Source organism: Rhinoderma darwinii, chromosome 11 (genome assembly GCF_050947455.1).
Source record: "Rhinoderma darwinii isolate aRhiDar2 chromosome 11, aRhiDar2.hap1, whole genome shotgun sequence".
Taxonomy (NCBI): domain Eukaryota; kingdom Metazoa; phylum Chordata; class Amphibia; order Anura; family Rhinodermatidae; genus Rhinoderma; species Rhinoderma darwinii.
The window spans coordinates 96,985,041-97,057,129 of NC_134697.1; the positions used below are offsets into that span (position 1 = coordinate 96,985,041).

At 45.0% G+C, this 72,089-nt stretch overlaps 3 protein-coding genes across 5 annotated transcripts; all 3 read right to left on the reverse strand.

Annotated features, from left to right (window-relative positions):
* Positions 1–15,979: 15,979 nt before the first annotated feature.
* Positions 15,980–18,371, reverse strand: LOC142663429 (uncharacterized). Its single transcript, XM_075842067.1, has 2 exons — positions 17,903–18,371; positions 15,980–17,509 (listed from the first exon to the last, which is right to left on the reverse strand). The coding sequence occupies exons 1-2, from the start codon at positions 18,357–18,359 to the stop codon at positions 16,356–16,358; spliced, it is 1,611 nt and encodes a 536-aa protein (XP_075698182.1). The 5' UTR covers positions 18,360–18,371; the 3' UTR covers positions 15,980–16,355.
* Positions 18,372–18,600: 229 nt separating this feature from the next.
* On the reverse strand, positions 18,601–23,575 carry LOC142663461 (uncharacterized). 2 transcript variants are annotated; one of them, XM_075842131.1, is made up of 5 exons: positions 23,451–23,575; positions 20,820–21,186; positions 20,142–20,306; positions 18,914–19,045; positions 18,601–18,687 (listed from the first exon to the last, which is right to left on the reverse strand). In XM_075842131.1, exons 2-5 carry the CDS (start codon positions 21,171–21,173, stop codon positions 18,652–18,654), a joined length of 687 nt encoding a protein of 228 aa, XP_075698246.1. In that variant the 5' UTR covers positions 21,174–21,186; positions 23,451–23,575; the 3' UTR covers positions 18,601–18,651. The 2 variants fall into 2 exon arrangements, with proteins under 2 accessions (XP_075698246.1, XP_075698245.1); XM_075842130.1 differs by lacking the exon at positions 23,451–23,575 and adding an exon at positions 23,328–23,430.
* A 6,181-nt stretch (positions 23,576–29,756) lies between these two features.
* On the reverse strand, positions 29,757–55,281 carry LOC142663400 (uncharacterized). 2 transcript variants are annotated; one of them, XM_075842007.1, is made up of 5 exons: positions 55,200–55,281; positions 43,966–44,074; positions 43,750–43,863; positions 43,481–43,664; positions 29,757–32,239 (listed from the first exon to the last, which is right to left on the reverse strand). In XM_075842007.1, exons 2-5 carry the CDS (start codon positions 44,044–44,046, stop codon positions 30,033–30,035), a joined length of 2,586 nt encoding a protein of 861 aa, XP_075698122.1. In that variant the 5' UTR covers positions 44,047–44,074; positions 55,200–55,281; the 3' UTR covers positions 29,757–30,032. The 2 variants fall into 2 exon arrangements, with proteins under 2 accessions (XP_075698122.1, XP_075698123.1); XM_075842008.1 differs by lacking the exon at positions 55,200–55,281 and having other exon boundaries at positions 43,750–43,880; positions 43,966–44,048.
* Positions 55,282–72,089: the final 16,808 nt, after the last annotated feature.

Here is a 72,089-nt window from a genome sequence, read left to right on the forward strand (position 1 = left end):
GTGGAGTGATGCTTCTCTATGTGACGTGTTCTGTGGAGTGACGCTTCTCTATGACGTGTTCTGTGGAGTGACGCTTCTCTATGTGACGTGTTCTGTGGAGTGACGCTTCTCTATGTGACGTGTTCTGTGGAGTGATGCTTCTCTATGTGACGTGTTCTGTGGAGTGACGCTTCTCTATGTGACGTGTTCTGTGGAGTGACGCTTCTCTATATGGCGTGTTCTGTGGAGTGACGCTTCTCTATATGACGTGTTCTGTGGAGTGACGCTTCTCTATGTGACGTGTTCTGTGGAGTGACGCTTCTCTATGTGAGGTGTTCTGTGGAGTGACGCTTCTCTATGTGACGTGTTCTGTGGAGTGACGCTTCTCTATGTGAGGTGTTCTGTGGAGTGACGCTTCTCTATATGACGTGTTCTGTGGAGTGACTCTTCTCTATGACGTGTTCTGTGGAGTGGCGCTTCTCTATGTGACGTGTTCTGTGGAGTGACGCTTCTCTATGTGAGGTGTTCTGTGGAGTGACGCTTCTCTATGTGACGTGTTCTGTGGAGTGATGCTTCTCTATGTGACGTGTTCTGTGGAGTGACGCTTCTCTATATGACGTGTTCTGTGGAGTGACGCTTCTCTATGTGACGTGTTCTGTGGAGTGACGCTTCTCTATGTGACGTGTTCTGTGGAGTGACGTGTTCTGTGGAGTGACGCTTCTCTATATGACGTGTTCAGTGGAGTGACGCTTCTCTATGTGACGTGTTCTGTGGAGTGACGCTTCTCTATATGACGTGTTCCGTGGAGTGACGCTTCTCTATGTGACGTGTTCTGTGGAGTGACGCTTCTCTATGTGACGTGTTCTGTGGAGTGACGCTTCTCTATGTGACGTGTTCTGTGGAGTGACGGTTCTCTATGGGACGTGTTCTGTGGAGTGACGCTTCTCTATATGAGGTGTTCTGTGGAGTGACGCTTCTCTATGACGTGTTCTGTGGAGTGACGCTTCTCTCTGTGACGTGTTCTGTGGAGTGACGCTTCTCCATGTGATGTGTTCTGTGGAGTGACGCTTCTCTATATGACTCGTTCTGTGGAGTGACGCTTCTCTATATGACTCGTTCTGTGGAGTGACGCTTCTCTATGTGACGTGTTCTGTGGAGTGACGCTTCTCTATGTGACGTGTTCTGTGGAGTGACGCTTCTCTATGTGACGTGTTCTGTGGAGTGACGCTTCTCTATATGACGTGTTCTGTGTAGTGACGCTTCTCTTTGACGTGTTCTGTGGAGTGACGCTTCTCTATGTGACGTGTTCTGTGGAGTGACGCTTCTCTATGACGTGTTCTGTGGAGTGACGCTTCTCTATGTGACGTGTTTGTGGAGTGACGCTTCTCTATATGACGTGTTCTGTGGAGTGACGCTTCTCTATGTGACGTGTTCTGTGGAGTGACGCTTCTCTATGTGACGTGTTCTGTGGAGTGACGCTTCTCTATCCGTCGTGTTCTGTGGAGTGACGCTTCTCTTTGTGGCGTGTTCTGTGGAGTGACGCTTCTCTATATGACGTGTTCTGTGGATTGACGCTTCTCTATGTGACGTGTTCTATGGAGTGACGCTTCTCTATATGACGTTCTGTGGAGTGACGCTTCTCTATGTGACGTGTTCTGTGGAGTGACGCTTCTCTGTGACGTGTTCTGTGGAGTGACGCTTCTCTATGTGACGTGTTCTGTGGAGTGACGCTTCTCTATGTGACGTGTTCTGTGGAGTGACGCTTCTCTATGTGACGTGTTCTGTGGAGTGACGCTTCTCTATGTGACGTGCTCTGTGGAGTGACGCTTCTCTATGACGTGTTCTGTGGAGTGACGCTTCTCTATGTGACGTGTTCTGTGGAGTGACGCTTCTCTATATGACGTGTTCTGTGGAGTGACGCTTCTCTCTGTGACGTGTTCTGTGGAGTGACGCTTCTCTCTATGACGTGTTCTGTGGAGTGACGCTTCTCTATGTGACGTGTTCTGTGGAGTGACGCTTCTCTATATGACGTGTTCTGTGGAGTGACGCTTCTCTATGTGGCGTGTTCTGTGGAGTGACGCTTCTCTATATGACGTGTTCTGTGGAGTGACGCTTCTCTATGTGACGTGTTCTGTGGAGTGACGCTTCTCTATGTGACGTGTTCTGTGGAGTGACGCTTCTCTATGTGACGTGTTCTGTGGAGTGACGCTTCTCTATGAGACGTGTTCTGTGGAGTGACGCTTCTCTATGCGACGTGTTCTGTGGAGTGACGCTTCTCTATATGACGTGTTCTGTGGAGTGACGCTTCTCTATGTGACGTGTTCTGTGGAGTGACGCTTCTCTATGTGACGTGTTCTGTGGAGTGACGCTTCTCTATGTGACGTGTTCTGTGGAGTGACGCTTCTCTATGTGACGTGTTCTGTGGAGTGACGCTTCTCTATATGATGTGTTCTGTGGAGTGACGCTTCTCTATATGACGTGTTCTGTGGAGTGACGCTTCTCTATGTGACGTGTTCTGTGGAGTGACTCTTCTCTATGTGACGTGTTCTGTGGAGTGACTCTTCTCTATATGACGTGTTCTGTGGAGTGACGCTTCTCTATGTGACGTGTTCTGTGGAGTGACGCTTCTCTATGTGACGTGTTCTGTGGAGTGACGCTTCTCTATGTGACGTGTTCTGTGGAGTGACGCTTCTCTATGACGTGTTCTGTGGAGTGACGCTTCTCTATGTGACGTGTTCTGTGGAGTGACGCTTCTCTATGTGACGTGTTCTGTGGAGTGACGCTTCTCTATGTGACGTGTTCTGTGGAGTGACGCTTCTCTCTGTGACGTGTTCTGTGGAGTGACGCTTCTCTATGTGACGTGTTCTGTGGAGTGACGCTTCTCTATGTGACGTGTTCTGTGGAGTGACGCTTCTCTATCTGGCGTGTTCTGTGGAGTGACGCTTCTCTATATGACGTGTTCTGTGGAGTGACGCTTCTCTATGTGACGTGTTCTGTAGAGTGACGCTTCTCTATATGACGTGTTCTGTGGAGTGACGCTTATCTATATGACGTGTTCTGTGGAGTGACGCTTCTCTATGTGACGTGATCTGTGGAGTGACGCTTCTCTATATGACGTGTTCTGTGGAGTGACGCTTCTCTATACGATGTGTTCTGTGGAGTGACGTTTCTCTATATGACGTGTTCTGTGGAGTGACGCTTCTCTATGTGACGTGTTCTGTGGAGTGACGCTTCTCTATGTGACGTGTTCTGTGGAGTGACGCTTCTCTCTGTGACGTGTTCTGTGGAGTGACGCTTCTCTCTATGACGTGTTCTGTGGAGTGACGCTTCTCTATGTGACGTGTCCTGTGGAGTGACGCTTCTCTATGTGACGTGTTCTGTGGAGTGACGCTTCTCTATGTGACGTGTTCTGTGGAGTGACGCTTCTCTATGTGACGTGTTCTGTGGAGTGACGCTTCTCTCTATGACGTGTTCTGTGGAGTGACGCTTCTCTATGTGACGTGTCCTGTGGAGTGACGCTTCTCTATGTGACGTGTCCTGTGGAGTGACGCTTCTCTATGTGACGTGTTCTGTGGAGTGACGCTTCTCTATGTGACGTGTTCTGTGGAGTGACGCTTCTCTATGTGACGTGTTCTGTGGAGTGACGCTTCTCTATGCGACGTGTTCTGTGGAGTGACGCTTCTCTATGTGACGTGTTCTGTGGAGTGACACTTCTCTATGTGACGTGTTCTGTGGAGTGACGCTTCTCTATGACGTGTTCTGTGGAGTGACGCTTCTCTATGTGACGTGTTCTGTGGAGTGACGCTTCTCTATGTGGCGTGTTCTGTGGAGTGACGCTTCTCTATATGACGTGTTCTGTGGAGTGACGCTTCTCTATGTGACGTGTTCTGTGGAGTGACGCTTCCCTATGTGACGTGTTCTGTGGAGTGACGCTTCTCTATGTGACGTGTTCTGTGGAGTGACGCTTCTCTATGAGACGTGTTCTGTGGAGTGACGCTTCTCTATGCGACGTGTTCTGTGGAGTGACGCTTCTCTATGTGACGTGTTCTGTGGAGTGACGCTTCTCTATGTGACGTGTTCTGTGGAGTGACGCTTCTCTATGTGACGTGTTCTGTGGAGTGACGCTTCTCTATGTGACGTGTTCTGTGGAGTGACGCTTCTCTATACGATGTGTTCTGTGGAGTGACGTTTCTCTATATGACGTGTTCTGTGGAGTGACGCTTCTCTATGTGACGTGTTCTGTGGAGTGACGCTTCTCTATGTGACGTGCTCTGTGGAGTGATGCTTCTCTATGACGTGTTCTGTGGAGTGACGCTTCTCTATGTGACGTGTTCTGTGGAGTGACGCTTCTCTATGATGTTTTCTGTGGAGTGACGCTTCTCTATGTGACGTGTTCTGTGGAGTGACGCTTCTCTATGACGTGTTCTGTGGAGTGACGCTTCTCTATGTGACATGTTCTGTGGAGTGACGCTTCTCTATGTGACGTGTTCTGTGGAGTGACGCTTCTCTATATGACGTGTTCTGTGGAGTGACGCTTCTCTATGTGACGTGTTCTGTGGAGTGATACTTCTCTATGTGACGTGTTCTGTGGAGTGACGCTTCTCTATGACGTGTTCTGTGGAGTGACGCTTCTCTATGTGACGTGTTCTGTGGAGTGACGCTTCTCTATATGGCGTGTTCTGTGGAGTGACGCTTCTCTATATGACGTGTTCTGTGGAGTGACGCTTCTCTATGTGACGTGTTCTGTGGAGTGACGCTTCTCTATATGACGTGTTCTGTGGAGTGACGCTTCTCTATGTGACGTGTTCTGTGGAGTGATGCTTCTCTATGTGACGTGTTCTGTGGAGTGACGCTTCTCTATGACGTGTTCTGTGGAGTGACGCTTCTCTATGTGACGTGTTCTGTGGAGTGACGCTTCTCTATGTGACGTGTTCTGTGGAGTGATGCTTCTCTATGTGACGTGTTCTGTGGAGTGACGCTTCTCTATGTGACGTGTTCTGTGGAGTGACGCTTCTCTATATGGCGTGTTCTGTGGAGTGACGCTTCTCTATATGACGTGTTCTGTGGAGTGACGCTTCTCTATGTGACGTGTTCTGTGGAGTGACGCTTCTCTATGTGAGGTGTTCTGTGGAGTGACGCTTCTCTATGTGACGTGTTCTGTGGAGTGACGCTTCTCTATGTGACGTGTTCTGTGGAGTGACGCTTCTCTATATGACGTGTTCTGTGGAGTGACGCTTCTCTATGTGACGTGTTCTGTGGAGTGACGCTTCTCTATGACGTGTTCTGTGGAGTGACGCTTCTCTATATGACGTGTTCTGTGGAGTGACGCTTCTCTATGTGACGTGTTCTGTGGAGTGACGCTTCTCTATGTGACGTGCTCTGTGGAGTGACGCTTCTCTATGTGACGTGTTCTGTGGAGTGACGCTTCTCTATGTGACGTGTTCTGTGGAGTGACGCTTCTCTATGTGACGTGTTCTGTGCAGTGACGCTTCTCTATGTGACGTGTTCTGTGGAGTGACGCTTCTCTATGTGACGTGTTCTGTGGAGTGACGCTTCTCTATATGACGTGTTCTGTGGAGTGACGCTTCTCTATGTGACGTGTTCTGTGGAGTGACGCTTCTCTATGTGACGTGTTCTGTGCAGTGACGCTTCTCTATGTGACGTGTTCTGTGGAGTGACGCTTCTCTATGTGACGTGTTCTGTGGAGTGACGCTTCTCTATGTGACGTGTTCTGTGGAGTGACTCTTCTCTATGTGACGTGTTCTGTGGAGTGACGCTTCTCTATGTGACGTGTTCTGTGGAGTGACGCTTCTCTATATGGCGTGTTCTGTGGAGTGACGCTTCTCTATGATGTTTTCTGTGGAGTGACGCTTCTCTATGTGACGTGTTCTGTGGAGTGACGCTTCTCTATGACGTGTTCTGTGGAGTGACGCTTCTCTATGTGACATGTTCTGTGGAGTGACGCTTCTCTATGTGACGTGTTCTGTGGAGTGACGCTTCTCTATATGACGTGTTCTGTGGAGTGACGCTTCTCTATGTGACGTGTTCTGTGGAGTGATACTTCTCTATGTGACGTGTTCTGTGGAGTGACGCTTCTCTATGACGTGTTCTGTGGAGTGACGCTTCTCTATGTGACGTGTTCTGTGGAGTGACGCTTCTCTATATGGCGTGTTCTGTGGAGTGACGCTTCTCTATATGACGTGTTCTGTGGAGTGACGCTTCTCTATGTGACGTGTTCTGTGGAGTGACGCTTCTCTATATGACGTGTTCTGTGGAGTGACGCTTCTCTATGTGACGTGTTCTGTGGAGTGATGCTTCTCTATGTGACGTGTTCTGTGGAGTGACGCTTCTCTATGACGTGTTCTGTGGAGTGACGCTTCTCTATGTGACGTGTTCTGTGGAGTGACGCTTCTCTATGTGACGTGTTCTGTGGAGTGATGCTTCTCTATGTGACGTGTTCTGTGGAGTGACGCTTCTCTATGTGACGTGTTCTGTGGAGTGACGCTTCTCTATATGGCGTGTTCTGTGGAGTGACGCTTCTCTATATGACGTGTTCTGTGGAGTGACGCTTCTCTATGTGACGTGTTCTGTGGAGTGACGCTTCTCTATGTGAGGTGTTCTGTGGAGTGACGCTTCTCTATGTGAGGTGTTCTGTGGAGTGACGCTTCTCTATGTGAGGTGTTCTGTGGAGTGACGCTTCTCTATATGACGTGTTCTGTGGAGTGACTCTTCTCTATGACGTGTTCTGTGGAGTGGCGCTTCTCTATGTGACGTGTTCTGTGGAGTGACGCTTCTCTATGTGACGTGTTCTGTGGAGTGATGCTTCTCTATGTGACGTGTTCTGTGGAGTGACGCTTCTCTATATGACGTGTTCTGTGGAGTGACGCTTCTCTATGTGACGTGTTCTGTGGAGTGACGCTTCTCTATGTGACGTGTTCTGTGGAGTGACGTGTTCTGTGGAGTGACGCTTCTCTATATGACGTGTTCTGTGGAGTGACGCTTCTCTATGTGACGTGTTCTGTGGAGTGACGCTTCTCTATGTGACGTGTTCTGTGGAGTGACGCTTCTCTATGTGACGTGTTCTGTGGAGTGACGCTTCTCTATATGACGTGTTCCGTGGAGTGACGCTTCTCTATGTGACGTGTTCTGTGGAGTGACGCTTCTCTATGTGACGTGTTCTGTGGAGTGACGCTTCTCTATGTGACGTGTTCTGTGGAGTGACGGTTCTCTATGGGACGTGTTCTGTGGAGTGACGCTTCTCTATATGAGGTGTTCTGTGGAGTGACGCTTCTCTATGACGTGTTCTGTGGAGTGACGCTTCTCTCTGTGACGTGTTCTGTGGAGTGACGCTTCTCCATGTGATGTGTTCTGTGGAGTGACGCTTCTCTATATGACTCGTTCTGTGGAGTGACGCTTCTCTATATGACTCGTTCTGTGGAGTGACGCTTCTCTATGTGACGTGTTCTGTGGAGTGACGCTTCTCTATGTGACGTGTTCTGTGGAGTGACGCTTCTCTATGTGACGTGTTCTGTGGAGTGACGCTTCTCTATATGACGTGTTCTGTGTAGTGACGCTTCTCTTTGACGTGTTCTGTGGAGTGACGCTTCTCTATGTGACGTGTTCTGTGGAGTGACGCTTCTCTATGACGTGTTCTGTGGAGTGACGCTTCTCTATGTGACGTGTTTGTGGAGTGACGCTTCTCTATATGACGTGTTCTGTGGAGTGACGCTTCTCTATGTGACGTGTTCTGTGGAGTGACGCTTCTCTATGTGACGTGTTCTGTGGAGTGACGCTTCTCTATCCGTCGTGTTCTGTGGAGTGACGCTTCTCTTTGTGGCGTGTTCTGTGGAGTGACGCTTCTCTATATGACGTGTTCTGTGGATTGACGCTTCTCTATGTGACGTGTTCTATGGAGTGACGCTTCTCTATATGACGTTCTGTGGAGTGACGCTTCTCTATGTGACGTGTTCTGTGGAGTGACGCTTCTCTGTGACGTGTTCTGTGGAGTGACGCTTCTCTATGTGACGTGTTCTGTGGAGTGACGCTTCTCTATGTGACGTGTTCTGTGGAGTGACGCTTCTCTATGTGACGTGTTCTGTGGAGTGACGCTTCTCTATGTGACGTGCTCTGTGGAGTGACGCTTCTCTATGTGACGTGCTCTGTGGAGTGACGCTTCTCTATGACGTGTTCTGTGGAGTGACGCTTCTCTATGTGACGTGTTCTGTGGAGTGACGCTTCTCTATATGACGTGTTCTGTGGAGTGACGCTTCTCTCTGTGACGTGTTCTGTGGAGTGACGCTTCTCTCTATGACGTGTTCTGTGGAGTGACGCTTCTCTATGTGACGTGTTCTGTGGAGTGACGCTTCTCTATATGACGTGTTCTGTGGAGTGACGCTTCTCTATGTGGCGTGTTCTGTGGAGTGACGCTTCTCTATATGACGTGTTCTGTGGAGTGACGCTTCTCTATGTGACGTGTTCTGTGGAGTGACGCTTCTCTATGTGACGTGTTCTGTGGAGTGACGCTTCTCTATGTGACGTGTTCTGTGGAGTGACGCTTCTCTATGAGACGTGTTCTGTGGAGTGACGCTTCTCTATGCGACGTGTTCTGTGGAGTGACGCTTCTCTATATGACGTGTTCTGTGGAGTGACGCTTCTCTATGTGACGTGTTCTGTGGAGTGACGCTTCTCTATGTGACGTGTTCTGTGGAGTGACGCTTCTCTATGTGACGTGTTCTGTGGAGTGACGCTTCTCTATGTGACGTGTTCTGTGGAGTGACGCTTCTCTATATGATGTGTTCTGTGGAGTGACGCTTCTCTATATGACGTGTTCTGTGGAGTGACGCTTCTCTATGTGACGTGTTCTGTGGAGTGACTCTTCTCTATGTGACGTGTTCTGTGGAGTGACTCTTCTCTATATGACGTGTTCTGTGGAGTGACGCTTCTCTATGTGACGTGTTCTGTGGAGTGACGCTTCTCTATGTGACGTGTTCTGTGGAGTGACGCTTCTCTATGTGACGTGTTCTGTGGAGTGACGCTTCTCTATGACGTGTTCTGTGGAGTGACGCTTCTCTATGTGACGTGTTCTGTGGAGTGACGCTTCTCTATGTGACGTGTTCTGTGGAGTGACGCTTCTCTATGTGACGTGTTCTGTGGAGTGACGCTTCTCTCTGTGACGTGTTCTGTGGAGTGACGCTTCTCTATGTGACGTGTTCTGTGGAGTGACGCTTCTCTATGTGACGTGTTCTGTGGAGTGACGCTTCTCTATCTGGCGTGTTCTGTGGAGTGACGCTTCTCTATATGACGTGTTCTGTGGAGTGACGCTTCTCTATGTGACGTGTTCTGTGGAGTGACGCTTCTCTATATGACGTGTTCTGTGGAGTGACGCTTCTCTATGTGACGTGTTCTGTAGAGTGACGCTTCTCTATATGACGTGTTCTGTGGAGTGACGCTTATCTATATGACGTGTTCTGTGGAGTGACGCTTCTCTATGTGACGTGATCTGTGGAGTGACGCTTCTCTATATGACGTGTTCTGTGGAGTGACGCTTCTCTATACGATGTGTTCTGTGGAGTGACGTTTCTCTATATGACGTGTTCTGTGGAGTGACGCTTCTCTATGTGACGTGTTCTGTGGAGTGACGCTTCTCTATGTGACGTGTTCTGTGGAGTGACGCTTCTCTCTGTGACGTGTTCTGTGGAGTGACGCTTCTCTCTATGACGTGTTCTGTGGAGTGACGCTTCTCTATGTGACGTGTCCTGTGGAGTGACGCTTCTCTATGTGACGTGTTCTGTGGAGTGACGCTTCTCTATGTGACGTGTTCTGTGGAGTGACGCTTCTCTATGTGACGTGTTCTGTGGAGTGACGCTTCTCTATGCGACGTGTTCTGTGGAGTGACGCTTCTCTATGTGACGTGTTCTGTGGAGTGACGCTTCTCTATGTGGCGTGTTCTGTGGAGTGACGCTTCTCTATATGACGTGTTCTGTGGAGTGACGCTTCTCTATGTGACGTGTTCTGTGGAGTGACGCTTCCCTATGTGACGTGTTCTGTGGAGTGACGCTTCTCTATGTGACGTGTTCTGTGGAGTGACGCTTCTCTATGAGACGTGTTCTGTGGAGTGACGCTTCTCTATGCGACGTGTTCTGTGGAGTGACGCTTCTCTATGTGACGTGTTCTGTGGAGTGACGCTTCTCTATGTGACGTGTTCTGTGGAGTGACGCTTCTCTATGTGACGTGTTCTGTGGAGTGACGCTTCTCTATGTGACGTGTTCTGTGGAGTGACGCTTCTCTATGTGACGTGTTCTGTGGAGTGACACTTCTCCATGACGTGTTCTGTGGAGTGACGCTTCTCTATGTGACGTGTTCTGTGGAGTGACGCTTCTCTATGTGACGTGTTCTGTGGAGTGACTCTTCTCTATATGACGTGTTCTGTGGAGTGACGCTTCTCTATGTGACGTGTTCTGTGGAGTGACGCTTCTCTATGTGACGTGTTCTGTGGAGTGACGCTTCTCTATGTGACGTGTTCTGTGGAGTGACGCTTCTCTATGACGTGTTCTGTGGAGTGACGCTTCTCTATGTGACGTGTTCTGTGGAGTGACGCTTCTCTATGTGACGTGTTCTGTGGAGTGACGCTTCTCTATGTGACGTGTTCTGTGGAGTGACGCTTCTCTATCTGGCGTGTTCTGTGGAGTGACGCTTCTCTATATGACGTGTTCTGTGGAGTGACGCTTCTCTATGTGACGTGTTCTGTAGAGTGACGCTTCTCTATATGACGTGTTCTGTGGAGTGACGCTTCTCTATATGACGTGTTCTGTGGAGTGACGCTTCTCTATATGACGTGTTCTGTGGAGTGACGCTTATCTATATGACGTGTTCTGTGGAGTGACGCTTCTCTATGTGACGTGATCTGTGGAGTGACGCTTCTCTATGTGACGTGTTCTGTGCAGTGACGCTTCTCTATGTGACGTGTTCTGTGGAGTGACGCTTCTCTATGTGACGTGATCTGTGGAGTGACGCTTCTCCATGACGTGTTCTGTGGAGTGACGCTTCTCTATGTGACGTGTTCTGTGGAGTGACGCTTCTCTATGTGACGTGTTCTGTGGAGTGACGCTTCTCTATGACGTGTTCTGTGGAGTGACGCTGCTCTATATGGCGTGTTCTGTGGAGTGACGCTTCTCTATGTGACGTGTTCTGTGGAGTGACGCTTCTCTATATGACGTGTTCTGTGGAGTGACGCTTCTCTATATGACGTGTTCTGTGGAGTGACGCTTCTCTATATGACGTGTTCTGTGGAGTGACGCTTCTCTGTGACGTGTTCTGTGGAGTGACGCTTCTCTATATGACGTGTTCTGTGGAGTGACGCTTCTCTATGTGACGTGTTCTGTGGAGTGAAGGTTCTCTATATGACGTGTTCTGTGGAGTGACGCTTCTCTATATGACGTGTTCTGTGGAGTGACGCTTCTCTATATGACGTGTTCTGTGGAGTGACGCTTCTCTATGTGACGTGTTCTGTGGAGTGACGCTTCTCTATGACGTGTTCTGTGGAGTGACGCTTCTCTATATGGCGTGTTCTGTGGAGTGACGCTTCTCTATGTGACGTGTTCTGTGGAGTGACGCTTCTCTATCCGTCGTGTTCTGTGGAGTGACGCTTCTCTATGTGGCGTGTTCTGTGGAGTGACGCTTCTCTATATGACGTGTTCTGTGGATTGACGCTTCTCTATGTGACGTGTTCTATGGAGTGACGCTTCTCTATATGACGTTCTGTGGAGTGACGCTTCTCTATGTGACGTGTTCTGTGGAGTGACGCTTCTCTATGTGACGTGTTCTGTGGAGTGACGCTTCTCTATGTGACGTGTTCTGTGGAGTGACGCTTCTCTATGTGACGTGTTCTGTGGAGTGACGCTTCTCTATGTGACGTGTTCTGTGGAGTGACGCTTCTCTATACGATGTGTTCTGTGGAGTGACGTTTCTCTATATGACGTGTTCTGTGGAGTGACGCTTCTCTATGTGACGTGTTCTGTGGAGTGACGCTTCTCTATGTGACGTGCTCTGTGGAGTGATGCTTCTCTATGACGTGTTCTGTGGAGTGACGCTTCTCTATGTGACGTGTTCTGTGGAGTGACGCTTCTCTATATGACGTGTTCTGTGGAGTGACGCTTCTCTCTGTGACGTGTTCTGTGGAGTGACGCTTCTCTCTATGACGTGTTCTGTGGAGTGACGCTTCTCTATGTGACGTGTTCTGTGGAGTGACGCTTCTCTATATGACGTGTTCTGTGGAGTGACGCTTCTCTATGTGGCGTGTTCTGTGGAGTGACGCTTCTCTATATGACGTGTTCTGTGGAGTGACGCTTCTCTATGTGACGTGTTCTGTGGAGTGACGCTTCTCTATGTGACGTGTTCTGTGGAGTGACGCTTCTCTATGTGACGTGTTCTGTGGAGTGACGCTTCTCTATGAGACGTGTTCTGTGGAGTGACGCTTCTCTATGCGACGTGTTCTGTGGAGTGACGCTTCTCTATATGACGTGTTCTGTGGAGTGACGCTTCTCTATGTGACGTGTTCTGTGGAGTGACGCTTCTCTATGTGACGTGTTCTGTGGAGTGACGCTTCTCTATGTGACGTGTTCTGTGGAGTGACGCTTCTCTATGTGACGTGTTCTGTGGAGTGACGCTTCTCTATATGATGTGTTCTGTGGAGTGACGCTTCTCTATATGACGTGTTCTGTGGAGTGACTCTTCTCTATGTGACGTGTTCTGTGGAGTGACTCTTCTCTATATGACGTGTTCTGTGGAGTGACGCTTCTCTATGTGACGTGTTCTGTGGAGTGACGCTTCTCTATGTGACGTGTTCTGTGGAGTGACGCTTCTCTATGTGACGTGTTCTGTGGAGTGACGCTTCTCTATGACGTGTTCTGTGGAGTGACGCTTCTCTATGTGACGTGTTCTGTGGAGTGACGCTTCTCTATGTGACGTGTTCTGTGGAGTGACGCTTCTCTATCTGGCGTGTTCTGTGGAGTGACGCTTCTCTATATGACGTGTTCTGTGGAGTGACGCTTCTCTATGTGACGTGTTCTGTAGAGTGACGCTTCTCTATATGACGTGTTCTGTGGAGTGACGCTTCTCTATATGACGTGTTCTGTGGAGTGACGCTTCTCTATATGACGTGTTCTGTGGAGTGACGCTTATCTATATGACGTGTTCTGTGGAGTGACGCTTCTCTATGTGACGTGATCTGTGGAGTGACGCTTCTCTATGTGACGTGTTCTGTGGAGTGACGCTTCTCTATGTGACGTGTTCTGTAGAGTGACGCTTCTCTATATGACGTGTTCTGTGGAGTGACGCTTCTCTATATGACGTGTTCTGTGGAGTGACGCTTCTCTATATGACGTGTTCTGTGGAGTGACGCTTATCTATATGACGTGTTCTGTGGAGTGACGCTTCTCTATGTGACGTGATCTGTGGAGTGACGCTTCTCTATGTGACGTGTTCTGTGGAGTGACGCTTCTCTATGTGACGTGTTCTGTGGAGTGACGCTTCTCTATGTGACGTGATCTGTGGAGTGACGCTTCTCCATGACGTGTTCTGTGGAGTGACGCTTCTCTATGTGACGTGTTCTGTGGAGTGACGCTTCTCTATGTGACGTGTTCTGTGGAGTGACGCTTCTCTATGACGTGTTCTGTGGAGTGACGCTTCTCTATATGGCGTGTTCTGTGGAGTGACGCTTCTCTATGTGACGTGTTCTGTGGAGTGACGCTTCTCTATATGACGTGTTCTGTGGAGTGACGCTTCTCTATATGACGTGTTCTGTGGAGTGACGCTTCTCTATATGACGTGTTCTGTGGAGTGACGCTTCTCTGTGACGTGTTCTGTGGAGTGACGCTTCTCTATATGACGTGTTCTGTGGAGTGACGCTTCTCTATGTGACGTGTTCTGTGGAGTGACGCTTCTCTATATGACGTGTTCTGTGGAGTGACGCTTCTCTATATGACGTGTTCTGTGGAGTGACGCTTCTCTATATGACGTGTTCTGTGGAGTGACGCTTCTCTATGTGACGTGTTCTGTGGAGTGACGCTTCTCTATGACGTGTTCTGTGGAGTGACGCTTCTCTATATGGCGTGTTCTGTGGAGTGACGCTTCTCTATGTGACGTGTTCTGTGGAGTGACGCTTCTCTATATGACGTGTTCTGTGGAGTGACGCTTCTCTATATGACGTGTTCTGTGGAGTGACGCTTCTCTATGTGACGTGATCTGTGGAGTGACGCTTCTCTATGTGACGTGTTCTGTGGAGTGACGCTTCTCTATATGACGTGTTCTGTGGAGTGACGCTTCTCTATGTGACGTGTTCTGTGGAGTGACGCTTCTCTATCTGGCGTGTTCTGTAGAGTGACGCTTCTCTATGTGACGTGTTCTGTGGAGTGACGCTTCTCTATATGACGTGTTCTGTGGAGTGACGCTTCTCTATGTGACGTGTTCTGTGGAGTGACGCTTCTCTATGTGACGTGTTCTGTGGAGTGACGCTTCTCTATGTGACGTGTTCTGTGGAGTGACGCTTCTCTATATGACGTGTTCTGTGGAGTGACGCTTCTCTATATGACGTGTTCTGTGGAGTGACGCTTCTCTATGTGACGTGTTCTGTGGAGTGACGCTTCTCTATGTGACGTGTTCTGTGGAGTGATGCTTCTCTATGTGATGTGTTCTGTGGAGTGACGCTTCTCTATATGGCGTGTTCTGTGGAGTGACGCTTCTCTATATGACGCGTTCTGTGGGGTGACGCTTCTCTATCTGGGGGTCCGATGGATGAGTCTGGGTTTGGTGAATGCCAGGAGAATGTTACCCGCCTGACTGCGTTGTGCAGGTTGTAGAGTTTGGTGGGGAGGGGTTATTCGGGTGTTTTTCAGGGGTCGGCCCCTTAGTTCCAGTTCCATTTTGGACAACTGTCGCTTCCAACTTTGAGGGAACAGTTTGGGGTTCGGTCTTTTCTCTTCCCTATGACCTCCCCAGTGCACGAGGTCCATAAAGACATGGTGGGTGAGGTTGGGGTGGAAGAACTTGACTGGCTGCAGGGTCCCGACCTCATCCAACACCTTTGGGACGAACTAGAACGGAGATTACGAGCCAGGACCCCCCCCCTCCCCCTCCAACACCAGTGTCTGACCTCACGAATGATCTTCTGGATGAATGGGCAAAAATTCCCACAGACCCCAAAATCTTGTAGAAATTCCCCCAGAAGAGAGGAAGATGTTTCAGCTGCATTGGGGGAACAACTCCATATTAATGGATTTAGGATGGGATGTCATAAAATCGTAATGTGGAGATGTCCCAATACTTTAGTCCATATAAATATTTCCCAACATATGCCAGGGTATAGCCATACAGTAGCATACGTCGTCTATAGGCTCCCATTGTAACGAAAAACTTATATCACACAGTTGCAGGAAAAATTAAGTGAACCCTTTGAAATTCCCTGCATTGATTACTAATAAAATTTGGTCTGATTGTTAACGGAGTCTCATTTATAGACAAACACAATGTAAGTAACCAGGCTGTGCGTGGCTTTATTTAATGGGCAAGCGCCTGTGAAACCCACACATCCAATCTCATTTTGTTAATTGAAACACCTTTTTCCAATTCGTTCTTGGATAAGTTCAAACCCAGTCTTTGTGACTTATCCAAGAACGAATTGGCAAAAGGTGTTTCAATTAAGAAAATGAGATTGGAAGTGTGGGTTTCACAGGTGCTTGCCCATTAAATAAAGGCACACACAGCCTGGATACACAGATTGTTTAGCCCAAAAATATATTTAAAAAAATGCTGCGTTTTGTGGTATTCTATATGGTCTTCTATCAGAAGAAGCATGGCTTCTAGAGGAGTGGCACTATTTTACAACTTTTTGTGAAGAACCGGTAGGGCCACATTTTCATTACCCGTCCGGTTTTGGACATCAGGTGCATGGAACCCACACAAACAAGGACACTTGGCGATTATAGATTAACGAAAACTTCTCAGCTTGTCCGATTTATTTTCCAAATAGGCTCCAAAATAAAGCTGCATCTACCCCGGAGAAAAAACATATTACTAAAATTCAAAACTTTGCCCAACTAAGGGCACTGTGCCAATTTAGGTTGACTTCCATGTCACGCTGTCAAACTAAATCTACCAACCATAGGTTTCATTTCTACTCACGGAGGAATGTAGAAAAATAAAAATTAATAAATTAAAAAACGTGTAACCCATAGAGTCGACCTTATTTGTGATTTGTCCTGGTGACCACCACGTCAGTGAAATCCCGAATAGCTCCACCCCCCCCCCCCTCGAATTTTTCACATATCAGCTTTTATATTCGACCGTATTCCTCTAGGAAACATCCTACTAGCGTGGACCCGTCATTGAAACTGGGACATGTTGGATTCTACTACGAAAGCCATCGGCAGAAAGTTTTTAATAGCCTTTGGCTTCTTTCCTTTGTGGACCTTTTGATGTTTCACGAGATTACCCTTACCGGGAAAGCACCGACCACATTCTAAGCAGACAAAGGGCTTCTCTCCCGTGTGGATCCTCTGATGTATGATGAGCGTGCTCTTCCTCGTAAACCGTTTTCCACAAGCCGGACACGAGTATGGTTTCTCTCCTGTGTGGCTTCGGATGTGATTGGAAAGATTTGATTTATTGGAGAAGTATTTTCCACATTCCGGACACTTCCGTTTCTCTATTCGATGAATAGTTTGATGACCGATGAGATCTGACTTGGAGGTAAAAGCCTCCGAGCACTCCGAGCATTTAAGGGACAGAGTTTTGACAGGGAAATGATTTTCGTCCAAGGGCGCCGATTCTTCCTTTATATTAGTTCGGTATGGTTGCCTATGATTTGACAGGTTGGTGGTTATTCCGTCATATGGATCTGATTCCTCCTTAATATGAGGATCGGGGTGTAGATGGTTTGTGGGTGTATAGATATTGGTCTCGCTATGTTCTCCTTCCTCATATGAAGCCAGCTCCTCCTTGATACGAGTAGATGGGTATTGGGTATGGTCTGAAAGTGTATTCGCTGTGGTTATTACTGTGCCACAAGGGGTAAATTCCACTTTTATATGAGGTGGTGCATTACGTGGTATATGATCTGAAGGTACGTAAGTGCCGGGGTCCGTGATGCTTTCTCCATCATGGTGGGAAAAATCCAGCTGACGGGATTGTTGGGTACATTCCGTGGATCTATACATGGTGGCATCTGGTAGAACATTTCCTTCAGATGGAGAACATTTTACCGGAGTAGATGGACACTGTTCTATATGACCTGTGTTTGGGAGGTTTCCTCCATCACGTGAGAATGGTTCCTCCTTAATAATTGTAGACGGACGTGAATAAGTGTCCTTAACTCCTGAGGGATCTTTTTCGTCACATGAATTCGGTGCTTTTGAGATTTTTTTTACTGCTTCTTCTACTTTGTGGCCCATTTGGTCACCATTAGAACTTTTATTTGGCTTTGCACAATTTGAGCGAGAAACGCGTTGGAGAAATTTAATCTGATCACATGGAAGACCTGAAAAAAATTATAAAAAATGCAATCATCTTATCTTGATCTGCAACTCTAATTGTTAAGTCACATGACATGGGCCGTGTAAACGATCGCCGATCAACAGGATGGCGCTCGTTTGCTCCTTTCACGAGGAGCTATGATCGGTAATGAATGGGGACGAGCGAACATTACTACAATCGATCGTCCCCATGCGTTTCCATCATGTCGCCAGCACGTCTCCCTGTTTACACACCTAGATGTGCTTCCGACAACGATCATATTTTCTGCTGCATAAACGATACGATCAGCCGATGATCTGGAATGAGCATTCATATGAACGCTCATTGCCCGATAATTACCTCGCGTAGAGTGGCCTTAAGAATATCTTTTTAACTCATTGGAAGTATATTTTCTTACCCGGTGGTGTGCGGTTACGGAGGTCCTCCATCCTGACGTCCTTGTAGAGATCCGTCTTACTCGGAGATGTGCGGTTCCGGTGGTCCTCCATCATGACGTCCTTGTACAGATCCCTCTTACCAGGTGGTGTGTGGTTCCGGTGGTCCTCCATCATGACGTCCTTGTACAGATCCCTCTTACCCGGTGATGTGAGGGGCTGGTGGTCCTCCATCATGACGTCCTTGTACAGATCCCTCTTACCCGGTGGTGTGCGGTTCTGGTGGTGCTCCATCATGACGTCCTTGTATAGATCCCTCTTACACGGTGTGCGGTTCCGGTGGTCCTCCATCATGACGTCCGTGTAGAGATCCTTGTGACCTTCCAAATACTCCCACTCCTCCATGGAAAGGTAGACATTGATATCCTGACATCTTATGGGACCCTGAAACACAATGAGACAGTCATCACCCAGACACATTATACCTTGGTGATAAACAGAAGTTGGTGAAACTATTTCTACCTATAGATTTCACTAATGCACCTTCATCCAAAAATATCTGCTGTTCCCCCAACATGAGCCCCGTACAAGTTACACACTTCCTATTGTCCGTAGACATTTTCTGAGAAGAGTCGAAAAAAGCTTTCGGAGCACCTTTTCCTTCTAGCAATAGGTCGGTTCTCCACGTCCCAAAGGATCAATACTTCTGGGATCTCTCTATGACATATCAGACATTTTCTCGAATGACGGTAAGTAGAACATTATCACTTCATTAGGACTGGAGGAAAGTCCTCACTGTGTGACCAGACTAAGCATGGAAAAAGAAAGCAGAGTGAGCTAAGAAGCGAATGGCCAACCATAGTCCACATAAAGTAGAAAAGACCATCTCCGAGGAGCTGGGTGTTCCTGCGATCAGAAATACTCCCGCTCCCCCATAGAATAATAGACATTGACATGTGGGAAGATGACGGATAGGGGTTGCTTTAAATACCAACGCTTTTGGCCAATCTTTAGAACGTCCCAGCCGGGCTCACCTCCCTGGTTAGCAGTTGAATAATTTTGTTGGCGAGTTTTAGGATCTTCTGCTTGGTGTCTCTGGCGTAGGTCATTGAGCAGGCGGGAGACGGGGTGATGGGATTTTGGGTCTTCTTCACAAGGGAATAATCCTACATATCAAAAGATAAGAAATATAATCAATAATGTGCAGAGACAGTTGGTCCAAATCCATGTTCAGGGGGCTTCAGAACCCACGGCTCACAATGCGGTTCCTTGCGCCCCCCAACCATTGGGAAATAGACATGCTCGTAACTTTCCGATATCGAAACCAGAGTGTGGTCATTAGACGGTAGCTCCATTCTGTCTTCCCTCCACTGGTCATAGAGATCAGTGAAGGTAATGGTGGACACTCTGGGGGCTTCACTCAGGGAGAAGACGAGTGAAGTTTAGCGTGGGAACAAGAACAGGTAATGACTAATGGGGGGGCAATGTGTGGCTTGTACGGTTATAGGGTAGCACTGTGTGGCTGGCCCTGTTGTGGGGTGTACTGGTGGCACATTCCACCTTTAGGACCTCCATCTACCAGGAAAATTTATGTTTTGCTGACCCTCTATTCGGCATTCTACGGAGGTGGCCGCACATGCCCTCGGCTCAGCTGTTTCTGTTTAAAGGGGTTGCCCCAAGATTTAATGTTATTCTCTAACCACAGGATACGTGATATAGTTGATCCCAGGGGTCCGACCGCTTGATGGCGCATGCGCACTGCCGCGACATTCACTGTCTATGGGACTGCGGAAGGTACAGTGCTCTGGCCAACAGTGGCATAGAGAATGAATGCAGCAGCAAGGAGAATGCGTGACCTGCCACTCCTTTAATTCAGAGGAACGGGAAACCCCGTTCTCGTGAACAATGGGGGTCCCAGCGGCGTGACCTCCACCGATCAGCATTTTATCACCTATCCTGTGGTTAGGGGATAACATTTAATCTTGGGAAAAGTTCTATAAACTACAATGGAGATATCTGTGCCCGTGCCAGACCATCGTCTCCTCTAGAGTGCCGGGCATAGATGGAAGTCTCAGAGGCGAAAACCCCACCTACCAGACATACGGCACATAAATTAATTGATGTGCCATAAATATTTCGGATATAAATACCCCTTTAAGTTTTTGCAGTTCTTCGAAGCAGTTACAATCCGACAATGTGGCCTTAAGACCAGGAACGTTTCGGCATTCCCGCGCTAGATCGGCGATTCCCAGAATCCCTCACCTCTCCGGTCAGCAGGTAGATGATCTCTAGTGTGAGGTTTAACACGATTTCAGTTAACTCTTCGCTGTTTCTGACGGTCCTGGAGTTGTCCTTGCAGGATTGTTTGGCTTCCCGTGACTTCGGTTGAGGACCTTTGGCAACTCGTCTCTTTTTTAATTCTTGAGCCTGAATGTGGGAGATAGACAAGCGCAACCTCCGTATCGTATCATTCAGCAGGTGTTAGTATATATGTACGGCGGAGGATGTATGGAGCGGGCTCACAAACGGCATTCTAAACCCCTACGCTGTCCCATTGCTCCCCTTGGGGCGCGTTTTCAGGATTCCGATGGTTGCCATGGCAGCCAGGGTGCCTAAAGAAGGACCACACGTCCGCCAACTATGTGCTCATGCCAAGCCCTGCTAAAAATCACGATATACTGCCAAATGGTACCAATATAAACTACAGCTCACAACGTCAGTCTTTCATTTCCTGCAGCAATGACTAGTCGTATATACACATGACAGCTACAGCCAATCACTAGCCTCAGCGGTGACCCAGGGATCGGCAGCCGGCACCCACCGAACAAAACTTCTGACATATCGAAAGTTTTGGAACCCTTTAAAGTCTGGGACAACCCTTTTAGTTGCTGCCCTATGTTTATATCGCTCCGTTGTATCGGCGTGGGTCCCACGACCTACCTGTCTGGTCACGGGCTGTTGTCTATGGTTCCGGCGCGGTTCCGGCACACCTCCCGTCCTGGTGAAGATTGTCGGAACAGCAACTTTATTTAACAACTTCTTCTCTCCGCTCACTATGTAACATTGCTGGGGAAAATGCTCCGAGCACACGCGATACGAGTCGTGCTTTTTGCCCTCGTGAATTTTTGTAGCCATCTCTTCAAGGTTGTGGAAAACTTGGCCCCCTCGTTCTATAGATCTCAGCCAGGTTTTTATTCTCTCGACAGTGGTGGGGAAGCCGTGGAGAATTACATTGGCACAGTTCCTCCTCATTCCGGCATAATTTCGGCAATAATCAACGATGCATTTTGGCATTTTTGACGTTGTCCTTGAAGGAAAGACAAAAAAAAAAAAAAAACAGCGTTATGGGAGAACCGCGACAATTCTGTTGGCAATAGATGATGCGATGGTCGTAGTCTCCGGGTGTCTGTCCTGGTAAAACTTTATGTCATGGTGAAAGCTCCATTGAAAACCAAAGGCTCCATCAACAGATCCATTGGATCCGTCAATAGATTAGTTCATAGGGCGGACGACAACGATAAGTCCTCTTCCTCTCTCTCTTCCTCTCTCTCCTCCTCCTCCTCCTCCTCCTCTCTCTCTCTCCTCCTCTCTCTCTCTCCTCCTCTCTCTCTCTCTCTCCTCCTCTCTCTCTCCTCCTCTCTCTCCTCCTCCTCCTCTCTCTCCTCCTCCTCCATCCTCCTCCTCTCTCCTCCCCTCTCTCTCCTCCTCTCTCTCTCTCCTCCTCCTCTATCCTCCTCCTCTCTCCTCCCCTCTCTCTCCTCCTCTCTCTCTCTCCTCCTCCTCCTCCTCCCCTCTCTCCTCCTCCTCCCCTCTCTCCTCCTCCCCTCTCTCTCCTCCTCCCCTCTCTCCTCCTCCTCCCCTCTCTCTCCTCCTCCTCTCTCTCTCCCTCTCCTCCTCCTCTCTCTCTCCTCCTCCTCTTCTCTCTCCTCCTCTCCTCTCTCACCTCCTCCTCCTCTCTCTCCTCCTCCTCTCTCTCTCTCTCTCCTCCTCTCTCTCTCCTCCTCCTCTCTCTCCTCCTTCTCTCTCCTCCTCCTCCTCTCTCTCCCTCTCCTCCTCTCTCTCCTCCTCCTCCTCCTGTCACCTCCTCCATAGGAGATCAGCGTCACCTCCTCCTCCTCCATAGGAGATCAGCGTCACCTCCTCCTCCTCCCATTATTATGGGAGATCAGCGTCACCTCCTCCTCCCATTATTATAGGAGATCAGCGTCACCTCCTCCTCCTATTATAGGAGATCAGCGTCACCCCCTCCTCCCATTATTATAGGAGATCAGCGTCACCTCCTCCTCCTCCCATTATTATAGATCAGCGTCACCTCCTCCTCCCATTATTATAGGAGATCAGCGTCACCTCCTCCCATTATTATAGGAGATCAGCGTCACCTCCTCCCATTATTATAGGAGATCAGCGTCACCTCCTCCTATCATTATTATAGGAGATCAGCGTCACCTCCACCTCCTCCGCCTATCATTATTATAGGAGATCAGCGTCACCTCCTCCTCCTCCTATCATTATAGGAGATCAGCGTCGCCTCCTCCTCTCATTATTATAGGAGATCAGCATCACCTCCTCCTCCTCCTATCATTATTATAGGAGATCAGCGTCACCTCCACCTCCTATCATTATTATAGGAGATCAGCGTCACCTCCTCCTCCTCCCATTATTATAGATCAGCGTCACCTCCTCCTCCCATTATAGGAGATCAGCGTCACATCCTCCTCCCATTATTATAGGAGATCAGCGTCACCTCCTATCATTATTATAGGAGATCAGCGTCACCTCCACCTCCTATCATTATTATAGGAGATCAGCGTCACCTCCTCCTCCTCCCATTATTATAGATCAGCGTCACCTCCTCCTCCCATTATAGGAGATCAGCGTCACATCCTCCTCCCATTATTATAGGAGATCAGCGTCACCTCCTATCATTATTATAGGAGATCAGCGTCACCTCCACCTCCTATCATTATTATAGGAGATCAGCGTCTCCTCCTCTCATTATTATAGGAGATCAGCGTCACCTCCTCCTCCTATCATTATTATAGGAGATCAGCGTCACCTCCACCTCCTATCATTATTATAGGAGATCAGCGTCACCTCCTCCTATCATTATTATAGGAGATCAGCGGCACATCCTCCTCCTCCCATTATAGGAGATCAGCGTCACCTCCTCCTCCTATCATTATTATAGGAGATCAGCGTCACCTCCACCTCCTATCATTATTATAGGAGATCAGCGTCACCTCCTCCTCCTCCTCTCATTATTATAGGAGATAAGCGTCACCTCCTCCTCCTCCTATCATTATTATAGGAGATCAGCGTCACCTCTACCTCCTCCTATCATTATTATAGGAGATCAGCGTCACCTCCTATCATTATTATAGGAGATCAGCGTCACCTCCTCCTATCATTCTTATAGGAGATCAGCGTCAGAGCCTCCATGTTGGTTACGTTTGTAGAAGTAATTTCCCAGCATCCCCTCTGTCTCCTCCCTGCAGATCATCGCTCCCTCCTGCAGGTGATCATTAGTATGACGAGGTATAAGAACACATAATAACAGAGAAGATGTCTGACCTGGAAGTGCTTCCCCCTCAGCAGCAGCTCTGCAGTCCCCACTTCCTGCCCATGTGACCTCTCCCACTGTCACATGATGCAGCTGGAGCAAGCCACGCCCCTCCTGTGTTCTCTGGCCAGTGTTCCTGCATTAACCCCTTGACTGCTGAGGCACATCTCATTCCTGTCAAATTAGTTGTCATAGTAACTAAGAGCAACCATTCACATGCGCCGGTTTACCCCTACACCTTTTTCTTTCCGCCTAGCTGCCATCTTACTACTCCACACCACTTCAATTTCGCAAAATTTGTGCCGTTTATTTAACAGAAACATTACAGCGTTGGGAAAACCGACTGATCGCAGCACCTCACTGCAAAGCCAGGGCACGAGAGTGACTGCCCACTTTTAGGGCCAGCGGTGCCCACCTGCACCCAGTTGGCCCCCCAGGTAACCGTTTTTCACCCTGACCAACATTCTTGACTATCGGGGCCCATCCAAATGCCGCACAGCTTGTCTCTTCACTGACGGGCCACCCGGCCGTTGAGCTTGTAGCATGCCCGCTGTGGCCCATAAAACATCGCCACTGACCCCGTGTAGTATTGAGAACCTGTCTCACAGAACAAACATTTTATCTGTACCTGTATGTGAAAACAGACCCTACTCCACCCAGAATCCCCTCACCCAATTATGTCCCCCCCAATATCTATTGTTCCCTTACCCCCGTCAGATAACCTGGCACCACCAGTCATGTCACCGGCGCCATCTTGAACAAAGAAACCCTGAACCGACACTATTCCTACCTCATTATCTAAGGGTCCTGTTATAGGGTCCGACGTAGGCCGTGTAATGGAGCGCTGATTAATGTGACAGCTCGTTGATCGGCGCTCGTCGTCTCTTAAAGGGCCAGCACGCACATTTACAATCCTCCCCAGCCAATCCCTGGGCTCTGGGATTATTTAAGGCAGCTCCTTTGGTCTTCTGGTGCAACTTAGTCGTATTCTGTGAAGGTTCCTGTTTGCATCTCGCTACCGAATACCTGTTTGCATCTAACTACCTGACCCCAGTCTGTTTCCTGCTACGGATTGTGACCTCAGATCTCCACAAGATCCTCTGCCAGTGCCTGTGGTCTCCCGGTCCATTGGGCCAGCTGTGGCTCACACCGGCACCAGCTCAGGAGATAGCGACCTGGTGGTCTCCCCGCAGCGACGACCAGATCCTCATACTGTAAAGCCTCTTCCTTTGTTTTATGATTTCTTCCTATTCTTTAAAATATTTTCTGTTTGGGAACTAGGCTCCTGTAGGCTTCACTCACACCTGTGTCAGGACTCTGTTCACGGGTTCCGTCGGACCTTTGTGTCAGGGGACCCCATAAACGGGAATTCAAACTTTGACAAATGGAAAACATAACTTTCTGTTTCCATCACCATTGATTTCAGTGATGAAGGATCCGGTGCAAATGGTTTCCGTTTGTCCTCATTGTGTAAGGGTTCCGTTGTTTTGACAGAATCAATACCGTAGTCAACTGCGCTATTCATTTTGTCAAAACAACGGAACCCTTACACAATGAGGACAAACGGAAACCATTTGCACCGGATCCGTCATCATTGAAATCAATGGTGATGCAAACAGAAACCTTTGGATTCCGTTCTTGGGTTCCACCGACGGAAAGCTCAGACGTAACCCACGAAGGGAGCCCGACGCAGGTGTGAATTTAGCCTTGGTTGGAAATGCAGTAGGCGAAGCTTTGGCTACGGTTCCCACTATTTGATCTCATTGAGTGCAGCGATCACTTGGTTTTATGCTTCTTCATTGGGAAGCCAGATATGTATTTGTTATTTCTTGAGATACATTTCTAATTAATCTATTTCTTAGATGTCTTCAGCAGGTTCTGGCGACAGGTTGGACGGAAGCTCCTGGAAGAAGCAGCTGCCCGCCCGCGGAGGAGCAATATACTCAAGACATATTGGAGCAGTAGAGCCCCAGCACTGTAGCTGCAGGGATTGTGATATCGGCCTGGCCGTCGGCTATGAACTTTAGAAGTGCCAAGATTGTCAAACTTGTTGGTGAACCTTCTCTGCAAGATGAGCTGATGTCCAAAAATCTGTGCTGAGATGAAAGAATCAGTCTTTCTACTATCAGGAAAGTCTAAGCGTTGTCATGGGCAATGCCCCTAGTCAATTTATCATTCTAATGGAAATTGTTGAAGTCCGTCCGGTCAAGGGACCTCAATGTTGATCAGGGGGAAGCTCAAGTCTCCACCTTTAGGGGGCTTAGGGCCTTCAAAGTGGATGAAGCTTTGAAAAAAATCTATGATGGCAGTATTGGAAACGGTACAGGTTTCCTGTGGTTTAGGTACACTTAAGCATTGGGGTCCCCATCCAAAGATTTATATGGCTATCGCCAAGATTGTCCAGACGTACTATTGTACTCGCTGAGGTCAGGTCAAATCTACAAGTGCGTGCTTCGAAGGGCCTACTCGGCTGAGCAGGGCCAGCGGCGCAAAGGATTACAGGTCGGTACGAATAACAAGAGTGTGGTTCGGTTCCTACCTGGCTCGATAACGTTGCCCTATCCTATAGCTAAATGTGCCTGACCGCAGACGTCGCCTGGCAGGTGTCAGCATGGAGGACTGGCTGGGAATCCATGGTTCCATTGACTTCTGGAAATCTCGAAGGCTCAACAAAAATGGATCCCTCAGCTTTAAGTAGATATAGATGTCGATGTTACACATGAGGATATCAACAGTTTGGCCCCTGACTATCTGGGTGATACGAAATCCAACAGGTAAAGGAGAAGACTAGGGCCCGATCCACCACTGGCAGATGTTCTCGCTGGCTTAAACTCTGACTCTCAGTTAATGCTTCCAAGTACAACCTCTGTGAGTGAGTCTGAGACAAGTAGATGTTTGGCTCCGAGCTCATTAAATTTATGAAGAGCTTCTCTGACAAGAAGAGGTAAACATTACCGCAGCCTTTGAGGTAGAATTAGAAACTTTCTCTGATGCCACAGAAGTCAATACTGAGGCAGACCAAGGTTCCTCAGCGGGGTATTAAGAGGTTCCATATCCCTTAAAGTCAATCAGGATGACCGAGCAGTCTAGGGCTCTACTAGTCCCCCCTCGAGGCTGTGATTCAGATTCCATTTCTGACACCAGAAAGCCCAAACTCTGACACAAGATCCATTTCTGTGGGGGGTGCCCCCAACTTTCTGCTAAAGCTGGCCAAGTATAACTTATCCTGGGATTGAGGATCATGTAGTCCGGCGATTTAACAGATTTTCATTCGTTTTCTCCAGGAAGATTTCTTATTCTGCCCCTTTACATCAGGTCATACAGAAAGTCTCTTTTCTACAATGCCTGGAAAGGAAGTTCCTAGAAAAGGTCCGTACTCCTGGGAGAGGAACTGGTGTTTATTCTCCTGTAATTCTGGCTCCCAAGCCTTCGGGCAAATGACGGAAAGGTATCAACCTCTGGAAGAAGAAATTCAGATAGGAGACAATCAAATCCATAAAAAAAAAATCATGGACTCTCTAGTCTTGAAGCATGCATACCTTCACATTCCCATTTTCCTCTCAGAAAATATCTAAGAAAAGCTTTCACATCAGCTATGCCCTTCCGTTGAGAGGTTCCGTCTGAGGTTTCCGTCGCGATAACCCCTCAATGGAAAGGCGAACTGAAACCTTAGCTTCTGTCTCCCTCACCATTGATCTCAATGGTGACGGAAACGTTGCTAATGGTTTCCGTTTGTCACCGTTCCGTTGAAACCTCCGATGGAACCCCTCAACGGAAGGGCATTGCTGATGTGAACACAGCCTTAGAGGCAGTATCAAGCACCCTGCAATTCACATCTCTTCTGTTCAGGATCTCTACGGTTCCTCACACCTTTTGTAAGGTGGTGTCCCCTATAGATGCCTTTAAGAACACGGGGGATATCTGTGGTTCCATACCTGGACGAATCATCTGATGCTCCACCTTCAAACTACTGTCCAATAATTCCAACGCTGTTGGATAATATATTTGGAAAAGTCAGACATCGTTCCATCAAGAACAAAGACGTTCTTAGGCTTTGTCATAAATTCCCAGGGGATATTATTTCCCTTCCTCCTGCTTGGCGGGTCTTATGTTTTATTTCAGCAGCTGCAGAGCCAGTTCATTGGGCCTTAGGGCACTTACAACCCCTCCAGAAAGAGATGTAGAACCTAACCTCACGCTACCCAGAATGGTTGAACCCTGTCATTTTAAACTCATGAAACCGTTAGATTTTGAAACATCAGAGATCGGAGGTCCTTGATCAAGCATCTTTGGATCTTGTTGACTACAGATGCATCTCAACCGGGTTAGGAGTACACCTGGAGTAGTATACAGTCCGGGGCTCAAGGAGTCCCCTCTAGAGGTCTATGTCCTTGGTCCTAAAGGAACTCAAAGCCATATTATATACTCTGCAAGTCCAGGAACCAGTCTGTGTAAAGTCTGACATCATAAAATCAGGCAACGTAGCACCCATTCAGAACCCCTTCTCAGGGAAGTGGGAAAGATCTCGATATGGACAAAGCTAAACCTGCCCATCGGTCTGTTGTACATATTCAAGGCTCCCTCAAGATTATTGCCGCCCGATTGAGTCGAAGTCTAGCAGTCCCAGGAGAAATGTCTCTAAATCTAGAGATCACCAGGATGTGGGGAGTGCCAGAGAGAGATCCCAGGGTGAACAGGTTCAGCGCCATGGTGGAAACTTTCTCTCCCTTTATCAGGGGGACAATCCCTTGACAAGGATGACATCCTGTCCATCTCTAGGGGGTTAAGGCTGGCCACTGTCTCAGTCCCTTACATGCAATGTACTGGGCCCCTGTGCATTGTTAGATCTCTGATTCACCTCATTTTTCTAGAACCTACTCTACTAGAGAAGTGTCCACCTCTTGGGCTAAATAAAGTTTGATCCCGCTGGATCAGATTTACTGTGCAGCTTGGAGATCACACTGAATAGTTATCAACCATTATAAGCTGAATTTTTGGTCCTCCAAAGAGACGGCTCTTGAGCGGTCCATTTTGAGTTCCACCAGACGAGAGAGCCCTTTCTTCGGGGTTACTTCTTGTTAAATTTCCATTATTGTGCTGCTGGTTGGTTTCTAACATTAATCTGTTTTCCTTTAGTCCTAAACAGCCGCACAAGGTTCCCGCCCTAATTACAGCTACTACTTCATATTAAACGCAAAGTGGGAGGGTCTGGATGTCCTTTTATAGGGTCAGGGGGCTCTAGTTAATGTGTTTAATTAAAAATTCCATCTGTCCTACTAGTACACAGGGGCAGAAATACCCCATTATTGTGCTGCTGGTAGGACGAAGGGAAAAAAGATTAACGTTAAAAACATACGCTTAAAGGGTAACTAAATGTTTTAAAATAAATGGTCAGAGCTTTTGATCGTTGGGGGTTCAAGCACGGAGACCTCCACTGATCGCTAAAATTAAGTGCTGAGCCGCTTAGTCTCTGATCGGCTTTTCTCGGAATGCCGAGCAGTTGGTGTAGGGGCTCATAGACTTTCTATTGAGATGTCACGGACACGGCAGAAGTTTTTTCAACTTACCTTTTAATTACATAATAAGATTGGACCCTCACCTCCACCAAAATAGCTCAATATCCCACTCCCTCCAAGTCATAATCTCATAGGTTCAAGAAGCTGAGGTGTGGACTTCTCGGAGCTTCGAGAGGTGTGGACGTCTCGGAGCTTCGAGAGGTGTGGACTTCTCGGAGCTTCGAGAGGTGTGGCCGTCTCGGAGCTTCGAGAGGTGTGGCCGTCTCGGAGCTTCGAGAGGTGTGGCCGTCTCGGAGCTTCGAGAGGTGTGGACGTCTCGGAGCTTCGAGAGGTGTGGACGTCTCGGAGCTTCGAGAGGTGTGGACGTCTCGGAGCTTCGAGAGGTGTGGACTTCTCGGAGCTTCGAGAGGTGTGGACTTCTCGGAGCTTCGAGAGGTGTGGACTTCTCGGAGCTTCGAGAGGTGTGGACTTCTGTATGCAGGGTGCATTGACGTGAGCTGCTTAAGCTGTTCTTGTATCCGCAGAACTCAGGGAGATAGTCACCAGTGAATTGCTTATGTTCATTCCCGTAGATCCATTACTTTATTAATCAGTAGAAGGCATATACAATAATACTACATTCGTTCCTTAACATCACAAGGACAACTAAACCAGTTCTACAGTGCATGGACCTCGCATACAGCAACCCAGACCTCTTCTTCCTGAACCCAGGGTGTATACATTAGGGTCAGAAAGGGTATTGGGATTCGCTGACTTTGTGTTGTAAGATTTGACATCATGAATAATTAACAAAGGACCACATTCTTTAAAAAGTCAACAAACATTTCACAAATGTATTAACTAGTCTTACAAATGGAATATAGAATTAATAGACCACTAAGGTGGTCAATGATTTAGGTCTAATATAGGTTCACTAGGACTGAACTGAAGTGAGCTGGAGCACCGCGGTACCTTCAGTCAACTGATCAGCAGGAGCGCTGGGAGTCGGACCCCAACAATCTGATATTAATGGCCTAACATAAAGATAAATATTGTAGTCTCCGATACCCTACTTAATGTTTTTACATCTTGCAAGACCTATGGTCCAAGGGAATTTGAGCCATTGGCCAAGCTAAGTCTCGGTGGCTTGTCCCGGGTGTGGATGCTGTAATGTCTGTCAAGTTTATATTTATTACAAAAGCATTTCCCACACACGGGACACGGAAGCGATTTCAGACTTTTACGAGGAGGCTTCTTCTTCTTCTTCTTCGGAGTGGTAGAGGGGTTGCCACACTTAGAACTGGTCGATTTTAGACCTTTTGTGGAACTTTCCAGGTGGGTAGAAGGAATGGAATTTTTTGAATCTGGAGCTGAACTAAATTTATGAATTTTTCGGTGCAAGTTAAGAGAAGACTTGGTGTTAAAAGTCTCGGAGCATTCAGGACACTCCAACGCATGAAACATGTGGTGGACTTGAAATGTCAGCTTTGAATTGTAATATTTCTTCTGTACTGTAGTTTGAAAGTATTTCGGCTTAGAGTGTTTAACCTGATGCTTAAGAAGCTCCAACCTATCGTTCAGACTCTCTCCACACTCCGAACATTCAAACTCTTTGTTCTTCTCCTGGACCGGCTCCGGAGCACTTAATTCAAGCCCATTTCTGAGGTCTCCACTTTCGTCGCAGGTTAACTGTTGTCTTGCTTTCTCATGAATCGATTGATGTCTCTGAAGATGAGCTTTTCTCTTGAAGGTATCACCACATTCGAGACATTTAAATGGTCTTTCATCGGTGTGGATTTGCCTGTGCCTGGTTAGTCTTTTTTTAGTCGGAAATGTTTTACCACATTCCGGGCAGGGCAATGGTTTCTTCTGCACATGAGTTTTTTCATGTAAGGTAAGAGATGACTTAGTAGCAAAAGAAACATCACAGTGTGAACATCTAACATAACTATTTCCCTCATGTGTAAATTGGTGTTTAATAAGATCGGCTCTTCTCCCAAAACATTTGCCACATACGGAACATATAAAAGGCATTCCCCCGGTGTGGATGATCTGGTGCTTGGCAAGGTCTAAGTTGCTTGTGAAAGATTCTGGACATTCGGGGCAGTTATACAGTATCTGCAGAGAGTGTGTGGTCTGTTGTATGGTACAGAAATATTTCTTGTTGCTTGTTGTTAGGTCGTTGTAGTTATGTTCTGCATATTTACGTTTTCTTTTACTTACGCATTTTGCTTCTGCTTTCCCAGATAGAGAAGATTCAGGTTTGTGTGATTTTGATATTTCTTCTAATGCTGGTTCCTCTTTATGGGGATATTGTTGTGTATGATCTACGGGTATAGTACTGCCAGGGTTTGTGACTTTTCCATCATATGAATATGGCTTATTTTTAATATGAGTAGTTGGATATTGCTGAAAACTATCAATGGTTGAATGAATGTCCAGGTCTGCATGGTTGACTCTATGACAGGAGACTGGTTCCACCTTAAAATGAGTGAATAGATAGCGGCTAGGATCTGCGGTTGTAAAATTGATGTGGTCTGTGAGACAGTCATCACGTAATGCTTTTTCCTTCTTAATATGAGTAGTTGCATATTCAATGTTATACCTGGGTTTATACATGTTGGGGTTTATGAGGCGGACTCCATCACAAGAGACTGGTTCCTCCTTAATATTAGGTAATAGATATTGGGTATGATCTGTGGGTGTATAACTGTTGGTGTCCATGAGATTTTCATCCCATAAGGCTTGTTCCTCCTTAATATGAGCAGTTGAATGTTGTTGTGTATGATCCATGGGTGTATGATATTCACTATCTATGAGGTTTCCTTCATCACGTGAGAATGGTTCCTCCTTAATATGAGTAGTTGGGTGGTGTTGTGTATGATCTGGGGATATATAAATGTTGGGGTCTGTGATGTTTCCTTCATCACACGAGACTGGTTCCTCCTTAATATGAGCAGTTGGGTGGTGTGTATGATCAGTGGGTGTATAAATATTGGGGTTTGGGAAGTTTCCTTTATTACAGGAGAATGGTTCCTCCATTATACGAGGAGAGCCACACATCATACGATCTTCATGGACATGGATGTTGGACTTCCTTAGGTTTTCTCTATCACACGGGTGTTTCTCTTCCATATTGTTTGATGGATATTGGGTCATTGTTAAAACTGCAACTTCTTCCTTAATACGTGAGTTTGACTCCTCAGCAGCTCCTCGTACAGACTCATATTCTTCCAGTCCAGTCGGACATCTTTCTATATCTTGTACAGTCAGTTCTTCATTGTGATCTTTGTTTTCATATCCGACTGTTCAAAACAAAGGAATTGGCAATTAGAAAATTAAAAATTGCTACTTACATTTGTAGTAGAGTATTTTACCATGTTAGTCATCCATAGAGACAAGAAATGTAGTTGTAGGACACCTCAAAATGCCCAAAGAGGAGATCTAAACGGTAGTAAAATCCTACATCTATTCTCTACTCAGCCCAAAAAAACCGGCAGACTACTACAATTCTTGTATATGGATACCTTTTGTTAGATGATACATATTCTAGTTGTGCACATTTGAAGCCAAATAGCCAAATCAAAATGAAGTCATTATGTACGGATTTTCTTCCTTTATAGGAGTTTTTCCCACCAAAACGTGTATCTCCTATCCACAGGATAAAGCAATACATGTGCGATAATTGGGGGTCTGACTGCAAGTTCCCCGAGGTGCTCCATTCATTTCTATGGCGCTGCCGGAGAGAGCAGTCTCCTAAAAATGAATGGCACGCTGGCTGAGCATGCGCACCAGCGCTCCACTCTCATGGAGCACTTTGGGGGACTTTCCCTCCCCCGTTCTACTGATCGCTTGAGATCTCAGCAGATGAACCCCCAGTGGTTACACATGTATCCCCTATTCGGTGGATAAACGTATTTTGCGGGAAAACCCCTTTAGCTTCCATGAAATAAAGGTGTCACTGATATATCACTTGGCCAATACGATTACTAACCAGGGCTCACAATGAATATCCCTGAGTCTATTGTAAGAAAAAAGTTTTGTTTTTTTAGTACACACTGTAAAATCCTTTTCTCGTCCAGTTCATTGGGGGACACAGACCGTAGATATATGCTGCTGCTGCCACCACCGGGAGACTTGATACTAAGAAATAAAAAGTGGATACTTCTAGAAGATATACCCTGCCCACAGATACTGAGGTTTTTCAGTCTGTCCGTAAGAAGAAGAAGCAGATACAAGGTAAGAGACGTATGTCAAGCACTAGAGGGGGATCCCTCAAACTGACAACCATGAACAGAAAACCTACAACATAAATGGGTAGGAGTCGTGTCCCCCAATGAACTGGACGAGAAAATTATTTTACAGCGATTACTCCAAAAATCCTGGTTTTCTCATTCGTTACATTGGGGGGGGGGGCAGACCGTGGGACATCCTAGAGCAGTGCCAGGGGTGGGAGCAGAACACAGGACATGGTCACCTATTTCAAAGATGCCTGCAAGACCTTGCAACCTAGGGAAGCGCCTGCAGAAGCAATAGAAATGGACAAAAGTGTGCAAAGACGACCATGTGGCCGCCTTACACATCTGAAGGGCAGAGGCCGGATAGCGTGCAGCCCAGGAAGCTCCAACCAGCAGTGATAGAAAGGTAAGTCCGCAAGGTGCGGATGTCATCCAGGTTGTGGAGGGAACGCTCCCTGGGATGACTGGGAGATGGACAAAAAGATGGCAAAACGACTGAGAAAGTTTGTGACGTAATTGTTGAGCCCAGGAATGTGGTGTACTGCTGTCAGGTCCGTATTTCACTCCGAATAACCACCTCTGTAAATTGAAAGCTGAAGGCATGCCTGGAGAGAAGTACACCACACAGAGTAACAAATGACTTTTTCCTGACGAAAATACATTTGATCTTTACAATGACATAATTTATGTGTGAAATCAAAAACAATTGTAGTTAGTTATTCAATAAAACAGAAAATATTATCTCTGATAACATTACTGCAAACCAATAAACTGTATATAAAAATAGGGAACGGTGGGGGCACATACATTTTCAAAACCCCGTGTCTCACAGTATCTGTAGTTTAATACATCTGAATTAACATCAAAACACATGAAATCTGATCACATCAGAACACAAATATCGTAACTTTTATAAACAACAGCGCATGCGCAAAGAGAAGAAATTTATTTAGGTTTGTAGACATTACTGATATATATATATCTAGCAGTGCATATTGAAATCCCTTTGTCTCATCAGCCCTGCAGACTGCACCCAGTCAGCCCCCCCCCCTCCTCCTCCCAAACACAGCATACTACAGGGGGGAGGGAGGGTCACACACTCACAGCTTCTAACAGCGTCTAGTCTCACAATCTTAACACTTACACGGCAAAACAACATACGTATCTGCAATCATTCATCACACCATTGTATAGGAATTATCTACGTTCAAAACATCAACCACATAATCTGTAACAGTCCAATCTGTCGGCCACCATCTCTATATTATGATAACGTGTTGCTTCATCAGTGAACAGCGTATAGCATGGAACCTAAAAAATAGAAGACACTACAAATGACAAAATTAACAAGGCGATTATTTCATACTGATTTGGTTGGGCCGGGCGTGGCCACATCAGGGGTGGGTGGTGGGGGGCAGCCTCTCCCATTGGAAACACATTGCGCAGCTGTGAAGGGGGGGGGGGGTTTCCCACCCACAATGAGGACACACTCAATATGAGGTACGGAAGCCATTACCGGGCGTCGGCTGGTCCTGTGTTTTCTAATACATATAACATACAATACCTTTCTTATTCCTAACTTCCATTCACTTCACCAAATCATGAATAGGATCGGGTGATCCTGATGATTTCAATATGGACCGTAAACCATCCATTCTAACAGTCTATATTATACACGTAACTTATATAACAATTTTCGATCTACAACTCTCTGGTCTGGCCACTATATTTACCTACAAATCTAGTACACGTCTTAGTGCATCATTGCACCCCGCGTCTCACGTCTTATCACACATGTACTTATGCCCGCGTGCCCCTGTATAAGACAGGTTATAATACTATCCACATATATATTGTGTCCGCGTATTTTCTATCTAGTCCCTAATTACCCAGAGGATGGTTAGTCGGGCGCGACTAAGGTCTCACAGGTTTTTGACCTCACAGCGGAAAATATCACCTCTGTCGCCTGAGATAATCCAGGAAATCAACAAAAGGGTTCTACAGATCGCCACAAGACTGTCCACTAACACAGATAAGACGAAGATTTATAAAATCAATTCGCTTACCGTGTTATTGCGGAGGTGATCAAATTCCTTCAGTGGGCAACTTTGAGTTATCTGTTTCACCCTGTGATTGTCCGGATTTTGATATTTCCTCGAGTGGGGTCCCATCTGGGGTGCCAAATGTCAGGTCCGTATTTCACACCGAATAACCACCTCTGTAAATTGAAAGCTGAAGGCATGCCTGGAGAGAAGTACACCACACAGAGTAATGTTTGGTACAGCTTCCCTCTCAAAGCCAGGAGGAAGACTGAAAACTCTTTATTCAGAATAAAGAAACACAGAAAGAGACACATGCCTCCTCCCCAGAGATGTGGGAGTGCCCAAGCCCCTCACCAGTTTCTCAGACTCACTCTTCTTGCATTCCAGGGGCCGGTGTCTTCCATAGGTGTGTCCGTCATGAACAAAGAACTGGTTATATATATGTCAGTATTATTACACAAAGAACTGAAATGTATATACATATGTGTGAGGATAATATTTTTCAAACAATATACATAGTAATGATCCCTGACACTGCCATCAGAGCCGGACCGTGAGCTTCCGTTTAGGCCAGAATCTTTGCGGCCTCGGCCATCACCGCCACGCTACGAGTGCCGCCCTGGTGATTTAGAAATCCACGGCTGTGGAACTGTCCATTTGAACCCAGACTGGGTCCTGACAGTGATGATGTTCAGTGCAGCAGGAACAGGAATATGGCTCTCACTTCCAGAAGGTTGATGGAAGGGAGGATTTCTGTGGAGACCACAGTCCCTGAGCGGTGAGGTTCTGAAAACTGGCCCCTCATTCCTGGAGACTGGCATCCATGGAGAGGGATCAGCCAGTTCAGTCGAAGGAAGGAACGACCCTGTAATGTCTGTGGGTGCGGGCCGTCGACTCCAACCTCCCGACAGCCGCAGCCACGAGTCGGCAAGTGCTGGCCCCAGCCTCCTCCTCAGCAGACGCCAGCGCTCGCGTCCACTCAACTCAGTCGGATCCCGTAGGGTGCGTGCAAACGCTCATGCCCGCTCTTAAAGGGGCAGCGCGCACCGGACATTCTGATGACCCTTGAGTACCCTGGACTATAAGAGGGGTCCAGCCACCTGCTTCTAAGCCTGACTGTTGTTGTTGTTGTTCCCTATAGTTTGTCTATGTAATGGCCTCCTAGTGTGTTCCTGTACCTGTTCAAGTTCCTGTTCCTTACCACCCTGGTCGAGCACTGTGTTGTGCCAAAGTCATGTCGTGCTGTTCCACCTCGCCTGACGTCTACCTGCTGCCTAGTCCAAGCTGTGCCTGCCTTGCTACTGTCCGAGCTGCCACAGGTACCTATACGAACTATAGACATTGTCCTGCACCCGGTTGGTCAGCTGCCTTACTGCCAAGGCGGTACGGCCCAGTGGGTCCACAGACCCTTCGTGACAGTACGCTCAGGCCATGGACCCCGCTGGTCGATTCAAGACTATGACGACGTCACAGGAGATGCGAGCGGATATGCTGGATCTCCGGACTCGACAGGACCAACTCCTCCAGGCGTTGAACATTCTTGCACGTCGGCAGGAGGCACAAGCTGCTGTTCCTCCTACTACACCTCCTGGCAATGTTGATCCTGAGACTACACCTCTTGGCAGTATTGACCCACATGTTTCTTTGCCACTTCCTGACCGCTATGATGGAGAAGCAAGTACCTGTCGTGGTTTTCTTAATCAATGCCACATCCATTTCAGCCTGTACGCTATGACATTTTCGTCTGATGGCGCCAGGGTCGCTTTCATAATTTCTCTCCTCACTGGCAAGGCTCTTGCATGGGCGAACCCTATCTGGGAGAGACAAGGACCAGAGACCCGTGACTTCCCTGCGGACTTTTCGCATTGGGGTTTGAGGAGCCTGGACGGGTTTCATCTGCAGCGGCCTCTTTGATTAACCTGCGCCAAGGAGACACCTCTGTGAGCGAGTACGCCATCCTCTTCCACACCCTGGTGGGAGCGCTCGCATGGAACAATGAGGCTGCATTCTGGTATGGACTATCTTCCAGAATTAAGGACGAACTTGCCGCCCGGGATCTGCCGTCTACCCTGGATGACCTCATCCTTCCATGTACCCGGATTGATATACGGATCTGTGGACGCCTCCAAGGAGGTTTGACGGGAGGGAGCCCTTCCTACTCTGGTCCCTACGTTGCAGCAACCCCTGCTGTCCTCAGATGTCGATCCTCCTGAGTCGGTAATAACGGACCAGTGTAAGTTATCTACCCAAGAAAGACAACGCAGACGCACATCTGGACTGTCTTTATTGCGCTCTCGATGGCCATCGTGTGAGCCTGTGACCCCAAAGTTCCCAAAACCTAGGGTTGCTAGGAGTGACAACCTTGGGTAAAGATGGACTTTCGTCTAAATTGTCCATACCCGTGACTATAGTGTCCGGCGAGAGAACGCACCAGGTCTCTGCGTATCTGGACTGTGGATCCGCTGCGAATTTCATCCGCAGAGATCTGGTGGACCTTCTGCAATTGCTCACCACCCCTCTGGAGAGGCCATTGACGGTTTCCTCAGTGAATGGACTACCTCTACCAGACACGGTTATAGCCGTGACCAAGCCGCTGAGGCTCCAAATGGGAGCCCTTCACTCTGAACTTCTGTCTTTCTTTGTCCTGTCCAAAGCTGTTAACCCTGTGTTGCTGGGCCTGCCTTGGCTCCGTCTGCATGCCCCAGTCCTGGACTGTAATTCTGGAGAGGTTCTCCAGTGGGGACCTGAGTGTCAAGGTCGTTGCCTGGTGCGGATTCGTTCGGCTCAGCCTTCGCTGCCTCGGTCTATTGCAGGATTGCCGGGTCATTATGCTGCCTTTTCGGACGTCTTCAGCAAGAGGGAGGCGGAGACATTGCCCCCACATCGGGCGTATGACTGCCCTATTGAACTAATTCCTGGTGCATCCATTCCCCGTGGTAGGGTGTATCCTCTCTCTTTGCCAAAGACTCTGTCCATATCCGCCTATGTGAAAGAGAACTTGGAAAGGGGCTTCATACGAAAGTCTTCCTTCCCCGTAGGAGCCGGGTTCTTCTTCGTCAAAAAGAAAAATGTCTCCCTGCTTCCTTGCATCGACTACCGTAGTCTCAACCAGATCACGGTGAAGAATAAATATCCATTGCCGCTGATCTCTAAACTGTATAATCGTATACGTGGTGCAAAAATGTTTTCTAAACTAGACCTACGTGGGGCTTACAACTGAATCCCGATTCGCCAGGGCGATGAATGGAAGACGGCATTTAACACTCGTGATGGACACGGAGTATCTAGTAATGCCCTTCGGCCTGTGTAATGCTCCCGCGGTCTTCCAGGAGTTTCTGAATTACATTTTCCGTGACCCCCTCTAGGTTTGTGTTGTAGTCTACCTCGAGGTTCTGGAGAGCCCTCTGCGTACTTCTTGGAGGGGAAGTTGGACTTTTCCTCGGCCTACCATCCTCAGTCTAATGGTCAGGTAGAGAGGATCAACCATTTGGAGAACTACCTATGCCACTTCATCTCCAAGCAGCATGATGACTGGGTGCAGGTGTCTCCGTGGGCGGAGTTCTCCTATAACAATCACACCAGTGAGTCTACTAGGAAGACACCATTCTGCATTGTCTACGGCCAGCACCCACAAATTCCTCTCCCGATGTCTGATACTTCTGAGGTACCTGCAGCTGACTCCATGTTTAGAGACTTCCAGCAGATCTGGCAGCAGACTCGATCCTCCATCCTAATGGCAGTGGACCGCATGAAACAGAAGGCTGACACAAGGAGAAGAGAGCCTCCGTAGTATCTTCCTGGCACGAAGGTCTGGCTGTCGTGCAGGAATATCCGACTGAGGGTGCCGTCATGTAAATTTGCCCCCAGGTTCCTCGGGCCATTCGAGATCCTGCAGCAGATCAAACCTGTCGCCTACAAGATTCGGCTGCCCTCGACCCTCAGGATTCCCAACTCCTTCCATGTCTCCCTCCTGAAACCAGTTATCCTGAACCGCTATTCCAAGACTCCCAGCCCTGCGGTTGCCTCCAGCGGTCCTTCGAACATCTTTGAGGTCAAGGAGATCTTGGACACCAAGAGAGTGAGAGGAAAGACTTTATTTGGTGGATTGGAGTGGGTTCGGCCCTGAAGAGAGATCCTAGGAACCAGAGGAGAATCTCAATGCTCCTACTCTTCTGAAATTTCTTTCTCGCTCTGGTCCCAAGAAGAGGGGGCGTAAGAGGGGGGATACTGTAATGTCCGTGGGTGCGGGCCGTCCGCTCCAACCTCCCCCTGACAACCAATGCCACGAGTCGGCAAGCGCTGACCCCAGCCTCCTCCTCAGGAGACGCTCGCATCCACTCACCTCAGCCGGATCCCGTAGGGAGCGCGCGCACGCTCGTGCCCGCTCTTAAAGGGGCAGCGCACACCGGACATTCTGATGACCCTTGACCCGTGAGTACCCTGGACTATAAGAGGGATCCAGCCCCCTGCTTCTATGCCTGAGCGATGTTGTTGTTGTTCCCTATAGTTTGTCTATGTGATGGCCTCAGAGTTTGTTCCTGTACCTGTTCCAGTTCCTTGCATTTCCATACCACCCTAATCTAGCACGGTGTTGTGCCAAAGCCGTGTCTTGCTGTTCCACAGCTGATCTGCTTCTCCTCGCCTGACGTCTACCTGCTGCCTAGTCCAAGCCGAGCCTGCCTTGCTACTGTCCGAGCTGCCACAGGTACCTATACGAACTATAGACCTTGTCCTGCACCCTGTTGGCCAGCTACCTTACCGCCAAGGCGGTACGGCTCAGTGGGTCCACAGACCCTTCGTGACAGACCCCAGGGAATGGCCGGGGAAGTGATGTATAACCAAAGCAAGTGACGGACAGAGACGGCGTCACAAATAGGCTTCTACCTGGCTATACACGTTGTGCCTCATGACGTACACACTATCCCTCCATGTTTCACTCACTTGCACCCCATTATCCATTTATTTCTATTGAGGCACGTCATTTATTACTGCCCCCTATATTTCACTTATAGTATTACACTTGCACACACACAGTGAGGGGAAGGCTGAACTTCAGATCCAGAGAATCCAAGGATCGGTTCCACTGGAAGAGGATCGGCCGTTGTATAGGGCGCATGTGGAACTGCACCAAGGGAATGTTCTTAAATCGAGGCCATCATGGTCCGGAGAACCCTCATGCAGAGGCAGAGTGAAGTCGTAACCATTGCCTGCAAGGAGCAAATCCCATCCTGAAGAAATCGGTGAACGTGATGGAGGAAAGAAAACATTTACAGAACGGTTGTCGAAGGAGACACCACCACCACCCCCCCCCCCCCAGGAACACAATCTGCTGGGACGGAGGCAGGCAAGATTTGGAGCGGTTGACAATCCAACAGATTCGACTCAGAGTAATGTAAAGAGCCGTCTCGTTATCCTCCCTGAAGGGGGACTTGATCAGAGTGTCATACAAGTACGGGGTGCCCGACACCCCCCTGGTACAAAAGGAGTGTCATCACAGCAGAGAGAACCGTGGTAAAGATTGTCGGGGGCCGTGACCAGACCGAAGTGAAAGGCCACGAATTGTTAATGAAGGGACAGAACTGCAAAGTGCAGGAAGCGCTGAGGAGTTTGAGAAATAAAAATGTGCAGATACGCGTCCTTGATGTCCACTGAGGAAAGAGATTTCCCCTTCTCCATGGAAGCCATGAAAGTTCAGAGAGTTTCTATCGGAAAATTACGAACTCAAGCATGTGCGCTGAGACACTTGAGGTCTAGGATGGGCCGCACATAGCCCTCCATTTTGGGGACGACAAAAAGGCTGGAATAGAAACCCCGGGAACCTTTTGTTCGTGGGTACTGGAATGATAACTCCTTAAAAGAGCAGAGTCGATTGTTTGGGAAAAGACTGCTGCCCTGGAGGGGGACTGTGGAACAGCGGACTGAAAGAAAACACTCAGGAAGGCTGGCAAATTCAATTTCGTATCCTGAAAATACCACCAGGAGTCAGACGTCCTTGAAACACAGAAGCCTGGCCCCAACACGAGATGAATCGAGTGGGGCACACCTTCAGACTGAAGTGGCCTTGCCGGCTCCAGCAAGCCTTCAAGAAAGGCATGGCCTTCTGATCCTGGTGAGATTATGGCTTGGAGGATGTGGTGTTGGAGAACCCACGAAAGGACTGAAAATGATGACCCATCTTTTTGGCCGGAGTAGTTAGTTTGAGGAAGATGGCTGCTCTTGCCACCCTTGGCCTCTGATATAATTTTGGCCAATCTCGGACCAAAGCGATGGGAGCCTGCAAAAGGGAGCGCAGTCAGGGACCGCTTGCTGGAAGCTATATCGGCAGACCAAGCTTTAAGCCAGGTAGTCCTGCGGATAGCAACGGAAGAGGCCAAGGCCTGAGCCACCAGAGTGACAGCCTCACACACATACTTGGATGCATTAGAGATTAAGTGAGACGATCCACCAGGTTCTTCTGGAGGCAGGCCATGATGGAGCGTGTGCGCATAATCAGTGATAGCTTTGCTAACCCAGGCAGAGTCAAAAATCGGGTGAAAGACAAAGCCAGAGGCCTCAAAAGTGGTTTTAGCAAAAGAGTCCACACGGCAATCCGGAGGATATTTGAAAGAAGTGGAGTCCGCCATTGGCAAAGTAGTATTCTTGGCTAAACGAGAAACAGGAAGATCCACTGCCGGACGCCTAGCCCATTTGTAAGAATTCCCATCTTGCAAAAGGTAGAAAACATCTAGATGGCTAGAGTGAGAAAACTTCTTGTCTGGGTATTAAGATTCCTTGAAGACAATCCCTTCAGGTTCCGAATAAACTGGAAAAAAACACTAAGGAACATTGGGGCTGAATAAAGAAAATAGTCAGTTGAAGGGGAAGGTGCAGAATCAGTGACCGGTAGGGTGTCATGGACAGCCCTAATTACGGCCTCCAATGAGAAGGGGAGGTGGGGTGGAATCCTTAACAGCTTAATCTGAGTTCACCCTCAGACAAAACCTCTCTGGGGGAGGTGAAACCGAAGACAGGTGTGTGGACCCGGTCTGCTTGCGGGGTCTGCCACAAGAGGAAGACATGGACGGAGAGTACATTAGAGGATGGGCAGAACAGAGTCCAGGGGAGGGCCGGTAGATGTTCCAACCAAGATGGACTGAATGACGTTCGCTATGTTATCATCTGTTCTGAAAAGGGAATTGGCCCATTCGGGATCCACACTCATCAGACCAGGGATGAGTAACACTGGGGGTGGCAGTTGTAGAGAGGCTGCGGGTATTTGGCCAGGAGGTCGGCAAGCATCGCATAAGGAAGTAGATTATACACAAGGAAATATAGTATTGCACTGGGAACAGGCATAATAAATTGCAGAGTTTGACTGGCGTGAGGGTTCTCCCTTAAGGTCCGACGTCGCAGTAGAGGGGGTTACTAAACCATACGCCGTACTAGTGGGAGTGAAGGAACCAACAGATCCGCTGTCCACAGCAGCGACCGTCCAAATAGAGATCAGTGCAGCACACCAGGGGACACATAGGCTCTGCCCTTGGAGCACCCGCAATTGGCCGCTTGCGTGTCACGTTATAAGACCGGCCAATCAAAATAGAAGACTGAGCCCCCATGAGGGGAAAGGAAAAGGGTACGCTGAAGCGTGATTGGAAGGGAGGGAAGAAGTGCCCATCCCCTGCTTGTAATAAGGGGCTGAAAATGGTGCTGCTGGATAATAGTGGCGGCCATGTTTATATAAACGGTGGCACAGGCAAAATGAACCACAAACTACATGCCACTGAAGGCTAGAACCAGGGGATCTATTCTACAAACAAGCGGTGGCCGGAGGGGGATAACTCTCACCATCCTCTCAGTGCTTTTTCTCCATCTCCCAGATGAACAACCAGAAGGAGTACCCCCCTCAGTGTTCTATCAATTACTAAGGGGACGCTGGTGGGACAGGTGTTAGAGACGCTCGTTAGGCTGGCGGGTGACGCAGGAGCTGACGCTCTTGTCCCACTTGTCTTCACAGGCAAGTTGGACATCGGTGCATTTGCCATATGACACCGTGCGCCCGCCAAGGAGAGGACAAGGGGTCAAACCTCTGTCCCATCTTCTCGCGTGATGAAAAATAAAAAAATAAATCTTTGGTAGAAACTCTACTACATTAGAAGAAGTGTCTGCCTGCTACGACTAAGCCAAGACTGAATAGCCCAGTGTCTGTGGGCGGGGCATAGCCTGTAGGAGGAGCCACTTTTTTTATACAAGTAGTGAAGATATGTAGTGGTAATAAATCATCTCTTACCTGGTAATACAATAATCCGGTGGTCCTCCATCATGGCGTCCTTGTACAGATCCCTCTTACCCGGAGGTGTGCGGTCCCGGTGGTCCTCCATCATGACGTCCTTGTACAGATCCTTGTGGTCTTCTATATACTCCCACTCCTCCATGGAGAAATAGACGGCGACATCCTGACATCTTATAGGAACCTGACACACAATGATACAGTCATCATCCAGACACATTATACCTTGAGTTATTATATAATGTCCCAGCATTCCCGGCAGCGCTCACCTCCCCCGTCAGCAGCTCGATGATCTTGTTGGTGAGGTCCAGGATCTTCTTACCATTGTTTCTGCTGCCGGGGGTCACATACTTCCCGGACGTCTTCCTCAATACTGTATAATCCTGTGTATGGACAGACACTAATAAGCATCACTATATACATTGGCGGAAACCCTCACCTCCCCAGTCACGCCTTTATCTTATAATTCCCAGAATCCCTCTCACCTCTCCGGTCAGTAGACAAATTATCTCCAGGGTGAGATTTAATATCTTCTCACTCATCTTGTTCTTCTCGGTCTTCATCATGATGGTCCCAGGACGGTCCCAGAACTTCCTATGGTCAGAAAATATAAACCAGAATTTTAGAACAATGAAACGTTTCTCTCACTCATTGCCGGGGTATTAGTTCCGGTTTCTCACAGCCTCTCGTCCGCATTGTTCCAGATTGACTCCTGTGTTTCGACCCTGCTCTGTTCCTGGACTCTACCTATCTAGCTCGCCCACAGGCCTGGACTTCAGACTCCGCCTCGCCCTCTGGGTTTTCTCGCTGACCTTCTAGGTCTGACACTTGGCTAACGTCTGGCTACCCATGACCCGCTGTTAACCGGTGAATATTCTGAGGACCACGACCTGGGGCTTCTCCACAGCCAAACTATCCAGCCAGTGCGTTGCCGAAGCTTTGGCCACGGACTTCGGCTTTGTAAAGCTCCCGACGTTACAGTCTATATGTGAAGAGTGACACCAGGAGAAGTGAATGAGTCCCCGGGTAGAGCGCTAGTAGAAGCTCTGCCCTGGGAAAGCCGCTGACATCACTATCCATAGAAGGACAGTGACTTCAGGAATTTTCCCAGGGCCGTTCCCTGGGCGACGTATCCCATGGTTTTGTTTTTTTCTACTTTTTACTAGTATCCCACTGTAGGCCATACAGTGGGATACGTTTGGGCCTTTTATCGGGGCTATACGTTGGGGGGGGGGGGGTCTTCCCAATGTATACCTCCAACGGAAGGCCTAAACGTGATGTGAATGGAGTCTTATATTATGGACCCAACCAGGTCACTGATAACAAGCTCCTCGTCACCATCAATAATCAGAATCCTACTATTAATAATAATAATCCAGTCCTAAGAATGTGGAACTAAAATATAATTGGGAAATAAATTAGAACTAAAAACCGACCTAATTCTTTTGTAGTCAGTCTTTCCCTTATTTTTAATACCCTCCATTGAGACGCTGACACATGCCCACGTGATCGATAGCGTTCTCCCCCTTAGTGGTGTCACTTGATCGCTAGGTCAGTGCTTCATTGTTTCACGTAACCACTAGGGGGGGCTGGCGCTGTGACGTACCAGCAGAGTGGGGGCTGGCGCTGTGACGTACCAGCAGAAGTAAACCGATCCCTTTCAACAGCAGCTTATCGTTCGAGCATGTGAATTGTGTCCAATGGGGGAAGGAGGCAGGAGTACATGTCAAGAGGAGGAAAGCAGTGCATGATGGGACTTCTAGTTTACTGAGCGCACAGAAACGACAAGTCCCGCCTAATAACTTCGGGGGATCGATATATAACGCAAACTTTTTTTTCCTAATGGTTAGTAGTTGAATCATATACAGTTGTTTTAGAAAGTTGGTGGGGTGTTTTTTATACTCCATTGATTACCCCTTTAACCTCTTCCAGTATCATCACGTACACGCACGTCATGGGGAGGGTCACCTTCCCGCATTGTGACGTGCAGGTACGTGATGGCGATCATGCGAGCACAGAAGCTGAGCCTGCACGATCACAGCGGGAGCCCGGATGTGGCTGAGAAACCACCAATACCGGCTGGTTTACACATCTATGGTATCTCCGCCATCCCATCCCTGCCTGGTGAAGTGGCCACTGCATTCACAGGGTGAAGGTGGTCGAGAATCTGGAAACAGCCGAGCTACGCGGTTACCAACCCTCCCATAGAAGTGAAGGCAGGTATATGAAACAGTGTAACATAGCGGCTTACGCCATTTCTATAACGTCCACGTCACAGACACAGCGCGGCTCCCTGTGCTACAATGTTTCCGTAACCCCCACTCACTTCTATGGGAGGTAAGAAAACAGCGTTTCCAGAATCCAGACCACCTTCACCGTCTAAATGTAGCAGCGAGCGGCCGCAGCACCCACAGGGACGGGATAAGGGGACCCCAGATCTTCAGATAGACGCGAGTCCCAGAGCTCGGACCCCCATATATCCAACAACCCCTTTATATACTATATTGGCGTATTTGCGCAGTATAATAACATCACTATATGTGCCGGATGTATAACAGACAATATAAACAACACATTATAATGTAACATAAAATAACACACTACACAACACTATAACAATCTACATATAATATATACCACACACCATATAATATATACCACACACCATATAATATATAACACACACGCTACATATAATATATACCACACGCTACATATAATATATAACACACGCTACATATAATATATAACACACGCTACATATAATATATACCACACGCTACATATAATATATAACACACGCTACATATAATATATACCACACGCTACATATAATATATAACACACGCTACATATAATATATACCACACACACTACATATAATATATACCACACACACTACATATAATATATACCACACACACTACATATAATATATACCACACGCTACATATAATATATACCACACACTACATATAATATATACCACACACTACATATAATATATACCACACGCACTACATATAATATATACCACACACACTACATATAATATATACCACACACACTACATATAATATATACCACACACACTACATATAATATATACCACACACTACATATAATATATACCACACGCACTACATATAATATATACCACACACACTACATATAATATATAACACACACACTACATATAATATATACCACACACACTACATATAATATATACCACACACACTACATATAATATATACCACACACTACATATAATATATACCACACACTACATATAATATATACCACACGCTACATATAATATATACCACACGCACTACATATAATATATACCACACGCACTACATATAATATATACCACACACACTACATATAATATATACCACACACACTACATATAATATATACCACACACACTACATATAATATATACCACACACACTACATATAATATATACCACACGCTACATATAATATATACCACACACTACATATAATATATAACACACACACTACATATAATATATAACACACACACTACATATAATATATACCACACGCTACATATAATATATACCACACACTACATATAATATATACCACACACTACATATAATATATAAACACACACTACATATAATATATACCACACGCTACATATAATATATACCACACGCTACATATAATATATACCACACGCTACATATAATATATACCACACACTACATATAATATATAACACACACTACATATAATATATAACACACACTACATATAATATATACCACACGCTACATATAATATATACCACACGCTACATATAATATATACCACACGCTACATATAATATATAACACACACTACATATAATATATACCACACACACTACATATAATATATACCACACGCTACATATAATATATACCACACGCTACATATAATATATAACACACACGCTACATATAATATATACCACACGCTACATATAATATATACCACACACACTACATATAATATATAACACACACACTACATATAATATATACCACACGCTACATATAATATATACCACACGCTACATATAATATATACCACACGCTACATATAATATATACCACACGCTACATATAATATATAACACACACTACATATAATATATACCACACACACTACATATAATATATACCACACGCTACATATAATATATAACACACACGCTACATATAATATATACCACACGCTACATATAATATATACCACACGCTACATATAATATATACCACACACACTACATATAATATATAACACACACACTACATATAATATATACCACACGCACTACATATAATATATACCACACGCTACATATAATATATAACACACGCTACATATAATATATACCACACGCTACATATAATATATACCACACGCTACATATAATATATACCACACACACTACATATAATATATACCACACACTACATATAATATATACCACACACACTACATATAATATATACCACACACTACATATAATATATACCACACGCTACATATAATATATACCACACGCTACATATAATATATACCACACGCTACATATAATATATAACACACACTACATATAATATATACCACACACACTACATATAATATATACCACACACTACATATAATATATACCACACACTACATATAATATATACCACACACACTATATATAATATATACCACACGCACTACATATAATATATACCACACACACTACATATAATATATACCACACACACTACATATAATATATACCACACGCTACATATAATATATACCACACACTACATATAATATATACCACACGCTACATATAATATATACCACACGCTACATATAATATATACCACACACACTACATATAATATATAACACACACACTACATATAATATATAACACACACACTACATATAATATATAACACACACACTACATATATATAACACACACTACATATAATATATAACACACACTACATATAATATATACCACACACTACATATAATATATACCACACACTACATATAATATATACCACACACTACATATAATATATACCACACACTACATATAATATATACCACACGCTACATATAATATATACCACACACTACATATAATATATACCACACGCTACATATAATATATAACACACACACTACATATAATATATACCACACGCTACATATAATATATACCACACGCTACATATAATATATAACACACACTACATATAATATATACCACACGCTACATATAATATATACCACACACTACATATAATATATACCACACACTACATATAATATATAACACACACTACATATAATATATACCACACGCTACATATAATATATACCACACGCTACATATAATATATACCACACGCTACATATAATATATAACACACACTACATATAATATATACCACACACACTACATATAATATATACCACACACTACATATAATATATACCACACACTACATATAATATATAACACACACTACATATAATATATACCACACGCTACATATAATATATACCACACGCTACATATAATATATACCACACGCTACATATAATATATACCACACACTACATATAATATATACCACACACACTACATATAATATATAACACACACGCTACATATAATATATACCACACGCTACATATAATATATACCACACGCACTACATATATATTATATGTAGTGTGTGTGGTATATATTATATGTAGTGTGTGGTATATATTATATGTAGTGTGTGTGGTATATATTATATGTAGTGCGTGTGGTATATATTATATGTAGCGTGTGGTATATATTATATGTAGCGTGTGGTATATATTATATGTAGTGTGTGTGTTATATATTATATGTAGTGTGTGTGGTATATATTATAACACACACACTACATATAATATATACCACACGCTACATATAATATATACCACACGCTACATATAATATATACCACACGCACTACATATAATATATACCACACGCACTACATATAATATATACCACACGCTACATATAATATATACCACACACACTACATATAATATATACCACACACACTACATATAATATATACCACACGCTACATATAATATATAACACACACTACATATAATATATACCACACACTACATATAATATATAAACACACACTACATATAATATATACCACACGCTACATATAATATATAACACACACACTACATATAATATATACCACACGCTACATATAATATATACCACACACTACATATAATATATAACACACACACTACATATAATATATACCACACACACTACATATAATATATACCACACACACTACATATAATATATACCACACGCTACATATAATATATAACACACGCTACATATAATATATACCACACGCTACATATAATATATACCACACGCTACATATAATATATAACACACACACTACATATAATATATACCACACACACTACATATAATATATACCACACACACTACATATAATATATACCACACACACTACATATAATATATACCACACACACTACATATAATATATAACACACGCTACATATAATATATACCACACACTACATATAATATATACCACACGCACTACATATAATATATACCACACGCTACATATAATATATACCACACGCTACATATAATATATACCACACGCTACATATAATATATACCACACGCACTACATATAATATATACCACACACACTACATATAATATATACCACACACTACATATAATATATACCACACACACTACATATAATATATACCACACACACTACATATAATATATACCACACGCACTACATATAATATATACCACACGCTACATATAATATATACCACACACTACATATAATATATAACACACACACTACATATAATATATAACACACACACTACATATAATATATACCACACGCTACATATAATATATACCACACGCTACATATAATATATACCACACGCTACATATAATATATAACACACGCTACATATAATATATACCACACGCTACATATAATATATACCACACGCTACATATAATATATAACACACACACTACATATAATATATACCACACACACTACATATAATATATACCACACACACTACATATAATATATACCACACGCTACATATAATATATACCACACACTACATATAATATATACCACACGCACTACATATAATATATACCACACGCTACATATAATATATACCACACGCTACATATAATATATACCACACACACTACATATAATATATACCACACACTACATATAATATATACCACACACTACATATAATATATAACACACACACTACATATAATATATACCACACACACTACATATAATATATACCACACACACTACATATAATATATACCACACGCTACATATAATATATACCACACACTACATATAATATATACCACACGCACTACATATAATATATAACACACACACTACATATAATATATACCACACACACTACATATAATATATACCACACACTACATATAATATATACCACACACACTACATATAATATATACCACACGCTACATATAATATATACCACACACACTACATATAATATATACCACACACTACATATAATATATACCACACGCTACATATAATATATACCACACACACTACATATAATATATAACACACGCTACATATAATATATACCACACACACTACATATAATATAATCACCCACTACATATAATATATACCACACACTACATATAATATATACCACACACACTACATATAATATATACCACACACACTACATATAATATATACCACACGCTACATATAATATATACCACACACACTACATATAATATATACCACACACTACATATAATATATACCACACACTACATATAATATATAACACACACGCTACATATAATATATACCACACGCACTACATATAATATATAACACACGCTACATATAATATATACCACACACTACATATAATATATACCACACGCACTACATATAATATATAACACACACACTACATATAATATATACCACACACACTACATATAATATATACCACACACACTACATATAATATATACCACACGCTACATATAATATATACCACACACTACATATAATATATACCACACACACTACATATAATATATAACACACGCTACATATAATATATACCACACACTACATATAATATATACCACACGCTACATATAATATATAACACACGCTACATATAATATATACCACACACACTACATATAATATATAACACACACACTACATATAATATATACCACACACTACATATAATATATACCACACACTACATATAATATATACCACACACTACATATAATATATACCACACACTACATATAATATATACCACACGCTACATATAATATATACCACACACTACATATAATATATACCACACACTACATATAATATATACCACACACTACATATAATATATAACACACACTACATATAATATATACCACACGCTACATATAATATATACCACACGCTACATATAATATATACCACACGCTACATATAATATATACCACACGCTACATATAATATATACCACACACTACATATAATATATACCACACGCACTACATATAATATATACCACACGCTACATATAATATATACCACACACTACATATAATATATACCACACGCTACATATAATATATACCACACGCTACATATAATATATACCACACGCACTACATATAATATATACCACACACACTACATATAATATATACCACACGCACTACATATAATATATACCACACGCTACATATAATATATACCACACACTACATATAATATATACCACACACACTACATATAATATATAACACACACTACATATAATATATACCACACACACTACATATAATATATACCACACACTACATATAATATATACCACACGCTACATATAATATATAACACACGCTACATATAATATATACCACACACACTACATATAATATATACCACACACACTACATATAATATATACCACACACTACATATAATATATACCACACGCTACATATAATATATACCACACGCTACATATAATATATAACACACACTACATATAATATATACCACACACACTACATATAATATATACCACACACACTACATATAATATATACCACACACTACATATAATATATACCACACACACTACATATAATATATACCACACACTACATATAATATATACCACACACTACATATAATATATACCACACACTACATATAATATATACCACACGCTACATATAATATATAACACACACGCTACATATAATATATACCACACGCTACATATAATATATACCACACGCTACATATAATATATACCACACACTACATATAATATATACCACACGCTACATATAATATATAACACACACGCTACATATAATATATACCACACGCTACATATAATATATACCACACGCTACATATAATATATACCACACGCACTACATATAATATATAACACACACTACATATAATATATACCACACACACTACATATAATATATACCACACACTACATATAATATATACCACACACACACTACATATAATATATACCACACACTACATATAATATATACCACACGCTACATATAATATATAACACACACTACATATAATATATACCACACACACTACATATAATATATACCACACACACTACATATAATATATACCACACACTACATATAATATATACCACACACACTACATATAATATATACCACACACTACATATAATATATACCACACACTACATATAATATATAACACACACGCTACATATAATATATACCACACACTACATATAATATATACCACACGCTACATATAATATATAACACACACGCTACATATAATATATACCACACGCTACATATAATATATACCACACGCTACATATAATATATACCACACGCACTACATATAATATATAACACACACTACATATAATATATACCACACACACTACATATAATATATACCACACACTACATATAATATATACCACACACACACTACATATAATATATACCACACACTACATATAATATATACCACACGCTACATATAATATATAACACACACTACATATAATATATACCACACACACTACATATAATATATACCACACACACTACATATAATATATACCACACACTACATATAATATATACCACACACTACATATAATATATACCACACACTACATATAATATATAACACACACACTACATATAATATATACCACACACACTACATATAATATATACCACACACACTACATATAATATATACCACACACACTACATATAATATATACCACACACACTACATATAATATATACTACACACACTACATATAATATATACCACACACACTACATATAATATATACCACACGCTACATATAATATATACCACACACACTACATATAATATATACCACACACACTACATATAATATATACCACACACACTACATATAATATATACTACACACTACATATAATATATACCACACACTACATATAATATATACCACACACTACATATAATATATAACACACACACTACATATAATATATAACACACACTACATATAATATATAACACACACACTACATATAATATATACCACACACTACATATAATATATAACACACACGCTACATATAATATATACCACACACACTACATATAATATATACCACACACTACATATAATATATACCACACGCTACATATAATATATACCACACGCTACATATAATATATAACACACGCTACATATAATATATACCACACGCACTACATATAATATATACCACACGCACTACATATAATATATACCACACACACTACATATAATATATAACACACACACTACATATAATATATACCACACGCTACATATAATATATACCACACGCTACATATAATATATAACACACGCTACATATAATATATACCACACACACTACATATAATATAATCACCCACTACATATAATATATACCACACACTACATATAATATATAACACACACACTACATATAATATATAACACACACACTACATATAATATATACCACACGCTACATATAATATATACCACACGCTACATATAATATATACCACACGCACTACATATAATATATAACACACACACACACTACATATAATATATACCACACACACTACATATAATATATACCACACACTACATATAATATATACCACACACACTACATATAATATATACCACACGCTACATATAATATATACCACACACTACATATAATATATACCACACGCACTACATATAATATATACCACACGCTACATATAATATATAACACACACACTACATATAATATATAACACACACTACATATAATATATAACACACACACTACATATAATATATAACACACACTACATATAATATATAACACACACACACTACATATAATATAATCACCCACCAGCAGAGACTCTGATCATTTCCACTCGGTCCTTTCTAGAATGGAGTATCTCCCGGTGATGATGTCACAGGAAGGGGAGGAGCCTCCGAGATCACATAACTGCACATAACAGGAAGTAGCTGCACTGTGCTTGTCTATACGTCTACACAGGAGCAGAGTGCTGGAGGGGCTGAAAGAGGGGACCGCTGATTCTTACATGGGACTGTATTCTGGAGGGGGCTGAAAGAGGGAAGCGATGATTCTTACATAGGACTGGAGGGACTGAAAGAGGGGAGCGATTATTCTTACAAGGGACTGTTTGCTGGAGGGGCTGAAAGAGGGGAGCGATGATTCTTACATGGGACTGTATGCTGGAGGAGGCTGAAAGAGGGAAGTGATGATTCTTACATGGGACTGTATGCTGGAGGGACTGAAAGAGGAGAGCGATTATTCTTACATGGGACTGTATGCTGGAGGTGGCTGAAAGGGGAGCGATGATTCTTACATGGGACTGTATGCTGGAGGGGGCTGAAAGAGGGGAGCGATGATTCTTACATGGGACTGTATGCTGGAGGGGGCTGAAAGAGGGGAGCGATGATTCTTACATGGGACTGTATGCTGGAGGGGGCTGAGAGAGGGGAGCGATGATTCTTACATGGGACTGTATGCTGGAGGGGGCTGAAAGAGGGAGCGATGATTATTACATGGGACTGTATGCTGTAGGGGGCTGAAAGAGGGGAGCGATGATTCTTACATGGGACTGTATGCTGGAGGGGGCTGAAAGAGGGGACCGCTGATTCTTACATGGGACTGTATTCTGGAGGGGGCTGAAAGAGGGAAGCGATGATTCTTACATAGGACTGGAGGGACTGAAAGAGGGGAGCGATTATTCTTACAAGGGACTGTTTGCTGGAGGGGCTGAAAGAGGGGAGCGATGATTCTTACATGGGACTGTATGCTGGAGGAGGCTGAAAGAGGGAAGTGATGATTCTTACATGGGACTGTATGCTGGAGGGACTGAAAGAGGAGAGCGATTATTCTTACATGGGACTGTATGCTGGAGGTGGCTGAAAGGGGAGCGATGATTCTTACATGGGACTGTATGCTGGAGGGGGCTGAAAGAGGGGAGCGATGATTCTTACATGGGACTGTATGCTGGAGGGGGCTGAAAGAGGGGAGCGATGATTCTTACATGGGACTGTATGCTGGAGGGGGCTGAGAGAGGGGAGCGATGATTCTTACATGGGACTGTATGCTGGAGGGGGCTGAAAGAGGGAGCGATGATTATTACATGGGACTGTATGCTGTAGGGGGCTGAAAGAGGGGAGCGATGATTCTTACATGGGACTGTATGCTGGAGGGGGCTGAAAGAGGGGAGCGATGATTCTTACATGGGACTGTATGCTGGAGGAGGCTGAAAAAGGGAAGCAATGAAACTTACATGGGACTGTATGCTGGAGGGGCTGAAAGAGGGGAGCGATGATTCTTACATGGGGCTGTATGCTAAAGGAGGCTGAAAGAGGGGAGGGCTGGATCTTACATGGGACTGTATGCTGGAGGAGGCTGAAAGAGGGAGCGATGATTCTTACATGTGACTGTATGCTGGAGGAGGCTGAAAGAGGGGAGCGCTGATTATTACATGGGACTGTATGCTGGAGAAGGCTGAAAGAGGGAAGCGATAATTCTTACATGGGACTGTATGCTGGAGGGGCTGAGAGAGGGGAGCGATGATTCTTACATAGGACTGTATGCTGGAGGGGGCTGAAAGAGGGGAGCGATGATTCTTACATGGGACTGTATGCTGGAGGGGAGCGATGATTCTTACATGGGACTGTATGCTGGAGGTGGCTGAAAGAGGGGAGCGATGATTCTTACATGGGACTGTATGCTGGAGGAGGCTGAAAGAGGGGAGCGATGATTCTTACATGGGACTGTATGCTGGAGGTGGCTGAAAGAGGGGAGCGATGATTCTTACATGGGACTGTATGCTGGAGGAGGCTGAAAGAGATGAGCGATGATTCTTACATGGGACTGTATGCTGGAGGTGGCTGAAAGAGGGAAGCGATGATTCTTACATGGGACTGTATGCTGGAGGAGGCTGAAAGAGGGAGCGATGATTCTTACATGGGACTGTATGCTGGAGGAGGCTGAAAGAGGGAGCGATGATTCTTACATGGGACTGTATACTGGAGGAGGCTGAAAGAGGGAGCGATGATTATTACATGGGACTTTATGCTGGAGGAGGCTGAAAGAGGGAAGCGATGATTCTTACATGGGACTGTATGCTGGAGGGGCTGAAAGAGGGGAGCGATGATTCTTACATGGGACTGTATGCTGGAGGGGCTGAAAGAGGGGAGCGATGATTCTTACATGGGACTGTATGCTGGAGGTGGCTGAAAGAGCAAAGCGATCATTCTTACATGGGACTGTATGCTGGAGGTGGCTGAAAGAGGGGAGCGATGATTCTTACATGGGACTGTATGCTGGAGGAGGCTGAAAGAGGGAGCGATGATTATTACAAGGGACTGTATGCTGGAGGAGGCTGAAAGAGGGGAGCGATGATTCTTACATGGGACTGTATGCAGGAGGAGGCTGAAAGAGAGGAGCAATGATTCTTACATGCGACTGTATGCTGGAGGAGGCTGAAAGAGGGAAGCAATGATTCTTACATGCGACTGTATGCTGGAGGAGGCTGAAAGAGGGAAGCAATGATTCTTACATGGGACTGTATGCTGGAGGAGGCTGAAAGAGGGAAGCGATGATTCTTACATGGGACTGTATGCTGGAGGAGGCTGAAAGAGGGAGCGATGATTATTACATGGGACTGTATGCTGGAGGGGCTGAAAGAGGGAGCGATCATTATTACATGGGACTGTATGCTGGAGGGCTGAAAGAGGGAGCGATCATTATTACATGGGACTGTATGCTGGAGGGGCTGAGAGAGGGGAGCGATGATTCTTACATGGGACTGTATGCTGGAGGAGGCTGAAAGAGGGGAGCGATGATTCTTACATGGGACTGTATGCTGGAGGAGGCTGAAAGAGGGGAGCGATGATTCTTACATGGGACTGTATGCTGGAGGTGGCTGAAAGAGGGAAGCGATGATTCTTACATGGGACTGTATACTGGAGGAGGCTGAAACAGGGAGTGATGATTATTACATGGGACTGTATGCTGCAGGAGGCTGAAAGAGGGAAGCGATGATTCTTACATGGGACTGTATGCTGGAGGGGCTGAAAGAGGGGAGCGATGATTCTTACATGGGACTGTATGCAGGAGGAGGCTGAAAGAGAGGAGCGATGATTCTTACATTGGACTGTATGCTGGAGGAGACAAAGAGGGGAGCGATGATTCTTGCATGGGACTGTATGCTGGAGGTGGCTGAAAGCGGGAGCGATGATTATTACATGGGACTGTATGCTGGAGGTGGCTGAAAGAGCAAAGCGATGATTCTTACATGGGACTGTATGCTGGAGGTGGCTGAAAGAGGGGAGCGATGATTCTTACATGGGACTGTATGCTGGAGGAGGCTGAAAGAGGGGAGCGATGATTCTTAAATGGGACTGTATGCTGGAGGAGGTTGAAAGAGGGAAGCGATGATTATTACATGGGACTGTATGCTGGAGGGGCTGAAAGAGGGGAGCGATGATTCTTACATGGGACTGTATGCTGGAGGGGCTGAAAGAGGGGAGCGATGATTCTTACATGGGACTGTATGCTGGAGGTGGCTGAAAGAGCAAAGCGATCATTCTTACATGGGACTGTATGCTGGAGGTGGCTGATAGAGGGGAGCGATGATTCTTACATGGGACTGTATGCTGGAGGAGGCTGAAAGAGGGAGCGATGATTATTACAAGGGACTGTATGCTGGAGGAGGCTGAAAGAGAGGAGCAATGATTCTTACATTGGACTGTATGCTGGAAGAGGCTGAAAGAGGGAAGCGATGATTCTTACATGGGACTGTATGCTGGAGGAGGCTGAAAGAGGGAAGCAATGATTCTTACATGGGACTGTATGCTGGAGGAGGCTGAAAGAGGGAAGCGATGATTCTTACATGGGACTGTATGCTGGAGGAGACAAAGAGGGGAGCGATGATTCTTGCATGGGACTGTATGCTGGAGGTGGCTGAAAGAGGGAGCGATGATTATTACATGGGACTGTATGCTGGAGGGGCTGAAAGAGGGAGCGATCATTATTACATGGGACTGTATGCTGGAGGGGCTGAAAGACGGGAGCAAAGATTATTACATGGGACTGTATGCTGGAGGGGCTGAGAGAGGGGAGCGATGATTCTTACATGGGACTGTATGCTGGAGGAGGCTGAAAGAGGGGAGCGATGATTCTTACATGGGACTGTATGCTGGAGGAGGCTGAAAGAGGGGAGCGATGATTCTTACATGGGACTGTATGCTAGAGGTGGCTGAAAGAGGGAAGCGAGGATTCTTACATGGGACTGTATGCTGGAGGAGGCTGAAAGAGGGAGCGATGATTCTTACATGGGACTGTATACTGGAGGAGGCTGAAAGAGGGAGCGATGATTATTACATGGGACTGTATGCTGCAGGAGGCTGAAAGAGGGAAGCGATGATTCTTACATGGGACTGTATGCTGGAGTGGCTGAAAGAGGGGAGCGATGATTCTTACATGGGACTGTATGCTGGAGGGGCTGAAAGAGGGGAGCGATGATTCTTACATGGGACTGTATGCTGGAGGGGCTGAAAGAGGGGAGCGATGATTCTTACATGGGACTGTATGCTGGAGGTGGCTGAAAGAGCAAAGCGATGATTCTTACATGGGACTGTATGCTGGAGGTGGCTGAAAGAGGGGAGCGATGATTCTTACATGGGACTGTATGCTGGAGGAGGCTGAAAGAGGGAGCGATGATTATTACATGGGACTGTATGCTGGAGGAGGCTGAAAGAGGGAGCGATGATTATTACATGGGACTGTATGCTGGAGGAGGCTGAAAGAGGGAGCGATGATTATTACATGGGACTGTATGCTGGAGGGGCTGAAAGAGGGAGCGATCATTATTACATGGGACTGTATGCTGGAGGGGCTGAAAGACGGGAGCAAAGATTATTACATGGGACTGTATGCTGGAGGTGGCTGAAAGAGGGGAGCGATGATTCTTACATGGGACTGTATGCTGGAGGTGGCTGAAAGAGGGAGCGATGATTCTTACATGGGACTGTATGCTGGAGGTGGCTGAAAGAGGGGAGCAATGATTCTTACATGGGACTGTATGCTGGAGGAGGCTGAAAGGCTCAGAAATAGCGCAGCTCCGTGACCTCGGCGGTTTCCGTAACGACCGACCCCCTTATCAGAAGCAGCGGGAGACGAGCACGGTAGAACGGGGGTTCAGGGGGGTCTGCTCTAGAGATGGTACGGGTCCCAGGGGTGACATTTATGGCATATCCGGTGCCCGCATACCTCTTGTTTGGGTATGGACTTCCGGCGCACATCACTCACACTACACATATAGGTTTTGTTTTATGGAATGGTTCAGGATGTGTCAATTTCTAATAGTGGAAGACATCTTAGGCGGAGTTCACATGTCGCGGATTTCTCGCAGATTTTCAGCGCAGATTTTACGCTTTGCAATGCAAAAGGGTGAGATCTGCGTCAAAATCTGCAACATGTGAACTCAGCCTTAGACCTCAGGATCGGGGAATACGTTTTGCAATCTCCAGGGACCACAGTACTCAGTATTTTTTGTTTTTTCGGGGGTGTGTGTGTGTATATGTTTATATATGTTTTTATATATATATATATATATATATATATATATATATAACAAAGCCTATCCGGTCACTTCTACGAGGGTCAAAGGAAAAACACACCGGCTTGGTTACTTGGTATTCCGGTACCCAAAAATAAAAGGTTTTTCATTGTATAATAAAAAGCATTAAGTTTTCTGGATCAAAGTCTCATGTTTTTCAAGATCTCTGCTTGCAGTCATTCAATAGCAATCTTTATTTGTACTCCCAGGGGATACAAATCCATCGTGGTGATGTAACGATCACACAAGTGCTCGGCTTATTACAAATACTAGGGTGACCCTAGCAGTTGGCAGATATGTATTAGATATAGAAAGAACCAAATGTGCCTGAGGCACACTGAAAATCAATTTCCCAACTGCTAATCAGTGTAATTAAAATATAACTTTTAATATTTTTGCCATTAAAGATGTCCAAGGGGACATAACATTCAGCACGAACAGTTAAAAATAGTAGCCAGTATTGCTCTAGCACACGCTTGTTTCCACTCGATCTGCGTGTATTGCCAGACGGAGTGTAAGGTACTCAGATTGCAGAGTATCAGGTCGGCAGCTGCAGACTGCCGAGCTTTAGTGGATAGGATATGGTATGGTATGCGTGCTTAGGATTGCCACGCAAGCTAGGCTCTTTAAAATTGTAAATTTAGCCCCCCCGACATGTTTCGCTGTCAACACAGCGTCCTCAGGGGATCAAAACGGGGCTAGTGAGCGCGCGTATGAATTGTCAGACCCTTTAAACATTTCGATTTGCATCACACAAGATTCACCTGTGTGAGAACCAATAGGAGCTCTGTACAGAGGACGAGCCTCCATAGTAGAAGATTGGCGTTTGCGCCAGCCAATGTGGAAGTCATATATATGACCAGTTACGATGCGCCGAGTGCGCATGGGCACTAGAATCACAACTGGACTTAGAAATTTTTCTGAGTTAACCATTGTAAACGGCACCTGCGCACACGAGTCCTGCAGGGTCTTAGCCGATATCAACATTATCAGTGATAGATGCGCATGTCTGGGCTCTTAGAAAAAGAGCAAGCTCTCAGAATAGTAGCACTAGATGGGTCCCCGTAATAGAGACTTGACAGAAGTCATAATAGAAAACGTATAGATGGCCAATTTAACGCATTGGCACTATGGTCACGGTCAGACTCAGTCAGATCTCCACATATATGTACATATTAGAGATCTGACTGGCTCGACAGCGCATGCGTATCTCGGACCTGGACTTAGCCGGTTTTGGCATCTATGAAGATTTACAAGTGCATGTCTAGTCTCTAGTTAGATTCGGGAGAAATCAATAGGGCGCGCGTGCGCACCAGGGTCCAAAAGGGACTTAGACGATGTTTTGGATAGTGGTCTGAGTATGTTAGGGACACAGAGGTCCCACAATTCACAGTTAAACTCAAGTTAAAGGTTCCTGACGTAAGAATTTAGTGTGCATGTCTGGGCACTCAGAGGATACAGCAGCAGGGATCGTTCCCATCAAAAGGTGAGTATTACAGTATATATATATGTTGTCCACACTGCAAGTTTAGCCTATAGGTTAGGTCATTATCCACAAAGGGCATGGCTCAACTACAATCTCTTGGTTCGAGTAGAGGGAGAATAAGGGGGGAGGACAATTTGTCCAAATGGACATACATGACAATTGAATTATCAGTATAAAGATATATTGTCTCTTTTTCAATAGAGGTACGATTGGTCATAGTGACCAGGTGACAGCTGTCAGTGTGTATATATACACATCAGGTGTGGCATTCTAAGTTGGGGCAATTATAGAAAAGCTACGAAGGTGAATCCCTCATTTAGCCCATTTGGGCTTAAAGATCTAAGCCTATGAATCCATTTGGCTTCTTCTTGCAGTAACTTTTTATCAAGATTGCCTGCTCTGGGGCCCAGCTTGACTTGGGTGATGCCCCAAAATTTGAGAGCATTGATGTCTCCTTGATGGTAAGATCTAATGTGTTTAGAAAGAGGTGTGTCTTCTTTCATATTAATCGTACTCTTATGCTTCGAAATCCTTCTACGGAGTTGTTGAATGGTCTTGCCCACGTATAGTTTTGGGCAAGGACACTGTGCAGCATAGACAATACCACTACTTTGACAATTGATGAATTGTTTAATGGTAAAAATCTTACCATCGACTGGGTTGGAGAAGGTTTTGGTCGTCGGCATCAAGGGGCAAAAGGAGCATCTGCCACAGGGAAATGATCCCTGTATTGGGGGCGGAAGCCAAGTTTTTTGTGAAGTTAGTGGTCTCGAATAGTGGCTATGTGTCAAGTATTCACGGAGGTTCTTACCTCTCCGATATGTGACACTGGGAATGTTGGAGATTGTGTCACAGAGGTCAGTGTCTGTTAGTAGGATAGACCAGTGTCTCTTTAAGATGTTTTTAATTTGATATGAGCAATTGTCAAAATTCCCTATACATCTGATAAGGGGAGATTGTTTGCTACCAACAAGAGCATGTTTTTCATTCTCCTTTTTACCATGCAGTAGATCATCCCTAGATGTTGCCCTCGCCCTTGCATAGGCTCTATGCAGAGTTTTCTTTGGGTATCCACGTGCAAGGAATTTATTATATAGAGTATCACATTCCATTTGAAAGGTGGTTTCTTCAGAGCAGTTTCTTTTTGCTCTTAAGTACTGTCCAATTGGGATACCTTTTTTGAGTCCGGTAATGACAACTTAACGCAAGGTATAAGTACATATGTAAACGAAATCCTGTCACCCTTTGTTGCAGCCCTACCTTCTTTTCTACGAGATACCAAGGACACCCTCACCAGGATCCAGGGGATTAATGTATCTTCCACCACGCTAATAGCTACTATTGATGTCGAGTCACTGTACACTAATATCAACCATGATTTGGGCCTTGGTGCTGTACGACACTTTTTGAGCACTAAGGGGACTCAGTTTCAGGCACACAATAATTTCACTATATCCCTATTACAATTTCTACTCACACACAACTATTTTCTTTTCGATAACAAATTCTATCACCAACTCAAAGGCACGGCTATGGGCACTGTTTGTGCACCCACTTATGCCAACTTATTTTTAGGATGGTGGGAGGACACTTTAATTTTTAACGAGGATCTACTCCCTTTCACTTGTCACATCTCTTTCTGGGGTAGATACATAGATGACATACTTGTCTTCTGGGAGGGAGACACAGCTCTCTTCTCTGATTTCATGGATGTCATCAATAATAATCATATTGGGATGAAATTCACCTACACTATACACACAAATGAAATTAATTTCTTGGATCTAAAAATTTCCCTGGACCCTGGTGGGGCTGTCCAAACTAATATCTATAGAAAGGAGACTGCAACAAATAGTTTCCTGCATTTGGGAAGTTATCATCCGCCGGCTCTCAAAAAAGGTATCCCAATTGGACAGTACTTAAGAGCAAAAAGAAACTGCTCTGAAGAAACCACCTTTCAAATGGAATGTGATACTCTATATAATAAATTCCTTGCACGTGGATACCCAAAGAAAACTCTGCATAGAGCCTATGCAAGGGCGAGGGCAACATCTAGGGATGATCTACTGCATGGTAAAAAGGAGAATGAAAAACATGCTCTTGTTGGTAGCAAACAATCTCCCCTTATCAGATGTATAGGGAATTTTGACAATTGCTCATATCAAATTAAAAACATCTTAAAGAGACACTGGTCTATCCTACTAACAGACACTGACCTCTGTGACACAATCTCCAACATTCCCAGTGTCACATATCGGAGAGGTAAGAACCTCCGTGAATACTTGACACATAGCCACTATTCGAGACCACTAACTTCACAAAAAACTTGGCTTCCGCCCCCAATACAGGGATCATTTCCCTGTGGCAGATGCTCCTTTTGCCCCTTGATGCCGACGACCAAAACCTTCTCCAACCCAGTCGATGGTAAGATTTTTACCATTAAACAATTCATCAATTGTCAAAGTAGTGGTATTGTCTATGCTGCACAGTGTCCTTGCCCAAAACTATACGTGGGCAAGACCATTCAACAACTCCGTAGAAGGATTTCGAAGCATAAGAGTACGATTAATATGAAAGAAGACACACCTCTTTCTAAACACATTAGATCTTACCATCAAGGAGACATCAATGCTCTCAAATTTTGGGGCATCACCCAAGTCAAGCTGGGCCCCAGAGCAGGCAATCTTGATAAAAAGTTACTGCAAGAAGAAGCCAAATGGATTCATAGGCTTAGATCTTTAAGCCCAAATGGGCTAAATGAGGGATTCACCTTCGTAGCTTTTCTATAATTGCCCCAACTTAGAATGCCACACCTGATGTGTATATATACACACTGACAGCTGTCACCTGGTCACTATGACCAATCGTACCTCTATTGAAAAAGAGACAATATATCTTTATACTGATAATTCAATTGTCATGTATGTCCATTTGGACAAATTGTCCTCCCCCCTTATTCTCCCTCTACTCGAACCAAGAGATTGTAGTTGAGCCATGCCCTTTGTGGATAATGACCTAACCTATAGGCTAAACTTGCAGTGTGGACAACATATATATATACTGTAATACTCACCTTTTGATGGGAACGATCCCTGCTGCTGTATCCTCTGAGTGCCCAGACATGCACACTAAATTCTTACGTCAGGAACCTTTAACTTGAGTTTAACTGTGAATTGTGGGACCTCTGTGTCCCTAACATACTCAGACCACTATCCAAAACATCGTCTAAGTCCCTTTTGGACCCTGGTGCGCACGCGCGCCCTATTGATTTCTCCCGAATCTAACTAGAGACTAGACATGCACTTGTAAATCTTCATAGATGCCAAAACCGGCTAAGTCCAGGTCCGAGATACGCATGCGCTGTCGAGCCAGTCAGATCTCTAATATGTACATATATGTGGAGATCTGACTGAGTCTGACCGTGACCATAGTGCCAATGCGTTAAATTGGCCATCTATACGTTTTCTATTATGACTTCTGTCAAGTCTCTATTACGGGGACCCATCTAGTGCTACTATTCTGAGAGCTTGCTCTTTTTCTAAGAGCCCAGACATGCGCATCTATCACTGATAATGTTGATATCGGCTAAGACCCTGCAGGACTCGTGTGCGCAGGTGCCGTTTACAATGGTTAACTCAGAAAAATTTCTAAGTCCAGTTGTGATTCTAGTGCCCATGCGCACTCGGCGCATCGTAACTGGTCATATATATGACTTCCACATTGGCTGGCGCAAACGCCAATCTTCTACTATGGAGGCTCGTCCTCTGTACAGAGCTCCTATTGGTTCTCACACAGGTGAATCTTGTGTGATGCAAATCGAAATGTTTAAAGGGTCTGACAATTCATACGCGCGCTCACTAGCCCCGTTTTGATCCCCTGAGGACGCTGTGTTGACAGCGAAACATGTCGGGGGGGCTAAATTTACAATTTTAAAGAGCCTAGCTTGCGTGGCAATCCTAAGCACGCATACCATACCATATCCTATCCACTAAAGCTCGGCAGTCTGCAGCTGCCGACCTGATACTCTGCAATCTGAGTACCTTACACTCCGTCTGGCAATACACGCAGATCGAGTGGAAACAAGCGTGTGCTAGAGCAATACTGGCTACTATTTTTAACTGTTCGTGCTGAATGTTATGTCCCCTTGGACATCTTTAATGGCAAAAATATTAAAAGTTATATTTTAATTACACTGATTAGCAGTTGGGAAATTGATTTTCAGTGTGCCTCAGGCACATTTGGTTCTTTCTACGGCTTATTACAAAGCACAGCTCGGATAACTCAACCTGTAACTGTAACGAGCCGTGCACCTGTATGATCATCACATGACCAGGATAGATTTTCTTTCCTGAAAGTAAATGATGAATGTTCTTATTGAATGACAGCAAGCAGAGATTTTGAAAACCGCAAGGAATTGATACAGAAAGTTTATTACAATATTGTATAAGTTCTCATTATACATTCGATAACCTTCCATATTGGAGTGTTCCAGTCTCGGCAACGAAAGATGTTCATAAATTACAAGACCATTTGGACACGCTAAATGTTGGGCGGCCACTTGGCAAATGAGATTCAGTGTAGATATAACCTTACATATATATCTGGATACCAACAATCAGCATAATATGTCCTAGGGGGCGCTACACTGGGGGAGTCACTTGTAGAGAAGGATCTGGGTGTAATAATCTGCAGCATCATATGTCCTAGGGGGCGCTACACTGGGGGAGTCACTTGTGGAGAAGGATCTGGGTGTAATAATCTGCAGCATCATATGTCCTAGGGGACGCTACACTGGGGGAGTCACTTGTGGAGAAGGATCTGGGTGTAATAATCTGCAGCATCATATGTCCTAGGGGGGCTACACTGGGGGAGTCACTTGTAGGGAAGGATCTGGGTGTAATAATCTGCAGCATCATATGTCCTAGGAGGGCTACACTGGTGGAGTCACTTGTTGAGAAGGATCTGGGTGTACTTGTAAATCATAGACTAAATAACAGCACAATGTCAATCAGCTGCTCCTAAGGCCAGCAGGATATTGTCGTGTATTATAGAGGCCTGGACTCGCGGGACAGGGATGTAATATTACCACTTTACACAGCATTAGTGAGGCCTCATCTAGAATATGCAGTCCAGTTCATAGAAAGGAGGAAAAATACAAAGAAGAGAAACTTAACTAACACGGGAGGTGGAGGATCTTACACTCAACAACATTGAAATTGCAACACAAAGAAGGAAAAGTTTTGGAATTGTAGAAATCACAGGATCGATCGACATGTCAATGATATGCAAATGATCAAAAAATAAAAAAAAGACAATATATTCCAAACATTTTGATTTATTCGGTACAGAGCACGAGCACCACTCGCAGAAATCCACGTACTGCCGCACGATCAATGGTTGTATGAGGAATATAGCAGGTCTACGCCACACAGGCTGCTCACATTAGTACGAGGAGCAACATGCGGCCCGACATTGTCCGGTTGAAAAACGGCTTTGGGGAAATGGCTGTACCGCTGGTTCCACAACCAAATCAAAGTAATGCCGAGCTGTTCGTGCACCTAAAATGAAGACTAGGGAGGTCCAACTTCCGTCCATTATGCCACCCCACACCATAATCCCGGGAGTAGGACAGTTGTGACGTTCCCTCGTGAAGGCCTCTTCATGGCGTTGGCCACGTGGTCTTCAGTCCAATCTCCGGCTTTTGTCTCGGATGCATCGCTGGAGAGGATAGACCTCCATTGCCGTCTTGCTGCGCACCACGACAGCCTGCGAGAGCGGTGGTGTGTGGTCAATGGACCACCTCGTGTTCTGAGAAGTTCTCCACTCCCGTTGCAGATCAATTGGTCTCTTGCTCGATGTCTCTGAAGATGGGCTCTTCTCTCGAACGGATCACCCCATTTTGGACGTTTCAATGGTCCTTCATCGGTGTGGATGACTTTCCCCATGCGTAAGCTGGTGAACAACAAGATCTGATTTTCTGCTGAAACATCGGCCACATACAGAACATATAAAAGGCATTCCCCCGGTGTGGCTGATCTGGTGCTTGGCAAGGTCCAAGTTGCTTGTGAAAGATTCTGGACATTCGGGGCAGTTATACCGGATCTCCAGAGAGTGCGTGGTCTGTTGGACATTACAGAAATGTTCCTTGCTGCTTTTTGTTATGTCGTTGTAATTCTGTTCTGGCGCCGCAGGTCTCTGAAGATAAACTTTTCTCTTTAACGTGTCAACACATTCGGGACATTTGAATGGTCTTTCATCGGTGTGGATTTGCCCACGCCTGGTTAGTCTTTTTTTACTCGGAAATGTTATACCACATTCCGGGCAGGGCGGTGGTTTCTTCTGCTCATGAATGGAAAGAGATGACTTATCGGCCAAATGTTCACAGTGTGAACTTTCCGAATCATTACATTCCCAATTTGTAAACTGTCGCATAAGGTCCGATTGTCTCCCAAAACATTTGCCACATACGGAACATATAAAAGCCATTCCTCCTGAATGGATGATCTGGTGCTTGGCAAGGTCCAAGTTGCTTGTGAAAGATTCTGGACATTCGGGGCAGTTATACCGGATCTGCAGCGAGTGCGAGGTCTGTTGTATGGTACAGAAATATTTCTTGCTGCTTGTTATGTCGTTGTAGTTATGTTCGGCTTCTATAAGTTTTCTTTTACTTACGCGTTTCGCTTCTGCTTTCCCCAATGGAGAAGATTGAGGTTTTTGTGATGTTGATATTTCGTCTAACGCTTTTTCCTCTTTATGTGGATATTGTGGTGTATGATCTACGGGTATAGTACAGCCAGGGTTTGTGACTTTACCTCCATCATATGAATCTGGCTCATTTTTACTAGGAGTAGATGGATATTGCTGTGAACTATCGATGGTTGAATGAATGTCCGGGTCTGCGAGGCCGACTCCATCACATGAGACTGGTTCCACCTTAATATTCGGTAATGTATATTGGCTATGATCTGTGGTTGTACAACTGATGGGGTCTGCGAGACGGTTATCACGTGATGCTTCTTCCTCCTTAATAGGAGTAGCCGGATATTCAGTATTATATGTGGGTTTATGAATGTTGGGGTCTTCATGGTTTCCTCGATCACAAGAGACTGGTTCTTCCTTAATATGAGGAGATCCACACATCGTACGATGGACATGGAAATTGGAGCTCGCACAGTTTTCTCCATCACACGGGGGTTTCTCTTCAATATTGTTTGATTGATATTTATCTCCATTGATCTCCCCGTCCTTTTCTCGTCGGTCTCTCAGTGATTGTGCCGATGTGTTCAGTTCTTCATGGTGATCTTTTTTTTCATCTCCAACTGCTCGAAACAAAGAAATTGGAAGTTAGAAACCTAAAAATTGCTACTTACATTTGTTGTAGGATATTGTCCCATGTTAGTCATCCATAGAGACAAGAAATGTAGTTGTAGGAAACCTCAGAATGCCCGAAGTGGAGATCTAAACGGTCGTAAGATCCTACATCTATCCTCTACTCTAATACTACTACAATTCTTAAACTCATGACCTTTTGCTAGATGATACGTATTCTACTTGCGCACATCTGAAACCAAATTGCCAAACCAATCAAAATAAAGTCATTATGTACCGATACATTTTCTTCCTTTAATCTCCATAAAATAAAATGGTCAATGATACTAACCGGGGCTCACATCGAAAATCCCTGGGTCTATCGTAAGAAAAATATCTATTGTTTTCCAATAGATGGAAATTGACTTAATTCATCAAAAAACGGCGGATATGTCTGTATCACACATGGTATACACATCTACTACATATACAGTATGTGGCCACAGAACTTTGATACAAGTAGTGAAGATATTTCAGGTCAATAAACCATTACCCGGAGATGGGCGGTTCCGGTGGTCCTCCATCATGACGTCCTTGTTCCGATCCCTCTTACCCGGTGATGTACGATTTTGGTGGTCCTCCATCATGGCGTCCTTGTACAGATCGTTGTGGTCTTCTAGATACTCCCACTCCTCCATGGTGAAATAGACGGCGACATCCTGACATCTTATAGGAACCTGACACACAATGATACAGTCATCACCCAGACAAATTATACCATGTATTATTATATAATGTCCCAGCATTCCCGGTAGCGCTCACCTCCCCCGTCAGCAGCTCGATGATCTTGTTGGTGAGGTCCAGGATCTTCTTACCATTGTTTCGGCTGCCGGGGGTCACATACTTCCCGGACGTCTTCCTCAATACTGTATAATCCTGTGTATGGGCAGACACTAATAAGCATCACTATATACATTGGCGGAAACCCTCACCTCCCCAGTCACGTCTTTATCTTATAATTCCCAGAATCCCTCTCACCTCTCCGGTCAGTAGACAAATGATCTCCAGGGTGAGATTTAATATCTTCTCACTCCTCTTGTTCTTCTCGGTCTTCATCATGATGGTCCCAGGACGGTCCCAGAACTTCCTATGGTCAGAAAATATAAACCAGCATTTTAGAACAATGAAACGTATCAAATCTGTCCCCTGACCTCGACCAATGACAAACTGTTCACCTTCCCCAGTGTTAGGAACAAGGACACGACCCCGCGGGTGATTCTGATGCCTCCAGACACGTCCATTATATGACTGCTATATAACACGAGGGGTACTGGCCGCTCACTTATAGGACCCGGATAACAAGTTCCTCGTCACCACCCGACTATTAATATCAGTACGGGGGGGGGGGGCGAAATATCTAGCACAAAACCCATAAGGGTTGTTTAGATATTGCGGTCCCAAAAATGACGTGTAGTCATCGATCTTATAATGCCATATGATAATATTCCGGCCACATTATATTACGATAATTGGTATAAAGATAATATATAAGAGTATAATAAATACTGTCAAATACTACAACAATATCAGGGGCGTAGCGAAGGCTCATGGGCCCTGGTGCAGATATTCTTTTTAAGTATGCCCTAACAACAGGAAATATGGTCAGACAGCCCTGGGGTCTTTCAATGGACCCTGGGTTGTCTGCCCATATATAGTATGGCCCTCCATCGCATCAAAGGGATTCCCTGTGACACGATCCAAGGGGCACCCCCCCTCATTTTCCCCTGAATGCTGCAATCCGCTGTGATGGCAGCATTCACAGGAATAGCGGCAGAGATGAAGTTTCTTACATTCATGTGTTACTATACTGAGCAGTGCGGCCGCAGCCCCGCTCTCATACATTCATATGTTACTATAGTGAGCCGTGCATCCGCAGCCTCGCTCTTATACATTCATGTGTTACTATACTGAGCCGTGCGGCCGCAGCCCCGCTCTCATACATTCATGTGTTACTATACTGAGCCGTGCGGCCGCAGCCTCGCTCTCATACATTCACGTGTTACTATACTGAGCTGTGCGGCTACAGCCCCACTCTCATATATTCATGTGTTACTATACTGAGCTGTGAGGCCGCAGCCCCGCTCATATACATTCATGTGTTACTATACTGAGCCGTGCGGCCGCAGCCCCGCTCTCATACATTCATGTGTTACTATACTGAGCTGTGCGGCCGCAGCCTCGCTCTCATACATTCATGTGTTACTATACTGAGCTGTGAGGCCGCAGCCCCGCTCATATACATTCATGTGTTACTATACTGAGCCGTGCGGCCGCA

What these genes read in the sequence shown, in the direction of transcription:
- LOC142663461 (XM_075842131.1), bottom strand. Translation starts at nt 21,173, where the DNA reads ATGCCAAAATGCATCGTTGATTATTGCCGAAATTATGCCGGAATGAGG. An exon ending in AACAGCCCGTGACCAGACAG is followed by an intron (nt 20,307 to 20,819) that starts GTAGGTCGTGGG and finishes TCCCACATTCAG; the next exon opens with GCTCAAGAATTAAAAAAGAG. An exon ending in TTCAACTGCTAACCAGGGAG is followed by an intron (nt 18,688 to 18,913) that starts GTGAGCCCGGCT and finishes TTCCATGCTTAG; the next exon opens with TCTGGTCACACAGTGAGGAC.
- LOC142663429 (XM_075842067.1), bottom strand. Translation starts at nt 18,359, where the DNA reads ATGTGTCTGGGTGATGACTGTCTCATTGTGTTTCAGGGTCCCATAAGA. An exon ending in CCGTAACCGCACACCACCGG is followed by an intron (nt 17,510 to 17,902) that starts GTAAGAAAATAT and finishes AATTTTTTTCAG; the next exon opens with GTCTTCCATGTGATCAGATT.
- LOC142663400 (XM_075842007.1), bottom strand. Translation starts at nt 44,046, where the DNA reads ATGATGAAGACCGAGAAGAACAAGATGAGTGAGAAGATATTAAATCTC. An exon ending in TCGAGCTGCTGACGGGGGAG is followed by an intron (nt 43,665 to 43,749) that starts GTGAGCGCTGCC and finishes ATTGTGTGTCAG; the next exon opens with GTTCCTATAAGATGTCAGGA. An exon ending in CCGGATTATTGTATTACCAG is followed by an intron (nt 32,240 to 43,480) that starts GTAAGAGATGAT and finishes TGTTTTGAACAG; the next exon opens with TCGGATATGAAAACAAAGAT.